We start from the raw sequence: 70,224 nt of genomic DNA, 5'->3' as shown, positions 1-70,224 counted from the left end.
GAGAGGTGTCTTATAGCAGCCGGACAGAGGCACAGGGAACTAAAAATACAGTTTACATGGCAAAGCTCCTCCTCTCCCTGGAGGCCTGGAGGGGCTTTATTGGAAGAGGACTGGCAGGGACACAAGGATCCCAATATCCCAATAACAGGTGCAGCCTGAGGACACCAGCCTTCCTCCCCGCCCCCCCCTTCTGCAGCCTCAGGGGCCTGGGGGGGTTCCTCTTGCCCCATTTCCCACCTGTCACCGGATGCAGCCCAGCCCCACCTCCGCAGCCCCCTCCCTCCCTCCCCTCCTGGTCCATCTCAAAAAAACAGCTCCAGCTCCAAGAGTCCTCCCCCAACTCCACCGCCTTCCTAGCAGGTGTGCCTTCCTCCCCCCATCCTCACCCCCAGGCTCGGTGCAGCCCTATCTGTCCCCGCTCTGGGCTGCAGCTCCCCATGCCTGCCCGCCAGCTCCCTCAGAAGCACGAGGCACTCACTCCACGTTAGTGCTCTCCAGGACACTGCCCCTCCCAGCAGCCCTTTTTGATAGATGCTTTTATAAACCTCACTTTCCGCAAGAGGAGAAGGAGGCCCAGAGAGTGAGTGAGCAGCGAAGTCACCCAGATAGGAGATGCCAAGTACAATTCGGGGGGGTGGGGGTGGGCAGGCTGGCTCCAGGGGTGTTCGCGCCTGGGGACTGGTCTGAACTTGGCTCCCTCCTCTTCTCCCGCTCACCTCACTGACAGCACACCTAGCAGAGAGCTGAGCCAGGAAATTCTTGGCACGTTTATTTTCCTGAACTGGGTGGGCCCAGGGTCCTTCCTGGAGGTAGAGGCAGAGGCTGAAAGGCCGAGGCGGACCCCTGGGGGCCCTGCTGCCATCTAGTGGCGGCGAGGAGGACGCCTCCGGCTCTGGGAGGTCCCGCGCTCACCCATCCACGGGCCCCAGCGACTGGGTCTCTTTCCATCTCTGTGGTCATGGCACCCACCAGGGACGGCTCTCCAAATTATTAAAAGATGAATAGCCGTGGTCTTTGCTCTTAAGGGACTCAAGGTCGAGTGGAGGAAACCTTGGGGGGGGATTGAGATTGGAACAAAGGGCTTTGGGAGGGTAGGAGGGGGGGTAGGGGGCTGGGAGGGATGGGGGGGTGGGAGGGCTACAAGAGGAAGACCTGCTGGCCCAAGTGAGGAGGGGGCTGGATCTTAAAGTATGAGGGCATGTTCTGCGGGGCCTAAGCAGGAGGCCCCTAAGCAGAGCTAAGGGACTGTGTGTGCCAAAGCCCAGTGCAGGGGACACATGGGGAAAAGCATGCTGGGGATGGGAGCCCACCTGGGAAGGCCCTCCTGTGCCAGAACCAGGACGGGGGACTTAGACTTGAAGTGCTAGTCCATGGACATGTGTGCTCACTGGGTGCCGGGCTCTGCACTGGGTCCCAGAGAAACCAAGGTGAGCATAGGGTTCTCGGACTTTAGGGGGTGATGAGAGGGACGGATGTGTAAACAGGCGATGAAGTGCTTTGTAATAAAGGTAGTAAGAGGATGGTGCAGCATAGGGGAAGGCACAGAGAACCACACAGCTGGATTCTACACTTGGCCCCACCACCTGTTATTTCTGTGACCCAGGGAGGGTATTATGACTTTTCAGGCTTTGGGGGTTTTTTATCTGTAAAATGGAAACTTTGAAAATAACTGCCTATCCCAAATGTCCTCGTAAGAATGAAAAGAGAAAGGGCAGATGCAGGACTCTACAGGGTGCCTGGTACACACACAGTAAGTGCTCAGTAATTGCTCACCATGACATAAGGAACAAAGGAATCATTAAGGAGGACATGATTACTTCCACCAAAGAACATGTAACAGAGAAGGTGATGCCCGAGTAGGAATTTGGAGGATTATTAGGGGTTTGCTAATAGGGTGAGGAAAGAATATTCTAAGCATAAGGATCAAAATTTGGGGGATGCTGCAGTTGGTGGGTCGGGTTGGTTGTGGGTGACAGAAAATCCAAAATAGGGGCACCTGGGTGGCTCACTAGTTGAGGGTGTGCCTTCAGCTCAGGTCGTGATCCCGGGGTCCTGGGATCGAGTCCTACATCAGGCTCCCCTCCCCGCAGGGAGCCTGCTTCTCCCTCTGCCTGTGTCTCTGCCTCTCTCTGTGTGTCTCTTGTGAAAAAATAAAATTTTTATAAAAAGGAAAGAAAAGAAAAAATCCAAAATAGCATGGCTTCAACAAAAGTAGTTTCCTTTCTCTACGGAGACCCAGAGGTAGGTCCAGCGCTGGTAAGGAACACACCCAGCCGCAGCCTCCTTTAGTGCTGTGCCGTATTACACACGTGGCCTCCACCTCCTGATACAAGGTGGTTGCCTAAACTCCAGCCATCGAGTCATCATTCCAACCAGCAGGAAGGCAAAAGGGGCAAAGACAGTCATGCCCCCTACATTTAGGGACAGTTTTTGGAAGCTGTGATCCATTCTCTCATTGCACACCATACAGCCACACCTTTCTGCAAGGGAGGTCTGGAAATGCAGTGTTTTTTCTATATGGCCACATCCCCAGACAAAAATTGAGAGTTCTATTACTCAGGAAGATGAGAGAAGGAAAATTGGATGAAAACTAGAAATATCTGTCACAGGATGTGGAAAGAGCATGATATATGCAGACAAATAGAAGTACTTTAGAGTTTCTGTGGTGGGAAAAGGGAGGTTGGAGGGAAGGAATGGAAAAAAAAAACCCAGAAAAATAAAGTGGCCAACCACGGATGGCCTTGGAAGCTACAGGGGCTAATGTGCTCCTCCGCAGCAGAGAGCCACAGGAGGGTTTTGAACAGGAGCGGGCCAGGGGCTTTGTGCTGTCCTGGGGGCACCACACTGGCCGCAATAGGAATCATGTCACCGAGGCGACAAGTCTGGACGCAGGAGACACTTAACCCCAACATTTTATTCCAAAAATGTTCATAACATGCTGCAAAGTTGACAAAATTCTAGAACAAGTGTGGTATGGCCACCACCTGTGCTCTGCCACCGGCATCTCACAGTCTCATCACCCATCCCCCACGTGCCCACCAGTCTTATTTTTGTGGCACTTCGAAGCCAACGCAGACACTTGTCTGTCCCCTCCGCCGCGAGTCCCTGGGCTCGCAGGCCACTGATGGGGGCTCAACAGCTGTTTGCATTTTGTTTCTTTTGATGTAAAGTGTTCACCCGATGAAATGCACATGTCTGGAGTGCACCCCAACGGAGTTTCCAAGGTTTGTGTCCCGGGTAACCCACTTCTATCAGAATTTGGAAGCTTATCATCACCCCAGACAGTTCCCGCGTGCCCCTTCCTGGCCAGTCCCCACCCCACCACCTCCCAGAGGCAACCACCGTCCTGATGTTTTTTCAGGCACAGATGGGTTTGGGGAAGGAGGCCTGTAAGAGGAACCCCCAACCCTGCCCAGCTGAGGAATAAAAAGGAGGGGACGGCCTCTGCAGGGGAGGCCAAGACAGGGGGTTGAGTGGGTGACCCTGGGCCACCAGCCGTGGGAATCTGCCCAGTCTGGGGTGTGACTGGGCAGATGGTGGCGCCCTTAACTAACGCGGGCGGGGTCTCCCCTGGGACATCTGCATGGCAGGTGTAGGGGTACACAGGCTTGGCTGTCCTCCGGCAAGGTGGCGCTGGGGAGGTGGAGGCCGCGTCGCTGCAGCCTCTGCATCCTCCCTGGTCCAGCCCCGGCGCCCACAGGGCTCCTGCCCTCAGGAAAGGCAGAGGGGCCCCTGCTCTGCCGGACCGGGTGGCGCTGTGTGGCCTTGGCTGTGGCCGTGGAGAGGGCAGGTCACAGGGAGGAGCCCCCCCTTCCCTCCCAGGGGAAGCCCTGGGCTGTTTCCCCTCCTGCCCCCTCCTCCATCCTCTCCCTCGCATCCTGCAGCCCCCTGTCCTTCCGGCCCGGCCAGGCACGCAGCCCAGTCTTTTCCTCAAACCTCCTCCCTTCCCTCTAAAAACAATCAAAGCCCAAGGCCTAGCAACCGAGAAAGCTCCTCCAGGGAGGAAGGCACCAGCTCCGCTGCCTGGGAGGGGACAGAGAAAGCGGAGACAAAGTAAAACACCCTCCCACATCCCGGCTGCAGTTGGGCTCTCTCTCTGATCCAAAATCAAACCCGAGTCACAGTGGCAAAGAGGGATTTCTTTCTCGAAAGCCCGCTTGGTCCACAGGACAGAGTCCCCTTCTTCCCACGAGCACTGACTTTGACCTTTCCCTTGAGAATTGGTTCCCTGAGCTTATTCTGCGGAGAGAGGACTCCCCCCGCCCCACCCCCATCCAGGGTTGTGACGCGGAACATCTGGAATTTATCTAGAGACTTGGGGGAGCCTCAGAATACGGGGCCAGAGCATGAGTGAGTGGTCAGCAGACAGGAAGCAGCAGAGGTCACCCAGAGACGGTGCCGAGGGAAGAAGAGAAGGACCTGGGGGGGCATCACAGTCTTTATGGATTGGGGAGAAGAAGAAGAGAGAAAAGGAAACTTCCAGGGGCAGTGAGGGGGGGCATGGGAAATTCTGAGGAGGGAGGACAGAGTCAGGTGTGATGTGGAGGATGGTGGAGAGGGGAGCCGGGCGGTGGCCGCGGGTGAATACGTACTAGGTGTGGCTGAGGGCACGTTAGTACCCGCTGCTGTAACAAACAGCCTGGTTCTAGCCAGGGCTTCGTGGTTCCAGCTGTCACTCACTTCCCATCCCAGGCAAGCTGCGGGGAGGGCTCTGCTCCACACAGTGACTCAGGGCCCCACACTCCGCCCCAAGACCTTGGAAGGCCTCTGCTCCTCTGTATCCAGCAGGCAGGCAGCACAGAGAGAAGGGAGTGTGTGAGGGGAGATGCTCATCGTTTCAGCCTGTGTCCCATCAGCCCATGGAGGCCACAGGGCAGTGGTGCCACCTTCCAGGGAGGCTGGGAGGGAGACCTCTCCGAGGGCCCAGAGGAAGTGAGACAGGCTGACACAGCACTGTGTCTGCCGCTGTCCCCACCGAGAGAGTAAAATGTTTTGTGGTCTAGTGGAAAGATGAGAAAGAGGGGCTGGGAACAAAGCCTTCCTATAACTGATGTCCTAATCTCCCCCAGAGCACGTAGTAGGGGCTCACTGTCTGTCCTCTGGGTGTGTGTGGTCCCCACGGATAAGGCTGCAGGTGAAGGGACCCGGGGAGGATGAGCCACTCAGTCCGGGGTGTCTGGTAGGGCATCCTCCAAAAGGGGGCATTTGGATGGGGACTTGGAAGATGGTCCCGAGAGTTAGGGAAGCAGGCATGCACCGGAATGTTCAGGAAACCCCGAGAAGGCTAGTTGACAGGGCCAGAAGCTTTGTGAAGTGGATTGGTCATGGATGAGGCTGGAATGCCAGCTTAGAGCCCATGAGGAATGACCTTGAACTTTAAAATTGTTGGCAGCTCCTGGGCGGGCCCTGAGGGGTGGCTGCGGTTGGCTGCGCCTGGCTGCCCTGCAGATGGGCCGGGGTGGGGGAGGGAGCCACCTCCCATGAATCAGCAGGTCAGTTAAAATTAGGTGCGGTGGCCCAGCCCAGAGAAGACGCGAGGCCAACAGTCGCACTGGCTTGTGTGGTCACCAGGGTTTGTGTCCCCACGGAATCCAAGGCCTTCCTGCTTGGACCGGGGGGGCATGTGGAGCCGGACAGGGCTCAGGCCTATCTTGTGACCTCCACTCTGGGCCATGGGGCCGGCACTTCCCCGGCTCTGATCTTGGCAGCTGGGGCAGTGTGACACCCCCCCCGCCCCCCACCGTCAGGCTCTCGGACCACCTTGGCCTGGAGTGGCCACCCTGTTCACCTGGCCAACCCCTCCTTCTGGGGGACCTTCCACAGCAGAGCAGGTGATACAGATGCTCTTACCCTACCTACGTGCCAATACTCATATTTGCAAACTGGGTGGTGGTGGTGAAATTTTCCAATCATGCACTATTTGGCAGGCTCTAGCCAAAGCCCACCTCCCCTCTCCTCCCTTACGCCCAGGCTCCATTCTTGAAGAGGAGCAAGTGTGGTGGTGGGTAGGAGCGGGGCGGGGAGGGGGGCCGGGAGGACGGGGAACCTGAGATCCTGAGCACTTACCAGGAAAGCTCGAGATCCCATTAATTGGCTCCAAGATGCCCCTGACACACACATGCACACACACATGTAATAATGAGGTGGGGGTGCTGAAAAGCACGAGATAAATGTACAGGGATCAAGGGTGCGGATTCTGGAGCCACACTACTGGGTTTGAACTCTGCTTTGCTATTTGCTAGCTGTGTGGCTTCAAGGGAGTCACTTAACCTCTCTGGGCCTCGTTTCTTGCTCTGCCAACCAAATGGCAATCAGAAGGGCACCTGCCTTACAGGAGGTTGTGAAATTCAAACTCAGTGAAATACCTATGACTAGGCCTGACACGGAGCAAGCACCCGATACGCTGGGGGCACCAGGCTAATAGGGAAACAGTGTTCTTGAAAAATACCCTGCCTTTTTCAAACATCTGAGTTGACACGGCTAGACTTTGGACCCAAATGTCTATACTTAGTGAATAACGCCCCTCTTCCTGATGGACGGTGGGCCCGTGAGAGCAGGTGCTGGGTCCCTCTCGTACCAGGTTCATGCTGACAATGTGGACTTCGCCCCACCCCCACCCCCACCCCCACCCAGCACGGAAACCCACACAGGGCAGGGCCTGGCAGGGGGCCCCTAAGTTCCGTCAGCAGAGGACCACTGGTCCTTGAGACCCTCTCAAGCAGGAAGTTCTCTATAAATACTTGCTGAAGGAGGAAATTCCTACCATTCAGGACCAGGTAGATAACGGATGGAAAAATGCTTTGTAAACTGGAAAGTGCCCAACTTGTGAGGATGTAAATACTTAGGACCTCCTCTCCGAAGGCTTAGGATCTCATTCTACTTATGGCCTAGCTGGGGTCCCTTCGGGGAGCATACCCTGGGTTCCAGAACTTTCCCTCCATCACCTGCCCCTCAGTCAAAATGTAGCCATCCTGAACCCCCACACACACCTTGTCTTAACAGTCGCGAGATAGGATCCCACTACTTGCCCCCAGGGACTTTATTTTAACAAAGGCCACACAAGCTTGATGTCTCACCCCAAAGAAAGACTCTCTACTCCCATCCCACCCTAGACTGGCCTCTGTGACATTCCCGCATCCTGTCTTGTAGACTCATCTCACCCCCACCCCCTGCTGTGCAGGGCCCACTCTTCTCAAATGGCACTTCCTCCAGGAAGGCCTCCCTGCAGAGCCCCACCACATGCCCTAGACACCTCCCTCCAGGCCCTCACCTCATTCTTCCTGGTGGAGCAATATAGGGGGCCCTTGCTCTGGCCCCTGGAAATGAAGTTTATCTATCGATTGATTGATTGATTGATTGAATTAAGTAACTCATCAATTCACTCAATATTTGTTGAGTATCAAAAAAAAAAAAAGAAAAAAAATTTGTTGAGTATCTTTTCCATATCAGGCACTACAGCTTTTTTTTTTTTTTCTTAAATCGTCTCCAAAGAACCTAGCACAGTGGCCAGCACATCAGATGGGAACAATGGCTGAATTTTAGGTAGTGAGGCCAAAACGTGGAGGAGATATTTGGGGGTTTCTTACTGACTCGGCTGATATACATGCTACCCAGGTGAAAGGTGGTGGTGCTGTTTTCTGGTTCATAAGGAGGGAGGGAGGAGAAATGGTGTGAGAGGAAGAGAGAGAAAGGCAGGGGGCCATGCATATGCAAGAATGCTCCTGGAGTCGTGCATGCGCCTGGGGTCCTGGGATCGTGCATGCCTGCGACTGTGTAAGGGAACGACACTTAAGAGCGACACTTAAGAGCCTGGAGCACTATGCTGGTTTCTGAAGAAGATATGCAAAGACATGGCAGTTTAGACTTGGAGACATTTAGGCAGCAGGGAGTGGCTGGATCATAGGGCACAGGGTAGTGAGGAACAGGAGGCAAAGGCTGGACAGGTGGGCAGGTCCAATTGTAGAAAGCTCTGACATCATGGCCAAGTCCTAATAATCCTCCAAGGCCTGACTCAAAGGCTACCTCCTCCAGGAAGTCCTCTGTGGTAGACTTCCATTGTTTTGTCTTCCTAGGGCCGTCCCCCTTTCTTCCTACTGGGAACTCATCTCATTTGACTGACCCTGCCTTTTGACTACACTGAGTGGTTCAGAGAGAGAGCCAAGCCAGACAAACCAGATTCTTCTCTGGGCCTCTCTCTCTGACCCTCTGGGGGACTTTGCTAAGTAAGGTGGATGTGGATCTAGAGCCACAGATGGCTCTTGGCCTGAAGAACAAAATCAATTAGAGCCCAGAGAGCCGAGAGATATAGTGAGTTGAAGCCCGGATGAGTCACCTGAGTCACTGGATCCAGCTATGCCTGAAGCCACTCATCCTCTGGACCTCTCAGTTGTGTGTGTTCAATCATCTCTTTATTCAACAAATAGTCAAGGAATGCCTACTGTGGCAGTCAGGGTTCTCCAGAGAGACGGGACCAACTGGAGATAAGTATATATATGTGTGTGGAGAGAGAGAGAGAGTTCTTTTTTTTTTTTTTTTTAAAGAGAGAGAGAGTTCTTGTAGGGAATTGGTTCACACGAATATGGGCTGCGAGGTCCCATGATCTGCAGTTGGCAGGCTGGAGACCCAGGGGGGCTGGTGCTGTGGTTGCACTTGGAGATCCAGAGGCCTGAAGACCGGGAGAACCGATAATGTAAGTCCCAGGGCAGGAGACCAGTGGCCTAGCAAAACAGTCAGGTGGAGAGCAAGTTCCCCCTTCCTCCAGCCGTTTGTGCTACTCAGGCCCTCGACATATTGGGTACGAACCACCCACGTTGGGGAGGGCAATCTGCTTTACTCCTCCTGTGAATTCAAACACTCACCTCACCTGGAAACACCCTCGAAGACATACCCCAAAGTAATATTTAATCAAATATGGGGGCACCTGGGTGGCTCAGGGGCTTAAGCATCTACTTTGGCTCAAGTCATGATCTCATGTGTCCTGGGATCAAGCCTCAAGTCTGGCTCCATGCTCAGCAGGGAGTCTGCTTCTCCCTCTCCCTCTGCCCCACCCTCCAAGCTCATGCAGTGTCTCTTTCTCTCTTTCAAGTAGAAAACCAAATATCTGGGTACCCTGTGGCCCTGTCAAGTTGATACATAAAGTTCACCATCACACCTACTACATGCAAGACCTAGTTCTAGGTGGTGGAATTACAGCAGTCAAAAAAAAAAAAAAAAGACAAAAATTCTACCTGGTGGAGCTTACATGGTAGTGGGAAAGGGGGCGTGAGTAGAAAGACAATAAACAAAATAAATGATAAAAATAGCACATTAAATGATGATGAATGCTAGGAGCAAAGTAAAGCAATAAAGCCAGGAAAAGGCATAAAGAGTGTTGGTTGTATTAAATTCTAAAATTTAAATATATTCCATAACGATCTGAAGAGGTGAAGGAGAGATCCATGAAAATATCTGGGAGAAAAGTATTCTAATAGAAGGAATGGCAAGTGCAAAGGCCCTGAGGTAGGCATGTGTTGTGCTTATTCAAAACAGGGTAATAACGGGATGCCCAGGTGGCTCGGCAGTTGAGCGTCTGTCTGCCTTTGGCTCAGGGGGTGATCCTGGAGTCCCGGGATCGAGTCCTGCAACGGGCACCCTGCATGGCGCCTGCCTGTGTCTTTGCCTCTCTCTGTGTGTCTCTCATGAATAAATAAATAAAATCTTTAATAAAAAAAAAAGGGTAATAGTTACATTAGCCAAACATTCTGATTTGTGCACAAGGCAGTCTGAGTTGCATTTCTGTCACTTGCCATACAAAGCTTCCTACAGATATCGCTTCCCTGATCACCTCCAAGTAGCAAATGCTTCTCCTTGGGAGCTCATCTGCCATTCAAGCAACGGCTCCTGACAGGACAGTGGTGCCTTGACCATCCTTATGTACCTCAGCCCATTTCAGCTCCTACACCCCTTGTAAGGCTAGGATCGCTGTGTCCAGCTCCAGGCGAGAAAGTGAGGCCCTGACCACCCTGCCCAACCTCTCCAGTCAGCCTGGGGGGCTTTGCCTTGGCTCCTGCTTCTCACAGTCTCCTAATTCTCTCCTTCGAGGCCTGCAAAGCCCTCTGCCCTGGGCCAGGCCTTGCCATCAGCACCCCTTGCTCTGACCTGAGCAGACTGGCACCCCCTGAGCTGAGCCCTTGGAAGTCCAGAAGCCCCTCCCCGGTCCACTGCAGCCCCTAGACAAGACAGGGGCCCTTGCACTTCATCCTGGCTCCCCACACATCTGGGAGCTTTGTGCTCCCTGGAGGCAGTCCTGCCAGGACCGACATCCCACGCGCCCTGCTGTGCCTCCTCTGGTTCCTGGGGGCTGATCCTCCTCTGGGCTGACTTTCCACCGTCCGCTCCCCCGGGTCCGGAGCCCCGCTGTGGGCCTGGCAGCCTAGATTCTACATATGGAAGGTACTTCAGTTTGGAGCTGGAAATGCAGTAATTCAGTGCAGATTTTGGCTTCTCAACTCAGCTGTGAGCTTCTTGGGGTGGGAGCCACGTTTGAGGCTTTAATTCGACCTCCCTTAACCCCTGGGGGCCTTCCTGACCCGATCAGTGCTCTGAGGTGGCGTGGTGGGTTCCGTGGCTGCCCTAACAAATGACCACAACTTAGTGGCTTAGAGCAGCAGGAACGTACCCTCTCCTGGTTCTGGAGACCTCGAGTCTGAAATCGAGGCGTCGGCAGGCTGCTTCCTCCTGGGGATTCTGAGGGAGTCTGTTCCCTGCCTCTGTCCCAGCTGCCAGCAGCTGCCAGCCACCCTCGGTGTGTGGCTGCATCACCCCCATCTTTGCCTGGCTCTTCATGCGGCCTTCTCCTCGTTGTGTCTCTGCGCCTTCCCCTGTTCTTTTAAGGACACTGTCATTGGGCTCAGGGCCCACCTTAAATCCAGTAGGATCTCGTCTGGAGATCCTTCACTTAATGACATTGGCAAAGATCCTATTTCCAAATAAAGTCACATTCACAGGTACCAACCAGGTTTTAGGACTCTTTTTGGGGTGACGAGTCCAGGCAGATGGAGAAACACAGGCGCAGAGGCAGAGGGGTTTGCTCGGGATCCCACAGTCCATCAGGGCAGCCAAGGGACTGCCTGTTCTGATGCTGGGCCAGAGTTCTGACCAAGCCCACATTCTGTACCGGGTTCTCAAGACTCTCTGGGAAAGTCTTCAGTGAAAAACCATCTGGAGACTGTCTGGGCTTCGGGGGAGCCTGCCCTTTCCTGTGCAGAATGGCCTAGAATATGATCGTGGGAGGGAATTTCCTTTCCTGGTTGGCTCTGTGCCTGGGCCTGGGCTGGCTGACAGGCCCTGTCCCAGAGAAGAGTCCACAGCAGGCCTGCGTGCTGGGGTCCTTGCTCCCATCCCCGTCTCTGCGGAGGCCAGAGATGACTCTGGTCACAGTGCGGGGGCGGTGAAGGGGGTGAGGCAAGCAGAATGAGCTCCCCCTTTCTTTCCAGGAGATGACTCCAGCTCTCATTGGGAAGAGCCAGGGAACCTTGTATAGGATTTTTTTTTTTTAAGATTTTATGTATTTATTCACGAGAGACACAGAGAGAGGCAGAGACACAGGCAGAGGGAGAAGCAGGGTCCCTGAGGGGAGCCTAATAGGGGACTCTATCCTAGGACCCTGGGATCACAACCTGAATTGAAGGCAGACACTCAACCACTGAGCCACCCAGGTGCCTCCTGTATAGAATTTAAACTGATGATTCCGATGCTAAATCCTCAGCCCTTCCAGGCTGCAGAGCCTGATGATCAGGATTCTGGCCTCACAGCCCAGGCGTCCTCCCTGGGGCCCCAGCTCTGCCGTTGGCTGAGCGTGTGACCTTGGGCACATCACAGACTTCTCTGAGTCTCTGTGTTCTCATTGGTAAGGCGGGGACAACAGTAGACTGACCCTATGCAGTTATGAAAAGGATTAACCTAAACACAGAAAACCATCATCACAGAGCCCGTAGTTAGGGGAGGAGAGGCGGGTACTGTCATCGTGCATGAACGGCGGGTGCCATCGACCCTGAGCTCAGGCGACAGGTAGAGTCAAATGTCAGCTGGGATCCCATTAATATGACTTCTAGCTCCCAGCTCTTCCTTGCTGGAAGATTCTCTCCTCTTCCCAGGCATCACACTAGTCCTAGGGGTTTGCTCTTCTGTGCAAATCACGATTTGGATCCACCTCTAGCGAATGGCTACGGGCTGTTTGAGCCAATCCTGGTTTTAAGAACTTCTAAGAGAAAAAAGGTGGACAGGGCCGTGAGGAGTCTGATGTCAGACACGTTCAGGGCCGGTCGGGACCTGTGAGACAAAAGAGGTCTTTTCTGGCCTTAATAAAAGAACCTAACATTGGTCCCTAATACCTGTGGCCGACACAGAATCCTGTGGTCCCACCTTTTCTCCTAATGCAGGACCCGCATCCCAGGGCGGCCTGAGCACAGGGCAGCAGGCCAGATCTGGGGGCCGAGCTGCCGGCGGCAGGGTGGGGGGATGGGGGGGGTGGGAGCTGGTCTCCTTAGGGGCGTCAGACCCTCGGTGCCGGTCATGCTCATGGGGCCTGCTCCTCTCTCCCGGAAGACCTCGGGGCCCCTCTGCAAATCTGCCCACCCCCTGGCCAGGGGCCCTTGTGCTCTGCGGAGCCCAGGATGAGATGTGAGCTTGTTCTGCATCAAGCCAAACACTTGCTTCCTTTCCCATGGAATTTCAGAATCTAGAACAAGGATCTAGAACCTGAAATGCAGAGCAGTGTGGGACATCCCGGCAGCCGTGGGCCTCACTCTGCCGGCGCTTCCCGAGAACTGCAGCGGAGCTCCAGACCCATAGACAGGAAGAGTGAGCAGCAGCATCCTTACTGGTGGGGTCATGGGGACCTGGGGGGTCACGGGGACCGGGGGATAGGGGTGGGGTGGTCTTGATGCACAACAGGGCACAGCGGCAGAAATTAAACCCCATCACCCATCCTTTCCTTCTGGCCCCTCCCAGCTCCACATCTCCGTCACCAGATCCCACGAGCCTCAAAATGTGCTTCTTCCAGGGACTGAGTCTAGTCCTGTGCCTGGGCCTACTCCAGCCTCTCCAGAGTTCTGTGAAGAACGTTTCTACATCTCACCAGATCGGAGCCACACGTACTGTGAGCTGTAGGGTTTCGGTTATGTTAGGCCAACAAAGGTTCACAGTACCAGGAGCTAATAGCTAAAGAGGAAACATGACAAAGGTGCAGGCCCTGTCCCGTGTCCCCTAGTGGTGGGTGTAAACATGGACCCACTCAACAGCCACGGCAGGAGGCTCCTGTCTGAATCTGGGCCCCAGGTGAGAGTGTGCCCTCCCCTTGACAAGGCCCGCCTCATGGGAGGACCAGGCAGAGACCAACCTACATTTTGTGTGGATGGCCTTCTTGGGTGCAAGTGGGGGTCTGGAAAGATCCAAGGTGTTGGGGATCCAAAGCCATAGTCAAGTACACAAAATAATCAAGATTTCTCAATTCCTAGGATCTCAGAAGCATGGAATGTTAGGTTCTAAGGATCGCAGCCCAAAAAAGAACCCTAGCTCATCCAGTGGGATGTCCTCATTTTACAGATGTGGGCAGGAATCTGGCAGTTTCAGGGGCAGCCCACCACATTTCATACTCATTCCTGAAGTACGGGCTCCTCCCTGTGGAAGACACTGCCTGTGAGGTCACAGGGGACCCCTGACCCCTCAAGGCCCAATCCCCCTGGCCAGGCTGCGAGGGCCAACTTGCCCACCCATGCAGGGGAAGAGGCATGCCCACAGCCACTGCAGGAAGCCAGCAGACCTAGGATGACTGGCCTCCAGCCAGGCCCTAGCAGCCTCCAGGTTTTTATCCTGGGCCATTGCAGAGCTTCCTGGAGCCACCCTCAACAGTTCCTTCCTTCCTTCTCCTACCCTGCATGGAAAATCCAGATTTCTGTGATTGTGGGGTTGGAGGGATATGGATATGTAAATAAAGTCTCTGGGTGAGATGTCACCACCTCTGACAGAGCAGGAAGTCAAGCTTTGATGCCAGAGGCACTGCCCCTCTGTAAGCAACTTGGAAAGACTGTCCACTGGCTGTCTTCTCCAGAAGCCCAAGTCTGGAGAGGTTAGCAGACGTCTGAGATGGTTGGTTCTGTTGGAGCACAAGTTGGGGCTCAGTCAGGGATCTGCAGACCCACACACAGGATACCCACATCCCACCCGCCACCATCTTGGGGGATGAACTGCTTGGCAAACTGACACTTTGCAAAATGCTGTCCAGGCGGTCCCTGGGTCAAATTAGTAGCAGCTCCTCCTTGGCACCTGACCCCTTCATAGAGAACAATCATCAGTTGACTCGGCCAGAAGAGCACCCCCATTGTTTGGGTCTTATTTCTTTCCCCCTCCAATCTCACTGTTCCAGTGAGGACTTCCAGAAACAGAACATTGCTTTTGCTATGGGATAAGGGATGTGACCCCGGCTGGGGAATCAGAGAACCTCCTTCTCCTGGCCACAAGGGACCAGGGGGATGTAGAACACAAGGAATCTTCTTATTGGATCTGAAGGGGAAACACTCTAACGTCTACAGTCCTGGAACCAGAAGGACATCAGTTGGCTTGAGGCTAGGTTCTCTCTGTATACTGGGGCTGAATGGGGCTGGTACCCCCCAAAAGAAACCCAGAACTGGAGAAAGAGAGAAAGAGAGAGAGACCTATGACCGTGATGAGGGCCCTAATCTCAGGACCTGAAGGTCCAGGAGTGGCCTGAAACCTGTAAATCTCCCTTTGGTTCCATGAGCTAGATCTGTAGCTCTCAAACACTCCACCTGTGACCCATTTCACATCGCAATCCAGAGCACACGCATACACACAACGCACATAAGCACATGATGAAACATAATTTTCATGAAATAATACTCATATCTTTATTACGTATGTTACATTCTTTTTTAAGATTTTATTTCTTTCTTTGAGAGAGAGACAGAGTGCGAGCACAAGCAGGGGCAGGGACAGAAGGAGAGGGAGAAGCAGACTCCCCCCTGAGCAGAGAGCCTGACATGGGGCTCGAGCCCAGGACCCTGAGATCGTGACCTGAACCACAGTCAGTGCTTAACTGACTGAGCCACCCGCGTGCCCCTGTATGATTCTTTCTGATACGTTCCATCTATTCCATGCCATTTGCTTTTCCTATCAACTGAGACCCACTAAACTGATTTCACGACACACCATAGGGTTGTGATCCATGCAGTAGAAAAACCATCAATAGTCTTGCAACAAATCCATGTTTTTGCCAATATTAGTTCAAGTTGGGTTTGCCACTTTGCAACCCAAGAAAACGTTGCTTAAATTTACCTTAAATGTCTTTGCCCCCCCCCCATTCCAGCCCAGTCCACCCCATGCCTGGCCAGGCCACCTCGAGGAATGCAATCTTTAACCTCACTCATATATTGATCCGTAGATGTGCCCTGGGAGCTTCTGGGATGCGCTTTAGTGGCAGGAGAACAGGGACCTAGGCAGACCTCGGGTCTAACACCAACCCTGGCACTTCATGGTGTTAGACGCTATACCCTTGGGTAAGGTGCCCAGATGCTCAAGCATCAGTCTTGGCAGCTGTAAATTGGGCTTGTATTCCCTGCCTCTCAGACAGACCATGTGGTTAGAATGAGTTTGTGTGTGAAGCTCTCTGTGACATCGTGATTTATAATAAGAAATTTTGGGGTGCCTGGATGGCTCAGTCAGTTAAGCATCAGACTCTTGGTTTCAGCTCAGGTCATGATCTCAGGGTTGTTAGATCGAGCCCTGCATCAGGCTCCACACTCAACATGGAGTCTCCTTGAGATTCTCTTTCTCTTTCCCTCTCCCCCTCCCTCGCTCTCTCAAATAAATAAATAAATAAATAAATAAATAAATAAATAAATCTCTCTTAAAAAAAGAAAGTTATTTTTGGTCTTCAACCCCATTCTGGGCACAGAGCTCCTAAAACACTTAGAATTTCCGAAGTGACGGGTGTGATGAAGGTGACTTTGGCTAAGTTAATAAGGTGATTTTTCGAATGCCTCAGCATCATCTGAAAATAGAGGCTGGTTGCCAGTGGAGCCAACTATGTGATTAGAGGGTTGGAACTTACAGTGACCTGCCCACCTAGGGGCGGAGGATGGAAAGGAGATTGGAGTTTGACCACCCATGGCCGATGATTTAATCCATCGCACCTATGAAATGAATCCTCCATAAAAGCCCAAAGAAGCCAGGGTTCAGAGAGCATCCAGGTGAGTGGCCACGTGGAGCAGTGGGCACAGTGATGCTCCTGGAGATGGCATGGCAGCTCCATGCCCTTGCCCCAGACCTGGCCCTGTGTCAGTCTTCCATTGGGCTGTTCCTGACTTACTTCCTTTTGCAATAAACCGGAGTTCTAGTTCTGTGAGCCACTGCAGCACATTAATTGAACCCAAGGAGGAGGTCGTGGGGATCTCTGATCTATAGCCCCTAGATCAGAAGCACAGGTGACAACCTGGACTTGAAGTCACATCTGAGGGGGGGTGCGTGGGGAGCAGGGATACACTTGCAGGACAGGGCCCCTGACCTATGGGATCTGATGCCATCTCTGGGGAGATGTGTTGGAACTGAATTAAGTTGTCATAGTCACCTATCTGGTGACAGAGACCTTTGCTTGCTGGTGTGGGGGAAACGTGCTCGTCGGAAGCTGGTGCAGAATTGTACGCTCCCCGCACAGGGCTCTGATGCAATGTTCTGCACTTGGCGGTTCCCATCCCTCCAACCCCACAATCACAGAAATCTGGATTTTCCATGCAGGGTAGGAGAAGGAAGGGGAGCGTGCCCTCCAGAGTCTCTCGAATATCCTATAAAAGGTAAGTTGAGTCCTGTGTGTGTATAAAGCTCTAACAGTGACACGCGTACCTGATGATGGTCTTGCCACGGCCAAGATGAACTCATCGGACCCTTGCAGGAGCCCAGGAAACGGTTCTGGCAGATTATGAGGACCAGCAGCCAGGACAGGGTTCAGCGCCCTCTCCCCTGTGACCGCTGCCTCTCTGCTCCCCTCCAGACTTGGCCCCAGGAATTCCGGGGCTGATTGCAGCCAAAGCTGTGGGGGCAGGGGTGGAAATTTCACTACATTTGGCAAATTGTGCTCCCCAGGCACAGGAGGTGGGGGGGAGGGAAGAGATTCCTGGAAGCCAAGAATTTCAGGGTCAGAGTGTTCCTTAAGGCTCCTTCTCCCCAACGCATGACTGTCACCCCCTGAGCACATGGCTGCCCAAGGATCACAAGATGCCTTTTGGGCTGTGAGCACTGGAGCAGTGGTGTGGGGTTTTTATAACAGTGGCCCTAAAGTGTCCCGCCCTGAGGGGCCCAGCTGCCTCGGGGTTGGAGGAGCCGGTCAGCAGCCTGGCTATTCTTCTATGTGCAATCCCGGGGGCCTCCCTGGCAGCTCTGGGACGGAAGCAAGAGAGCCTGTCTGCAGCTCAGGCCCGCGTCTGACAAGGGACCTGGGAGCAAAGAACAGCAAGTTCTAGGAGAGCTACACAAAATCTACCGTGGTTGTCACTGCCGAGTTCACTGTTTGGTGGCAATAATTGTTGGCATTGTCCTGGGGCCATCACCCCGCCCCCTACAACATCTACCCCACAAAGCTTTTCATCTTGCAAAGTTGCAAGATGCCAAGAAACTGTGTCCCCACTAAACACTAACTTCCAGGGCACCTGGGTGGCTCAGCTGGTTAAGCATCTGCCTTCAGCTCAGGCCATGATCCCAAGGTCCTGGGATCGAGCCCCGCATCAGGCTCGCCGCTCAGTGGGGAGCCTGCTTCTCCCTCTCCCTCTGCCTGCCGCTCCCCCTGCTTGTGCTCTCTCCCTCTCTCTCTCTCAAATACACAAATAAATAAATCTTGAAAATATACCACTCACTTCCTATTCCCTCCTTCCCCCAGCCTGACAACCACCGTCCCACTCTGTGCGAGTCTGACTCCTGTGAGTACCTCATAGAAGTGGAATCAGAGTGGTGGTCCTTTTGGGGCTGACTTAGTTCACTGAGCAGAGTGTTTCCAAGGTTATTCCATGTGGCAGCACACTTCAGAGTTTCCCACCTTTTTAAGGTCAAATAATTGTCCATCCTACATATTGAATATGTCATGCGTTGAATAACAATATTCCAGTGTGTGTATCTATCTCATTTTGTTTACCCATGGACGCTGGGTGGCTTCCACCTCCTGGATATTGTGAATAAGGCTGCTGTGAACACGGGTATGCAAATATCTCTGAGATCATGCTTCCAGTTCTTTTAGGTATATAACCAGATGTGGATTTGCTGGATTGCATGGTAATTTTATTTTTAGTTGTTCAGGAACCTCCACGTGGTGTTCCATACTGGCTCCACCATGTTGCATTCCCACCAGCAATGCGCAAAGGTTCCAATTTCTCCACATCCTTGCCAACACTTATTTTCTGAAAAAATTCTTAATGATGTTATTTATGTATTTGAGAGAGGAGAGAGAGAAAGAGAGAGCGAGAGAGAGAAACTCGAGCAAGGGGTAAGGGGCAGAGGGAGAAGGAGAAGCAGACTCCCCGCTGAGCAGGATGTCTGATGCGGGGCTTGATCCCAGGACCCCGAGATCATGACCTGAGCTGAAGGAAGTTGCTTAACCGACTGAGCCACCAGGTGCCCCCTGACATCTGAACAGGTGTGAAAGGGGGGAGGGCCTTGCGGTGAGGGGGAGCCCGGCTGTCCCCCTGCTCATCTGCGGGAACTGAGATGCCAGTGACTCCTGCAGGGATAGGGTGGATTGCTGTCCTGAGGATCCCGTATGAGCAGCAGCCCGTGTGACATTTCTCCCAATACCCACAATACAGAGCCCAGAAACTAGCAGGTGGAGAGGAAGCGGCACCTCTTGCAGCTCTACCGCATGGCCCAAAATGTCGCTTCCCATCACCTGACTGGAGGTGCTACTTATCCAGAATGTTGGTATTTTTCCAGAAGGGGAATACTTCTACCAGTTCACCTAATAATTATGAAATTCAAGCTGGAAGTGTGAGCTGGCCGTTTGAAACACACACAGCTTTAGTGAGCTATGAGTCGCATACCATACATTCCACCCATCCAACGGACAGATGGGTGGTTTTCAGTACATTCCTCAAGTTGGGCAATCCAGGCTGTCTCCAGGACATTTTCATCACCTCCAAAACAAACCCCGTAGCCATTAACAATCACTCCCCACTTCTCCCTTTCCCGGCTCCTGGTGGCACCATTCTACTTTCTGTGTCTATACATATACCTGCTCTGGAAATGTCACATGCATGGAGCCATACTACACATGGTCCTTGTGACTGGCGTCTCTCAGCGTAGTTTCAAGGCTCATCCATGTTGTAACACATTCCAGTACTTGATTCTTTTTTATTGCCAAATAATATTCCTTTGTATGGATGGACCACATTTTATTTTATTTTTTTAAGATTTTCTTTATTCATGAGAGACAGAGAGAGAGAAGCAGAGACACAGGCAGAGAAGCAGGCTCCCTGCGAAGAGACCAATGCGGGACTCGATCCCAGGACCCTGGGATCACACCCTGAGCCAAAGGCAGACGCTCAACCACTGAGCCACCCAAGGTCCCTGAACCACATTTTATGTAGCCATTCACCAGTTGATGGACATTGGGTTGTTTGCCCTATTTGGCTATTTATGAATAATGCCACTGTGAGCATTCATGCCCAAGTTTGGGATACACATTTTCACTTTTCTTGGGTATATACCTGGGATTGAAATTGTGGGATTATATGAGAATTCCATGTTTACCCTTTTTTTCCCCCCACCCAGCAAAAGGATGTATTTACTTAACAAAATCCTAACCTGCTTGGGCCCAAATTCATTTTTCTGACTTTTCAAAAATTGAAGTAAAACACACAGAGCATAGAATTAGCTTTTTAAAAGTGAATAATTCAGTGTTTAGTACAGTTGGATGCATGACCACCACTTATCCCTAGTTCCAGAATGGTTTCATCACCCCAAAAAGAAATCCCATACCCATCAAGTAGTTACTCTCTGAGCCCTCCCTCCAGTCCCTGGCAGCCACCACCCTGCTTTTCATCTCTATAAATTTACCTATTTTAGATACTTCATGTAAATGGAATCATCCAACATGTGGCCTTTTTTTTGGTTAAAGATTTTATTTATTTGAGAGAGAGAGCACGAGAAGGAGGAGGGAGAGGGAGAAGCAGACTCCCCACAGAGCAAGGAGCCAGATGTGGGGCTTGCTGCAGGGCTCAATCCCAGGACTCTGGAATCATGACCTGAGTGGAAGGCAGACACTTAACCTACTGAGCCACCTGGTGCCCCAAATATGTGATCTTTTGTGCTTAGCTTCTTTCATTTAGCAGAAGCATTTGGGGTTCATTTTCACTGTGGCATGTATTGGTATTTTATTTATTGTTATGGTGAATAAAATTCCATCAAATGTATATGCCATGATGTATGTATCTACTCATCCACTGATAGTATATTTATCTTTTGGGGGGACTTCTAGACTGTCAGGGGTTCTTGGTAAAGATGGCTGGTCATATTCATAAAAGGGAAGTCGTAATATTGCCAACATGCACTGGATGCAGTGGAGGGGATCCGTGTCTCCTTGACTTACCATGGCCAGGGGAAAAGGCCGCTGGAAGGTTACTCCCACCTGATTCTGGAAGATGTGAAGGTTAGGGTCTGCCCTTCGGAAAGGACTCCAACCTGATTAGGAGCTGGCCGAAGGCAAGGGGATAAAGAGGAAAGTCACAAATACCCGCCATGACCTTGAGCTAATTCTTGTGAAGCCCTTGGAACCGTAACTGGCACGCGGCAAGCACTCAGTAAATTCTAGTTATGATGATTACTGCCATGAGATTACTAATATTTTTGAAGCTGGCAATAATATCAGTAATTCCAGTTTCATAAAAAGATTATAACCAAAGGATTGTAACTGCCTGCTTGCTGTGTCGGCATGATTTTTCAGAATTTTCCTTCCCTCTCCTCCTTATTGCCTTTATTAACTACTGGGGGTGGTTAAATTTACCACTGAGGTCACAGATTTGAGAATGTCAGTAAGGGTTGTCGGGATGCCTGGGTGGCTCAGTGGTTGAGCATCTTCCCTTAGCTCAGGGCGTGATCCCAGGGTCCTGGGATCGAGTCCCACATCAGGCTCCCCACAGAGACCCTGCTTCTCCCTCTGCCTATGTCTCTGCATCTCTCTGTGTGTCTCTCATGAATAAATAAATAAAATCTTCTTAAAAAAATAAATAAGGGCTGTGACAGAATGAGAGAGGACCAGACCCCTGCCTTCAGAGCCTGGTGGCTCCATTGGGTAGATCCGCTGCCTTGCAGATACAACCTCTGGGTGTGATTTGGGGTGTGACCCTTGGGGAGGAGTAGAGACATCCAGTGCTTTATCTGGGTTGTTGCATCTCATAAGGAAGGTCTTCTTTAGTCCTATACCTGGAAGGAGGATGTGGGGGTGGGCAGCGCAAAGGATGAGGTACAGAGGACACCTGTTACTTTCCCCTGCCCAACATCCTTTCTTGGCCAATTCTAGGAAGAGCGCCCCCTTCCTTTGCGTAACTGCCTCTCCTCTACCCCATGTGGTTCTGGTGGAGGCACCAACCACCAAGCCCCACCTCATGCCTCTCAGCCTCTGAGAGCCCGGTGTCTGTGTGCCCCACCCCAGATTCATATGCTGGAATCCTACACCCCATATGATGGTATTTGGAGGTAGGGGCTTTGGAAGGTGATTGATTAGGTAGTGAGGGTGGAGCCTTCAGAAGCAAGATTGGTGCCCACTTCTAAAAGATCCCACAGCAACCTGGCTGCTTCCACGTGTGAGGATACAAGGAGAAGTCAGCAGTCTGCAACCCCGCAGTGGGTCTTCACCAGAAACCCCCACCCCCATGCTGGCACCATGATCTCGGACATCTGGCTTCAATAACTGTGACAAATGTCTGTTGTTTAGAAGCCATCCAGTCTGCAGCGTTTTTGTTATAGCAGTCCCCACAGGACTAAGATTAAGACACACCCCAAAACACACTCTGTGACCCCAGCTAGGTCAACCACATCCTCCTGAAGGATCACAACACCCGAACAGTCAGGAAGAGGCAGGTGGCTGAGTTATGTGATGAAACCAGCCTCCTGAGTTGCCCCCAGCTCTCGATGAGCTGCTGGCTGCTGGCTCCCTGTCCTTTCCCAGGCCTGGAGGTTTTGTTGCACCTTTGAAGCTGGAGCTGCCTCGGGGGTGTGCCAGAAAATTCCTAAGTTATGTAAGTGTGAATCAATCTCTGGGGCTTGTGTTCAAAAAACTGAATAAAGTCCAGCTCCAGGCAGCACAAAGGTGCCTGGCAGTCAGCTCCCTAATTCTCTAGCAACAGCGATTGTGGCCAAGCCCCAGCAAGGAGGGTCTGACCTCCAGCCTCAGGCTGGTGAACTAGTTGGCATTCCTACCATCCTCATTTAGGTTACAAAAGGGAGGCACTAATGGTTTGTTTGGTGACATAGAAATGCTCTAAGCCTTTGACAAGAGCAAAGGGGATTTTTTTTTGAAATAGCTCCCTGTGGATAGTATCCTTGATCTGTGAGACGTCCTGTCCCCAACCCTCTCCACCATCAATCTCTCAAAGAACGAGGGCAAAAAACAAGAAGTCCTCAGGATGGGGGCAATTTGCAGACCTGACCTTAGGGAAGTCCCTATAGAGGGGGGTGGAGGGAGAACCCTTCCAGGATGGGGAGGGAGGCAGGCAGATGGAAGATCAAGAGTCACAAGTCAAGGGTTAGTGTCCCAACAGCAATTGCTCCCCAGATGGTCAGACTCTGGCAGAGTGGCCTGAAAACTCTGTGTCGGGGGAGGAGGCAGCCAGGAGCAGAGAGGACCGGGGCAGGAGCAGGAGCCAGAGAAGACTCTGTGGTGTGTTTGGGTCAAGAAAGGGGCTTGGAGGCCCCTGGGTGGCTCAGTGGTGGAGTGTCTGCCTTCGGCTCAGGGCGTAATCCCAGGGTGCTGGGATCAAGTCCCGTGTCAGGCTCCCCACAGGGAGCCTGCTTCTCCCTCTGCCTGTGTCTCTGCCTCTTTCTCTGTGTCTCTCATGAATAAATAAATAAAATATTTTTAAAAAGAAAGAAAGAAAGAAAGAAAGAAAGAAAGAAAGAAAGAAGAAAGAAAGAAAGAAAGAAAGAAAGAAAGAAAGAAAGAAAGAAAGAAAAAGAAAAGAAAAAGAAAGAAAGGGGCTTGACCACCTCCTCCCCAACCCCCAGGCCTCCTGGGCTAGTCCTCCCCCTAGACTGCCCCCTGCAGCTTCCCAGGGCCTGAGTGAGGTCTGCAAGGCAGGACCCAGGCCCAGGGCATGGGGACGTCACAGAGAGGTAAGAGCCTGTTCCTTGGGGGCAGGATGCCAATGTGGCTGAAACCAGAGCATCTGTAGCTCCTCGGAGCCCGGGGACCACCAGCAAGTCAGCAGAGAGCCACCAGGTAGACAGTGGGACACAGGAGGCCTCAGTGCAGGCCAGTGAGACCCCAGAGGGACCACCCAGCTGCCTTCTCAGTGGGCTACAAACTTTCAACGGGAGAAGAAAAGCCTTGATGCCAAATTCAGGTCCGGATGTACCCGAACATGCCCCACCGGCCGACTTCACCCAAAACAGCGTGCCTGAAATCACAAGAGACCGAGGGAGCTTTAAGGCAAGCCGAGTCTCTTGGGGCTCTTGCTTCACAAGGGCCATCGGGGTGAGCACCACTCAGTCGTTCGGCCAGCCTGGCCCCTGAGGCTCCCAGGACCCTGGAGAGGCCTGGGCATCTGGGTCTATGTTGGGGGGGGGTTGGGGGGGGAGAGGAGAAGCAGCAGAGGGGCTGGATGGCAGCTGGGCTGACCAGCCCTCCAGCAAGGATGGCCTCCGAGGGCCCCTGAGCGCAGGAGGCCAGGACACCAGGGACCCAGAGGCCCCGCCGAGTCGCAGCTCAGCAACTCATCAGCCTCCCATCCCTCCTCCCTGCTAGAGGGCCCGGGGGACGCCCGCAGAGCCAAGGCTGGCTGGTTGGGCCACTCCGTGTGCCAGCGGCAGCCCCCAGTGTGGCCTCCAGGAGGGCAGAGGAGAGGACCTGGGGCTCCCGGCCTGATCCACAGGAACAGAGCACGCGGCCCTCGCACAGGGACACAGATCTCAGCCCACGACTGTGAGGCAGGCCATTCCCACAGACACGGAGCCCAGAACTGGGTCCCTCGCCCTGTCCTAGCTGTGCGACCACGGGCAAGCCCCTGCCCCCTCCCCCCGCCAGCCCGAGGTCTCAGTTTCCTCATCTGCAGATCGGGAGACCCGCAACCACAATCTTGTATCTCAAACCATCGGGGCCAGATATGTTCCAGAGTTTCCAATGGTTTGGATGTGGGGAGAGGAAAGGTCTTTCTTTTTCTTTTATTTATTTATTTTTTAAAGATTTTATTTATTTGTTCATGAGAGACACACAGAGAGGCAGAGACACAGGCAGAGGGAGAAGCAGGCTCCATGCAGGGAGCCCGATGGGGGCAGGACTCGATCTCAGGACCCCGGGGTCACGCCCTGAGCTGAAGGCAGCGGTTCAACCACTGAGTCACCCAGGCGTCCCAGGAAAGGTTTAGTCACACCCTAATACTTCTGCAGGGAAACAATGAATATGCAAATGAAGTGGGATACATAAAAACCAGGTCCCTGCAGAGGCGGGGTCAGGTTCCACCACCAAATGATTTACGGAAACACACCGGGTCTTCAGAGAATTCTGCACTCCCCAGTTACACACGGGAGGCGGCAGACCTTGCCCGGCACCCAGCTCAGAGGGGCGAGGAAGCCACATGAGGGCAGCCCACCCATGGTGACCACCGTCGAAGCGCTTGCGGGGTCCACCTGGGCCCCAGGGGCCTCACTCCTCACCATGGCTCTGTGCCACAGGAGCTATTTTTATACCCATTTCCCAGGTGGAGAGTGGAGGCCAGGGGCCGACCAACCCCGCGACCGCCCCCTCCCCGGGGTCCGCTGGCCTGAGTCCTTGCCTTCCTAGGCGCACAGCGAGGACAGGGTGAGGGGGCCCGGGCCCCTGCCTGCGGTGCTGCTAACCTGTCACCACACAGCTAGTAGAGAAAGGGAAAAGGAAAGGAAAAGCGAAACCCATTTTTCAAGCCCCGCCTTTCCCAGAAGCGTTGCTTCAGTAGTTGCTGTTCTGAGCTCGGCTCCAGCCTGTCGGCCCCTGGGAGTAGGCCACGGGGGTCTCAGGCTTTCCCCGGGACCGCAGCTCCGGCCGGAGACTCCACCCTTGCTGCCTGGCCTCCCACAGGCCCCCGCCACCGGGCGAGAGGACCCCCCGAGAGGTGAGGACTGGGGGGGGGGCCTCCTCTCCCCAGGCACCGAGGCCACAGTGAAAGCAGGCAGGGGAGGGAGGCTGCTTCCTGCCCTGACGACTGGGCTAAGGCACTTGGTTTGGGACAAAGAGCTGTCACCAGGGTCCCCGGAGTTCAAACCCCTCCTGCCAAGGATCTGACCTCAGGAAAGGTCTAAACCTCAACCTCTTTGATGGTATATCAGGGGAGGACTCTCTCCTGGGCTGTTTGAAGTTTAAATGGAAACAGGATTAAGAAGGTGCGAGGACAAACCAAGGTACGTCTCCCCTCCACTGGCTGGGGAACACCCCCCCCCCCAAGCCCTAGACGAGAGGGCCCAGCCCCTGGAACATAGGAGGCCTCACTGGTGACAGGCTTTTCCCTTGAGGGGATGTCATCCTCACAGAACAAAAATGCTCAGCAGCTTGTCTCTGAACTGCAAAACCATCTCATGTTCCCAGGATTGTAGGTTTACTGGGGGGAGGTTTTGGGAAGTGGGGGGAGACAGTGGTAAAGATTTCGGGGAGTATCTCAAAGCCGTGTTCTCTGAGCAAGCTGCCTTTATGAGGGAGCTGGTTTGCAGGACAGGGGCCTCTGGACAGCAGAATGAGGCTGAAGGCTCCCCAGGCAGGCAAAGAACAACTGCCATAAATACAAGCTCACAAGTGGAAAAAGAGAAGGTGGGGGGGGATGGGACCTGGGCTGGACCAAAGGGCTCCCTGGGTCACCTTCGCTTCTCATCCCATAGGATTCATGGGAAATGGCAAGGTATCACAGGGCGCCGGCAAAGAATGGGGGTTTTTCTTTTCTTTTCTTTTTGAAGATTTATTTATTTATTTTGAGAGAGAGAGAGCGAGCAGGGGTGGGGGCAGAATGAGAGGGAGAATCTCAAGCAGATTCCCTGCTAAGCCTGGAGCCTGACCTGGGGCTCAATCCCAGGACCTGAGCTGAAATCAAGAATCAGATGCCCAACGGAATAAACCACCCCCGCACCCCAAGACTGAGGTTTTTCAACCTTAACCCCACTGACATTTTGGGCTGTGTCGTCCCTTGTTGTGAGGCTGTCCTGTGCATTACAGGGCGTTTAGAAACAGCACTGGCCTCTACCAACTCAAGGCCAATAGCTGCACTTCCTGCTTCTCCCAGAGTTGTATGGCAATTGAAAATGACTCCAGATATTACCAACACCCTCGGGGGAGAAAACTCACCCGCGATTAAGGTCTGCTGCTCTAGGCTTGTATTGCAGACCTAGCTGGAATCACACTGTGCTCTCGTATCTACCAGTTGCATGGCACTGGTGCCCTGTGCCTCAGTTTCCTCATCTGGGAAATGGGGATAATATTAGCATCTATGTCAGAGAGCCATTGAGAGGATTAAAGGTGTATAAAATAGGTAGATGCACGTCTGACACAATTAAGCACAAAAATGTGCCTCCTATTATAGGTCACGTGCACTCTGGAGACAAATCCCTGAAACTTAGCTTGATAAGCCAGTTAGAACACATTTTTTATCTTTGATGCAGTAACTCTACCTCAAAGACAATCCCAAAGAAATAACCAAATGTGTAGACCAACTTTTATGTAACGATCCAAAAGTATTTATAAAGCAAAGACTGTAAAAACAAACAAAAACAAAGCTCAGGGCAGCCCCAGTGGCGCAGGGGTTTAGCCTCGCCTGCAGCCCAGGGTGTGATCCTGGAGACCCTGGATCGAGTCCCATGTCAGGCTCCCTCCACGGAGCCTGCTTCTCCTTCCTCCTGTGTCTCTGCCTCTCTGTCTCTATGAATAAATAAATAAGATCTTTAAAAAAAAAAAAAAAAAAAAAAAGCTCAAACTGAAGACAACCCAAAGATTCAATGGTAGGGGAGTTATTAAATACATAATAATACATCTATCTAATGGAATGTTGCACAGCCTTTAAATAGCTTGTTTGAAACTATTTAATAATACCGGGCACCATAACGTTGATGTAATGTTAAGTGACAAAAATTCGCACAAAACTGAATGAATGATGAGTCTAAACTTTGTTTTGCTTGTAAATAAAATGTCCCCAGTGGTTATTTTGTGTGATGAGAATACAGAATAATTGTATTCTTTATTTCCAAACTTTCTACAGTAAACCTGTATTTATTTAAATCATTAGAAGAAGAAAAAAACATTGCAAGGATTTTTGTGCCTTCAAAATATGTATGGGAGGACTTTTCTCCTAAGTTCTTTCAGAAATAGAGAGGGAGAGGAAGATGACCAGGAGAGAGAAGGCCTATCACGACCATAGCATTTCTGACCAAAACTCTGGGGCCAAGCACCAAATATAGAAAAAGAAATGAGAGAGAGTGTGTTCTTTCCTAGGGACCGAAACAAAAGCACCACCGACTGGGGGGATGGAAACAACAGAAATGTATTCTCTCACCCTGTGATTTCCTGTAAATACAATGTCTCTTACCACTTCCACCAACCTAGTACAAGCAGCCATCCTCTCTTGCTCTAACCACCACGATCACTTCTAACTGGTCTCTTTGCTTCATCTCTTGCAAATCCAGAATCTCTTTTCCAGCCAGAGTGATCATTCTAACATATAAGTTAAATCAGGGCCACCACTAGCCCATTGGGTGCCCTGGGGCTTATTAGAAAAAGCCCACCCAGCCCGTGAGTGGATCTAGCTCGGAGGAGGCGTACCCTACAACTGGATAGCAACCGTGTGCAAGGAGGCACACAACCAGTGCTCCTTTCTCCAGATAGACACAGCACCTCCCCATCCCTGGCCCCCAGGTCTCAACACTTGGCAAGTAGATTCTGGGTTGGATTTCACACCCCACCTGTATGCTCCCGTAGGCCCTTTTGCTGTTCTCATAATATTAATATGTCCATAGGAATATAATTTATGCCAAGGGGCCTTATAAATTGTTGCCTTGTCCTGTGACATGATCTTTTAATTACTATAATCAATTTATTTATAATAGCCCATGACTGGAAACAACCCAAACATACCAATCGATAGAAGAATAGATCAACAAGTTGCAGTGTATTGATTGATTGATCGATTGATTTTTAAGATTTTATTTATTTATTTGGGGGGTGGGGAATCGGGGAGGAGCAGAGGGAGAGGGACAAGCAGACTCCCTACTGAGTGCAGAGTCGAGGTGGGGCTCGAATGCAGGACCCTGAGATCACGACCTGAGCTGAAACTAGAGTCGGACGCTTAACCAACAGAGCCACCCAGGCACCCTGCAGTGTGTTTGTACAATGGAATACTCCACAGCAATCATTTTTAAAACCAGTGATACCACAACATGAGTGAATTTCACACACATTCTATTGAGTGGAAGAAGCCAAACAAATTAATCCATTTATATGAAGTCCAGAGTAGGCAAACTGATCAATGGTTGTAAAGAGTGGTTACCCCTGGGATGGAGCGAGTACTGACTTCGAGTGGTTCAAAGAAAGCTGCTTTTCTCTGTCGTGATGAGGGTGATTACTTGGGTGTGTATATATGAAAGTTTATTGAGCTGAGGACTTGCCTCGGTAGACATGCAGAGGATCTGCATAGAAGCTACACGGCAATATAAACCGCACAGGTTTGACAATATTTAGCATATTATCAGTATCGCATTATTATTTGGATTTTATGTAACCTAAAATTGCGCCGTAAACTTTGAATTTCACAAGGTTTCCTGGCACCTGCACTAACCGTGTTTTCCATGTGTCCAACCAGAACGTGGTGTGCCTCCCGAAGACACCTCTAATTCTCCCATGGGCACAGCGAGGTCAGTTTTGGGGCCACAGGAGCCGCTGGACAACCAGGCAGAGACAAGATGCTCGAGGTAACGGGGCGGGGGGGGGGGGAGGAAGCTTTGTCCCTGGGGAGGAGAGGGGTCCTGCTGAAACGCTCAAGGCATCCTCCTGATGGGTGACAGGGCAAAAAAGTATTCCACGGCCTACACTGAATATTTTGGAGAGAAGGTGAGGTCAGGTGCCCGACCTCGGGCAATAGGCATGGAAGGCCAGAAACTGCCCCGCTCATGGGGTGAGGCCCGTGAGGACTCACCCATCACCAAAAGAGCCCGTCAGTGGTGAAGAATCCAGGCCCAATGAGCCCCTAAGCAGCAGACGTCGCCCCGCTGGCTTCCACCAGAACGTGGACAGTCAACAGACGTTCTCTGAGTGAGCCAGGGGAGCCACATACACGTGGTGCCTCCTAGTGCAGGGCCGCCACCGGACACCTGCCAGGGTGCATCGTGGCCTCGTGAGGATGCGAGAGCATCAGAGACTTTTGGGTTCATTCAAAAGCTCAAGGAGCCAAACTTCAGTTCTTTCTCCACCACATTAAAGACAAAACTCAGTAGTGGATGCAAAGTGGGGTTGTCCACCTCTGCAGCTCCTTGTCCTGTCACCTCCTTGTCCCGCTCCCCTGTCCACAGCAGGGCAGGGAGGGCTGGATTGCGGCATCCACAAAGGTTAGGGGCTCTCAGCAATGCCCCCCCACTCCTCACCTTCATCCGTCTCCCTTTCACCTGGCAAGCCCCCTGCCGCCTTCTGCTCTGAGATCTGATTTACAGCTGCTGGTTAACTGATGGTTGGGCTTAAATTCGTTAACTGTCAATGCGCAGGGGTTTCCTTGGAAGCATATTTGGTTTTTCACCTTTTCAGTTGAGAAATTTTGTGTGTGTGTGTGAAGAGAGAGAGAGACAGGTATTAAAAGACATCTGCATAGATACGTCAGCAAGGAGTTCCTAACAGGGGCTGACAGATGACAGAGAAACAGCCCAGAGTAGCGGTGGGCTCTGAGCTCCTTCTCCACCTCACGCATTCCTTCGGGCGAGTCCCCTTTCCTCCCTGGGCTTCTGTTCCCTCCGCTGAAAAGTAAAGGTGGCAGCTTGGATCCTGGCCAGGCTTCCTTCCAGTTCTGATTCTCTTCCTTGGGCCAGGGCATCTGCCATCCCCTGGCCTCCTAAGTTCACCCTGAAGGAGATGCACCAATGGCCTTTGGCATGAAGAATGTGCCCGAAGGAGAGGGATTGCTCTTCCCCGGTACTGCTTTCCCATAAAGCCCAAACTCCTCCAGGGTGACGAGGATGCCTTAATACTTTGTACTGTGAGATACTGGAAAGGAGAGGCCGAGGCCCCTCTGTCCCTGACATCTTCTACGAAGCACCAATCCCATCTGCTTGAGTGGTCAAATAAACCTGGCCCCGGACCAAGGAGAACCTTCAGAATATTAGTGATAATTCACTTCAGCCCTCTCGGGGTGTAGCTCCTGATGGAGGCGAACGAAGGCCACCACGGCAGCCAAACTCAAGGTCATGGGAGTGTAGGCTGCGTTGTACGATGTGGAGCCTCCTCCTCTGACCCGCCTCTACAAATACAGGACCCTCCACCTGGTCTCCTCCTTCTCCTGCTTTTCCCACACCTGTTCCTCCATCAGTCCCAGGCTCTTTATCTGACTCAGAACTTAGCATTCCGTCACCGCTCGCAAGGCTGACCGTGTCCCTCAGGAACTAATCTACCTTCTCCATCTCTTTAGCCAAGGCTCTGTTTCTCCCACCTGTCCCTCCAGAAACTCCTCTTATGTGTTTCTTCTCTCCACGGAAGCAGCAGCTCCCGACAACGCTCTGGCACTTTCCGTGACCGGGTCAGAGTTCACAGGGGTGTCAGGGAGATGCAGAAGGATTCAGAGGCAGGAGTGGCAAGAACATGCAGAAACCGCAGTGGGCCTGACAAAGAATGTGACTTCCCCTTTTGGGGAGCTTAAGCGAAACCTTTATGTTGTTCACCCACAGGGACCAGGAGGGCATCCTTCTGAGGGAGGGCATGCAGCAACAAGATAGGGACCTGTCCGCTGAAGAAATAAGGTTTTTGGAAGAGTATCCCATCATCAAAGAAGAGATGGAAGCGAACATCAGAAAACTCCATGCCCTTGCAGACCACATTGACGCAACTCATAGAACGCAGATCAAGACCAACATGGTGACCAGCTCCGTCGCGGTGGTCTCAGGAGCCATGAACTTCCTGGGTCTGGCCCTCGCTCCGGTAACAGCGGGAGGAAGTCTGATGCTCTCTGCTGCTGGTAAAGTTTTGGGAACAGCAGCCACGACCACCGGCATCGTCACCAATGTTGTGGAACACTTGCAAAATCAAGACATCCAAGCTCAGGTCAGCAACCTAGTGCCTACCCACAGCCACAACGCCCGGGAGGCTGAGGTCGAGAACGCAGTCTGCGCCATGACTGTCCGGAAGGTGGCCTATGATTATAGGAGTAAAATCAAGGACGTCAAGAGGACCATCCATGCCCTTCAGATAGCCAGGGAGCGCCCGCGCCTGGTCACTGCTGCCAAGCGCCTCATGACCACTGGCCAAGTCTCGGCCCGGAGGAGCAGGCAGGTGCGGAGGGCCTTCAAGGGCACCACGCTGCTGATGACGAGAAGTGCTCGCTTGATGGGGAGTGTCATGGCTGGGCTCTCCCTCCACGGGGATCTGACCACCCTCCTGAGGAACTGGAAGCAACTGAAAGAGGGAGCAAGCAGCACGCTTGCAGAAGAGCTGAGGGCCGAGGCTTGGGAGCTGGAAACGAAGCTGACAGAACTCTCCCGGCTCTATGAGAGCCTGTGGCAGAAGGTGAGGCCGGCCTCTCCCTCTCGGGAGGCTGGAGCGGGCTGGGAGGCTTTAAGGGGGGCTCCCGGCACCAAGGTTGACGGGCAGGGCCTTGAGGGAGCCGCGTGTGGGTGAGATGTCCGCCTGGATGTTCCAGAGGACGTGGGGCTCCTGGTGGCCCGGGGGCCAAACCGCATGAGGCGCATCTGGAGGATAAGGGCGCTGTCGGGGGCAGACCTGGTCACGCCTTCCGTCTCTCGCAGGCCTCCCTGAGGTCCCTGTGCTGGGAAGAGGCTCTTCCCCGCTGCAGAGAAGAGGCCCTGGGCCACTGGGAGTGTCGTGGACGGGATGTGTCTCTGAGCCTTCATAGGTTGAAGCCCCAGTGTGACCCCGGGTGGGGGGGGCGCTTGGGGAGGCAACTGGGGCTGAATAAGGCCACTGGAAGGGGTGATCCTAGGAGAGAGCAGGAGGGAACATGAGACCCCGTCTCCACCTGCGCAGTCTGCGAGGATACGGCGAGAAGGTGGCCATCTGCGACCAGGAGGGAGGTCTCGCCAGAAACCCAATGGGCCAGAGCCTCCAGAACCAGGGGAGCACATAGTCCCATTATTTAAGGCCCCCTCGCCTGTGCTGTTCTGCTCGGACAGCCCCCCTGACTCAGACAGGGAGCGGAGGTAACTCAACCAAGTTCTCGAAGCTAGCGGGTGGCAGAGCCAGGAAGCCCGACCGCTGGGGGCCCCCCCAAAGCCCTCCTCTGACCGCTGTTTTTGTTTCTTTACAGAAACTGTTGCAAGAGCAAAGGCCCGGGAACTCATTTTTTTTATTTTATTTTATTTTTTATTCTCTTTCTTTTTCTTTTTTTTATTTTTTTTTCTTTCACCGAAGCTCATCTTAGGCGGAGCCACGGGGTCTCCGCCTTGCCCCCTCATCCCCCCTGCCCCCAGGCAGGTGGGCAGGCTTGGCAAGGCAGGATCCCAGGTGACAGGAGAGGATGAGGGCAGGTGGGGACCACAGGTCACTGGGCAGAAAGAAGGGCACAGGGTAGGGGCAGGCTGGGTTGTGGGCAGAGGCGATGCCCGGAGTGTTAGCAACCGGGAGGGCCCACTGGGTCCTGAGGGCGCTGCGAGCCAGTGAGCATGGTGAGGTCAATCTGTCCTGCCTCCCCTCCCCAGCCTGCTTCCTTTTGTTCCCTCTCCCTCTGCTGGGGGCAGGGGGCACCTCATTCCCACTGCCTCTCCCGTGTCCCGGTCACTCCCTCTCCCCCTAGGTCCGCAGGAAGCACATGTGGATCGGTGCGGGCGCTATAACACATTCAGAGGATGAGCCAGGAGGGTCCCCAAGGTGAGGGGCCCCCAGTGCTCTGCTCCCTTCCTCCCCCACCTCTAGGAATGCCCAGTAATTCTCTGGGGTTTGCATACAAAAAGATGTCACTGGAACCTGCTCGACCAGATTCCATCAGAAGGAGAGAGGCCCAGGGGCCCTTTCTCCCCCCAAGTTCAGAGCAACTTAGGATGTCCTCTCCAGGCTTCCCGGTTCACCTGTCTTCCTGTGAACTCCTTTCTTACATCTCAGCTGCTATTCTGAAAGCCATGCATGGACATTCAATGCAACTTTTTAAAATTCAGGCAAGTCAGACACAGGGGTTAGATATAAGGCAGCAATCAAGGGTGGCTCCTGTTGGCAGTTTGGCGTAGAATTCCTACCCCGTGCTTCTCTTGCTTTGGGGTGTCAGAGGGCCAGCCTTGCTGACTTGTCATGAGACTGCCCAATGGAGACCCTCCCTCGAGGCTGTGATACATGATAGATTTTTTTCCTGCGGCCTAGAGTTTTCTCTGTCCCTCTCATTCTCCATTCCTTCTAGAACTTCCCATTTTGCTGTTTTCACTTAGTGATATTTTCCAACCATTCTATATTTCACTTCATTTTTAGAGTTTTTTAATGTTGCAAAATAGTCTCTCTCTCTCTCTTTTTTTTTTTTTAAGATTTTACTTATTTATCCATGAGAGACAGAGAGAGAGAGAGAGAGAGGCAGAGGCACAGGCAGAGGGAGAGAAGCAGGCTCCATGCAGGAAGCCTGAGGTGGGACTTGATCCCGGGGCTCCAGGATCACGCCCTGGATCAAAGGCAGGCGCCAAACTGCTGAGCCACCCAGGGATCCCCACAAAATAGTCTCTTGATTATATATACGATCTATTATTTTTTAATTTTTTTCTAAAGATTTTATTCATTTATTCATGAGAGAGAGGCAGAGACACAGCAGAGGGAGAAGCAGGCTCCCTGCAGGGAGCCCGAGGTGGGACTTGATTCCCAGACTCCAGGATCAAGCCCTGGGCCAAACAAAGGAGGCGCCAAACCACCGAGCCACCCAGGGATCCCTATATATGATCTTTTAAAGTAGACATATGTTAGTCATCATTCTCTGTTTTAAGTGACCAAAAGTAAGGCAAACTGGCCTACACAAAAAAGGGAATTTATTGACTCATGGGCTTAAAAAGCTTAGGGATCCAGCGGTCTGCAGGTGCATCTGGACCCAGAGAGTAAAAATGATGTCACCAGGCATTTGTCTTTCCATTTCTCAGACAGGCCTGCACGAGCTTCAGACAAGAGGCACGCTCCCCAACTCCTCCACACCCCGCTGCACCCCCTTCAGCTGCGGAAAGGATCAGGGCAGGCCTCCAGGGCCCACTCTGAGTGGTCAGGACTGGGTCACGTGCCTTTGCCTGTGCTGGTTGCAGGTCTGAGCTGGGGATGCTACGGAGTGGAGTACGTGAGTGGAGAAAGGAGTCCAAAGAGGAAAAGCCACAAGTGGTACAGTAGCTGCCCTCCTCTTTCAGGGACATTTAGATGACTTCATTTTTTTTTTATTATGCACAGTGGTACAATGATATCTGCATGCCAAAATCTTGTTGCATCATTATTACAATTTTTTTTTCTTAAAATAGAATCCTTGAATTGAGGTGTCCTGAATAAAGAAGGATCATATGAAGGGAAAGGAGGAGTCTCCTCCTACCCCCCAATACAGTAGTGAACTGTATCATGGGAAGCCGGGGAAAGATTTAGAGTGGAGGGGAAAGAGAGGCACTATCCTCATTTCGGTCCACAGCCCAACAGTCCCGTTGTCCGCACCCCGCCGTCGAGGGGAGAAATGCTTGCCATGCCATGCCACTGTGCTTTCTGCTTTTGCTGTCTTGTTTCTTCGTCCGAAGTTCTTCACGAGCAGAATGATGGCAGAAAAACTCTCTGAAGGCCTGATATACTACAGAAGCCATTTAAGGATCAACAGGACCGCGTGTAAACTTTGTTCGAACCGAGAGCCTGACTCAGGGCCCGGCACTCTCATGGGTCATGCACCTGCTTCGTGAATGAGCAGCCCCAAGGGAACCGTCCTGTCCTTGAGATGTCAATCAATGCTCCTAGGCCCTGCATCCCTGTCTGCCGGCCTGCGAATCTATAATCATTAGAGCTTTTACAAGATGTAAGAAAGGCTGTAACCTTGTACAAATTGTTCATTTTCTTCCCCGGGAAGGGCGTGGGTTCCCGGGCAGCTGTTCTTCCTGACTTGAGCTCTTTCTTACTTTTAGAGATTTTAAAAGGTATGTTCGTTGTTGTGTCCACAATAAGTAAATAAACAATAAGTAAATAAACATTGTGGGTCCACGATAAGTTGATACTGTTGCCTCGGTGTATGAGCATCCTTAAGGTGCCAGAGAAACTCTATGGATAATAACACCCGGCACAGGGGCGCTTGCGTGGCTCAGTGGTTGAGCGTCTGCCTTCAGCTCAGGTCGCAATCCTGGGGTCCTGGGATCGAGTCCCACATCGGGCTCCCCACTGGGAGCCTGCTTCTCCCTCTGCCTGTGTCTCTGCCTCTCTGTGTCTCTCATGAATAAATAAAATCTTAAAAAAAAAAAAAAAAAAAAACACCCAGCACAGAGGAGATTGTCCCTACCTGCAGGGTGTTGTTTCTTCTGCGGAATGTCTGGAAGAAAAATGTAGAAGAATGAATGAGAGTGGAGTTCAGAGAGCCACCTCCGACACTCATTTGCCTACTTCCACTGGTGCTCGAGCCCCGAGGTAAGTGTAACCAGAGTGAAATCCGGGGCTCCCTTCCGTCATGGGTGTGTGGTGTCCACTCTCAATGGCAGAAATGCTGCTGCTTCCTGAGGCTGCTGCCGGAGAGGCCACCCTGCCCGCCTCACCCGTGGCTCTCAGCCTCGGCCTCTCCTCCCTGAAGGCAGGGCTCCCGATTGGGCTCTCGGCTGCTCCGCCTCTGCACCCCACTCCCTGACTCGGAGCCCCGGCGGCCTTCCCCACCCTGCACCCCACAGTGCCTCCAACCCCAGCATCATCGTCTGCTTCCCTGCAGCATGATCTCTCCACCCCCCGCCCCCAGGAATCCTGCAGAATGGGTGCCTTCACCTCCTTCATTGCACCTCCCCGCCAGTTAAGACTTTGCACTCCTCGCCAAGGGAAGCCCTTCCACCCTCGGTGCTACTCAGGACAACCCCACCCTAACCACCTGCCTGTCTCGTCCAGTCTGGGGGCGGTTGTTTGTTGGGACCCCATGACTGCCCACCACGGTGGGTCAGGAGTTCTGGGAAGCCTATGGGTTCGGAGGTGAGGAGACACACACATTCACGTGCTGCACTGAGAGAGGAGCAAGCTGTTAGGTGCCCCGTGATGCCACAACCTACATGAGTTGGAAGCTTTTCCGAAGCGTTGGGCTGATCAGTGGCCAGTGAATTTGTCCTGCCCGTGCTGAGGTCTGTGACAGCAGCAGACAGGAGGTCAATAGTCCTGCTCATGCCCTGCCCCTCATACTAGCAGGAAATTAGGAATCTCAGTCAGTAAGCTAAACCCCAGGGCAGCTGGGGGAAGCGTGACAGGCCCTGCTTAGGTTTCAGAAGCCTCATGTACCCAGACTCATCAGCACCTGACTAACGGTGGGTGGCCTCAAGGGCCCTTCCGTGTCTTTGGCTCATCCAAATCCATCCTCAACCATGAGCTTCAGGGGGCCCTTGAATCTGTGATTAAATGCAAAATATTGTCATCTACAAATCAGTCCCATGAGTCTAAAGTCTAACCTTCCATGGAAAGTCCGCAGTTAGCAGGTGACAATCAACCATCTAGTAGAACAGCCCCGCTCTGCCCTTCACTCGGCTGCTCCCTCTGTACCAAGCACTTCTGTCTGAATCGTCCTGGGTCTGCTGTTGGGCAGTAAAAAGTTTGCTTCCAAGAGGTTCTGAAGTGGATCAGATCAAAACACTAATTAATTAACTCCAAGGTCTTGCTATAACCAGAGTTTCTCCCATTTCCCTTCCCAAATGATATGAAACCGTGTTGAATAGAGCTCTTCAAAGATTTTGCAATGAGATCAAGATTTAGCAAAAGGATAGTCCAACAGTAAAAAAGCTGAAAGGAGAATGCTCACCCTTTCCATTGCAGATTTCCAGGAGAAAAAAAATATTAAAATTTGATCTCCTTGCAAATTAAAGTTTAAAAGAGTTAGTCTGAAATCAAATTGTGTTGCCCTCAGGAGATACAAGTTCGAAGAGATCAAAATCTTTTAAAGTCCAAAGGAATCAAAGCCCCAAATCAGTTTCTCTTCTAGAGCCTGATGCAGTTTTTTCAAGTAAAAAAAAATCATCCTCCCAGACGTCTTCTTTTGGTTCTCTTTGGCTAAAAGGGTTCTTTAAGTTTTTAAACCTCGGAATAATTCCAAACATACAGGAGAGTCCCAGAATAGTAAAAACTCTCATAAACCTCCGGCCAGATTCGCAGCTCTTCACGTCTCGTCCAGGGCCCGTTACCAATCCCGAGGCTCAGCTCCAAGCCCGCCGATGCCTCGGCGGGAGGCTGCGCGCAAGGCTTTGTCCGGCAGAGGGCGCTCTGCAGACTACTCCGCCTGGTCCTGGGGAGCTCCGCATCAGCCCCCGCGGGAGGCCGGTGGGGAGGTGGGGAGGGATCCCAGGGAGCCCAACATCACCCTAGAGGCAGCTTTCTGGAGAGCTCCAAGGGCCCCCCACCCCCAGCTTCCCAGCTGAGGTTTTCCCTGAAGGCGGCCCCTGCCCGGTTGGACTCCCAAGGAGGTCAGCAGCACCCCCACGACCACCACCTTGTGAGTTTTGGGCCTCACCCCAGAGGGCAGGTGCCTTCCTCTAGCCTTGGCCAGTAACACCTCAGCAAACTCCTCTGCCTCCATTCCTTTTTTTAAAAAAATATTATTTAGGGACGCCTGGGTGGCTCAGTGGTTTTGCATCTGCCTTTGACTCAGATCCTGATCCCAGGGTCCTGGAATCGAAACCCGCATCGGGCTCCCCACAGGGTGCCTGCTTCTCCCTCTGCCTGTGTCTCTGCCTCTCTGTGTGTGTCTCTTATGAATAAATAAATAAAATCTTTTAAAAAATTATTATTTATAAAACCTACACTCTTCTTTGGGAGAAGCTACAGTTTGGGTATCTGAATTCTAAAATCATGGGAACGTTCCTGTGAAGAAGACATTGATGGTGGTGAGGTGTGCCTTGGAACCCAGAGACAAGTCTGAGAAATTCAGGGCTGGCCCCTCCCTGTACCCTCTCTTAGTCCTGAAGGTGGATCAAAATAATATTTTTAAGGAAAGAGGAACAGAGTTTGGGGCGGCTGGACGAACACAGCATACCCCTGCGTGACACTACCAGATTTTTTTTTTCAGCTGGGTAAATGGTGATTCTCTTTCTCTTTTTTGAAAATTGCAGTGAAATGTACATGACATTAAATGTACCGTTTAAACCGTTTCTACATGTACAGTTCAGAGGCTTGAAGTGCGTTCACCTGGTTGTGCCCCCGTCACCAGTGTCCATCTCCAGAATTTTTCATCATCTGAAATCGAAACTAAAACGGACTCAGCAGCCCCTCCCGGAGGCCCCTGGTGACCAGTGCTCTGCTCCCTGCCTCTCTGCATATGACTATTCTAGGTGGCTTCTATAAGTGCAATCACACAATATTCGTCCTTTTGTGGCTGGCTCATTTCACTTAGTATGATGTCCTCAAGGTCCCTCCATGTCGTAGCAGGTGTCAGAGTTTCCCTCCTTCTTAAGGCAGAGGAACATTCCATCACCCACGTCTACCCATTCCCCCTCCTGTGGCCACCCAGGGGGTCGCCACCTTTTGGCTACTGTGAGCAAATGCAGTGGGAGTTTCCGGCTTTCAATTCTTTTGAGTATATCCCCAGACATGGAGCTGCCTGATTAAATGATAGATCTATCATTCTTTTTAGAGATGATCTACTTATTTATTTAGGGAGAAAGTGAGCAGGAGGAAGAGCAGAGGGCGAGAGAGACACTCAGGCCGACTCTGCGCTGAGCACGGAGCTCCGGCTCCATCCCGGGGCCCTGAGATCATGACCTGAGCGGAAGCCAAGACTTGGACCCTTAACTGACTGAGCCCCCCAGGCGCCCCTCTCATTTTTTCTGAGAAACCACAGCAGCTGCACCAGTTTGCAATCCCACCCACTGCGCCCGCGGGCTCTGATTTCCCCGCAGCCTCGCCACCAGGTGCTGCTTCCTGGTGTGGCCCAGTGGCCGTCCTAACGGGTGTGGGCTGGCGTCTCCTCGTGGTTCGGGTTCACATTTCTCGGATGAGGAGTGATTGAGCATCTTTTCCTGTGCTGATTGGCCATTTGTTTGTCTTCTGGGGATGAATGTCTACTCCAGATCACTGCCCAGTGAGTCTTTAACATCATGAATTTTTAACGGTCGACATCGATTTGAAGCTGCGGCGCGCAGCCTGGCTGACAAACTACCCTCGTCGTAGAGAAAAAATGGTCTCCCGCTCCCATCTATCAATACCAAAGAGCTGCAAGCAGAGTTTCTCTTTCCTGTAATTGATCTACTTCCTGAGCCGCCCGGCTCACTAAGGGTCAGGGGGCTAGTACGTCAACCAAGACCTGGTCCAGTGAAAGAGAGAGAGAGAGAGAGCCACCTTCCGTGAGGACAAGGCCACCTGCCTCTGTGAGCTGCCAAGGTCATAGCCACACATGACCTACACAACCAACCCCAAAGGCCTAAATGTAGGCTTTCGCCACACAGTCTCCGTGTGTCATTTTGCCCCTTCCCCTCTGGCCGTACTTGGATGCTCAGAGTATCCACTGCACCAACCCAGAGACGGACACAGAACCAGGCGGGTGGAGCTCAGAAGAAGACTTCATTACCGCTGAAGCTGTGGGAGAGCGAGACGAGCCTTGTGGGCAAGCATCTGGGCTTCAGAGGCCTTCACCCCCCAGGTGGGCAGCCCTCCGGCCCAGGCGCAGGCCGCTGCGGGCCTGCCTGTCCGACGCGGGGAGCTCGCAGGAGAACCCACACCTGCTCTCTTGCAAGCAGGCGGGTCCCGAGGAGGCTGGTGAGCAGAGGGCAGAGCTACGCGCGAACCCACTCCCACACAAATTAACAGGAAAATTCCTCCTCCTCCTCCTCCTCCTCCTCCTCCTCCTCCTCCTCCTCCTCCTCCTCCTCCTCCGGGAGAAGATGAAGAGAGGCCCCAGGTATTCCTCTCACGGAGTTGCCTCCACACAGGAAAAGGAAAAAGAAGCTTTTCCTCCCACATAATGCAATTTTAAAACTTGATATGAAAAAAAAATTAAAAAAATAAAAATAAAAACTTGGTATGCACCCACAATTTTTCTCCTAACAAGCAGAGCATAGAGCTTCTCAAATGGCTTTGGACACGTTTGTAAAAATATTGCAAGTGCTCGCCTACAGAGAAAGTCACAATAAAGTAGAAGAAAAAGAGAAATTACTTCGGCTGAACTCTATGACCGTAGCGCCATAAAGCTGTAACCGAACGTTGTCTATTTTTTAAATTTTTATTTTTATTTTTTATTTTTTTATTTTTTAAAATTTTAATTCCAGTGAGTCGGCATAGGGTGTTACACCAGCGTCAGGGGTAGAACGAGGTGACGCGCACGTCCAGGCCTCACCTGGTGCTCATCACACCCGGTGCATGCCTTCCTTCCCATCACCTGCTTCAGCCATCCCCCACTCAACTCCCCATTTTCTTTTTTTTTCCCCTGAAATGAGATAAGGGTGTGGGCCCATTTTCTATTTTCAATTGGATTTGAAAATAGCATGTGTACAGCCTAATGAATTTTACCTACGTCTCTCCCATGTAACTACCAACCGATCGAGATACGGAATATTTGTGGCCCCCAGAAGGCTCCCTAATTCTCCGTCCCCGTCACTACTGGGTGCATCAGTTTCCTGTGGCTGCTATCTGAAATTCATAATAAATGACCACAAACTCAGCAGCTTAAAACAACACGCAGTGTTGCCTAGGACGGCTGTGAGGGTGAGCAGTCTGGGGAGCTTGACTGGCCTCTGCTTAGGGTCTCACAAGGCCAAGCTGAGGCTCCTGGGGAGTCCACTTCTAGGCTCATTCATGGTTTTGGCAGAATTCATTTCCTTCTCGTACTTTCCACGGAGATCCAAATGCTTCTCACACTCTGAATCTGTCCGACCTCCTGGTACTCCCAGCCAGAGAAACTCCGCTGTCTCTAAGGGCTTATGTGATCAGAGCCGCCCTGTCTCTCTCTCTCTCAGGGCCAACTGATCAGTAGCTTCCATTACATCTGCCAAGGCCCTCTTGCCATGTAACATAGCCTCGTCATCGCTTCCAGAGATCAAGGTAGGACGCCTGAGGGAGGACCGTTGTTCTGCCTGCCACATCCCTATTCTGGTGTCCATCCCCATAGATGAGTCTTGCCTGCCCTTAAAATTCATCCAGATGGGGCCCCTGGGTGGCTCACGGTTGAGCGTCTGCCTCAGGCTCAGGGCGTGATCCTGGAGTCCCGGAATCGAGTCCCACATCGGGGTCCCCGCAGGGAGCCTGCTTCTCCCTCTGCCTGTGTCTCTGCCTCTCTCTGTGTCTCTCATGAATAAATAAATAAAATCTTAAAAAAAAAAAAAAAGAAAAAGAAAAAGAAAGTCCAGGAAGAAACTGTGTAATTTCCACTGATCTATTTGCTTAGCCTTGGGCTGGTGCCATCACTCCTTGGCAGTAGAGGTGCACTGAATGCAGTGGGGGAGGAGGATCTTTTCAACCAATGGTGATGATCCATTGGCTATCCATATGGGGAAAAAAATGAATCTCAATTCTTTCTTCACATCATACCTAAAGGATTACAGACTTCAGTGGTAAAGTAAAACAATAAAACTTACAGGAAAAAAAATCCTCATAGGCTACGTTCATGATCTCGGGAACACAAATATTATATACCATATAAACACCACAGATAATAACAGAAAAATATTATAACTTGGACTTAACTAACATTAAGAACTCCTGCACATTAAAATATACTGGCAAGAGTACACCCAATTTCATAGCAGCAGCGTTCACAGTAGCCAAAAAGTGGAAGAAATCTACTTATCTATCAATGGATGGATAAACACAATATGGTACCTACATACAATATTGTCCAGCCTTCGGGCAGAATGAAATCCACTGCTGCAGCATGGATGAATCTTGAAGACATTATGCTCAGTAAAATTAGCCATTTACAAAGGACAAATACCACAGGATTCCACTCATAGGAGGTACCAGATACACAGAGGTAGAGAGAGTAGGATGGGGTGCCAGGGGCTGAGGGGTGGGGGGATGGGGTGTTGGTGTTCAATCAACACAGAGTTTCAGTTTTGCAAGGTGGAAAAGTTCTGGAGATGGATGATGGCGATGGTTGAGAGACATTATGAATGCACCTAACGTATTTAATGTACCCTTAAAAATGGCCAAGATGGTAAGTTTCATGTTATGTATATCTCACAACTGAAAAACTAAATTTAAAAAATATACACACCCATATACACAGCCCAGTAATCGAGGAAAAGTCAAGACACAACATGAGAGAAGATATTTGTGGATAAATATACCTAACAAAAGATTTTTCTGTATTGAATATAAGGAGCTCCTATAAATCAACAAGAAAGGTAAAACATAAAGGGAGAGCCAGCTGGTCAATAAAGCACGTGCCTATGTCCTCAACACCACTGCTAGTCAAAGAAATGGATATTAAAGTCAACGATCACAGAGATACCACTACATGCTCAGCAAAATATTACAAATGTAAAAAGGGATCATCTCGAGAGATGACAAGGGTGTGAAGCACCTGGAATACTAACTCATTACCGACGGGAAAGACCATTGGCACCATCACTTTGGAAAATTGTTCAGTCATATTAATAAAAGTAAACATGCACGTAGCCTGAACCAGCAAGGTTTCTACTGAATAGATATCTAAGTAAATAGGTCTACCAAGGCACATGTCAGCAAAGATGTGCATGACAGCCTTATCTACAACAGCCCCAAACGTGTCCATTAGAATGGATAAAGGCATGGTGATGTATTCATATAATGGAATAATAATCACCGAGGTGAAAAATAATGAACTTTGGCTACATGCCACCTCGCAGATGTACCTCTGAGTAGGAAAGACTGGATGCTGTATGATTCATGTGGATGACTTTTTAAAGATTTTATTTATTTATTCATGAGAGACACAGAGAGAGAGAGAGAGAGAGAGGCAGAGACACAGGCAGAGGGAGAAGCAGGCTCCTCGCGGAGAGCCCGATGCAGGACTCAAACCCGGGATCCTGGGATCACGCCCTGAGCTGAAAGCAGACCCTCAACTGCTGAGCCACCCAGGCACCCCTCTTCCTGGATTTTCTGTTTTGTTCCTTTGGTCTATTTGTCTAGCCTTGTGCATTACCCCACTGTTGCTTCACAACAAACTGTGATGTCGGGATTGCAAGTCTTCCAGCTCGTCCTTTTTTTTCAAGATGATCTTTATTGTTCTAGGGCCTTTGCATTTCCATGTAAATTTTAGAGTTAGCTTGTCCAGTTCAACAAAACACCTGCTGGGATTTTTTTAGGATTGCATTAGATCTATAGATCAGTTTGGGTTTTTGTTTTTTTTTTTTTTAAGATGTATTTGTCTATCTGGAAGAGAGAGAGAACATGTGTGTGGGAGTGGGGAGAGGGCAGAGGGAAAGAGTCTTCACGCAGACTCCTCGATGAGCATGGAGTCCAACGTGGGGCTCAGTCTCACGGTCCATGAGATCACGATCTGAGCTGAAACCAAGACTTGGACACAACGGGCTGAGCCACACAGGTGCCCCTGAATCTACAGATCAACCTAGAAAGAATGAACTTCTTAACAATATTGACTATTTAAATCCTGGTATCTCCCCATTTATTTAGGTGTTTCATTTAATTCAGCAGTGCTTTGTGATTTCAGTGTTGAGGTCGCAACATTTTCGCTGCCTATCTCCTTAGGTATCTGGTGCGTTCAGACGTTATTGTAAATTGTCTACTTCATCCATTATTGTTTATTTCTTAGTATAAAGAGTTGCAACTGTTTTCTGCATACTGACCTTATATCCAGTAACTTTACTCGATTCATTATTAATTTTCCTGGTTTACCCGTTCGTTCTTTTGGAGTTTCTACATATATATCTATATCATGTTGTGATATGCTGATGGGCTATCATATCATATCATATCATATCATATCATATCATATCATGTCATATCATCTGCAAAGAGTGAAAATTGTTGCCACAGCTGGAAACTCACTCCTGGGCTATCCACTGCTCTTATCTAGAGGTGATCTGTGTATTTTCAGCTCACATTTCCTTGGCCCGGACCAATCATATGGTCCATTCAGCTGTGGGGGGCCAAGCCATATAGAGCAGATGAAGTATTTATTGAACATTGCTATTATTAGGATGAGGACTTCAGGGTGCTGAGAGAGAAGAACTGTCAACCTAGGATTTGATATTCTGTGAAAACATCTTTTCAAAATGAGGACTTAAGGAAAACAAAAACGGACTCTTCCCAAGAGCCTGGGTGGCTCTGTCGGTTGAGCATCTGACTCTTGATTACAGCTCAGGTCATGATCTCCAGGTCATGGAATCAAGCCCTTGCATCAGGCTCCACACTCACTGGGGAGTCGGCTAGAGATTCTCTCTCTCCCTCTGCCCCTCTCATGACTTGCATGCTCTCTCTCTCTCTCTCTCTCTCAAATAAATACATAAACAAATCTTTAAAAAAAATGGACTCTTCCCACAGCCCCTCACAGTGATTCATCACTGGTGACGGGATCCGCCAAAAAGCAAGCAGGAAACTAGAGAGAGGCTGTTGGCCATCCCTCCCACCCCCAGAAGCCAGACCAAATCTCCAACCGAAGTGTGTTCATGCAGGGAACTCCCCCAAATAGAGGCAGACCCAATGGTGGGACAAAGCACAGCAGATTTGGAGATTTCCTTTTTTCTTAATTCCTAAGGATGAGAAAGGCAAGTGAATGAGACCAGAGCAGAGCAGGGCTTTTTTGTTTGTTTGTGGAGATATTTTGTGTTGAGATATTTTGTGTTTTGTTTTCTTGTCTTGAGCAGGACAGAGTTCTCTGATATCTCTAAGAGAAAGTGGCAACCACCCTGTGGAGAAAGGAAGGGGGAGAGAGAGAAGGAAATGGGGGGGGGGGGAGGAACAGGGTGGAGGAAAGGAAACTGAAACTGACCCTGGTAGATATTTGTATAACTTTTGGCCACCGAGCACTGGAACCACACCCTCACTTCTCAGCCCCAGAAGCCAGAGTGGAGACGGGTGCTCTACGCTGGGTTGGAATTGGAAGCTGGTTTGGAGCTGGATGCAGTAACCCATGAGTCTTGATCACCTTGTGAAAAGAGGGAATTTATAGGGCTCAGTTGGATGAGCACTTGCCTTGGGCTCAGGTCATGGTCCCGGGACCCCGGGATTAAGCCCCGAATTGGGCTCCCTGCTCAGCGGTGAGTCACTTCTCCCTCTCCCTCTGCTGCTCTCCCCGTCTGTGTTCTCTCTTTCTCTGTCAAATAAATAAAATCTTTAAAAGAAAAGAGAGAATCTTTGTATAAAGGATAAGAGCAGCATATAAAAGAAAAGCATCTAACATTTTTTATGTGAATTTGTTTACTTAAAGGGGTGTGTGTGTGTGTGTGTGTGTGTGTGTTTTGTGTTGACACTGGGCAGCCAAAGGATTTGGCCATAGTGGACATTTGTTATTCTTTTTGCCTCTTAGACACTTTGCCTCTATTTGGGGGAGTTCCCTGCATGAACACACTTCGGTTGGAGAGATTGCCTCACACCGCAGACATCAGACACTCTTTCCCAGCCTCTCTTCATGCAGAGTCCACCAAACTGATGCACCGGCACTAGACTTCTGATTGTAAGATCCATCCAGAAGGTGTTCTGAGGATAACAGCACCAGCTCCACTGGGCATCCAGAGCCACCAGCAGGTAAGATCCCAGCACAGTGTGAGGGCCTTCTGGCCAGCCCACTCCTCAGGTGATCCTGGGACTGTTGTCCCAGGTACTGGGGGTCTCCTGACTGATGTCCTTCTCTTTAGTCCTGAGATGGTTCGCATTCTTCTCTATGTTGCTTTCCTGATTAAACTGGGTGGCGTCCACTGAAGTTGTTAGCAGCCAGGAATGAAATGTGCTACAAACGTATTCTTCAGAAACTCATTTGTCGTTGAACTTGACTAGTGCTTAAAATCTGACATAGTCAAGTATTTTCCTTCCAGGTACCTAGAGCTCATGCCATGCTAGGAATGGCCTTTATGAATCCAACATTATGAAAAATATTCTTCAGATGTTTTACGCTTTTATGTCTTATGTGAAAAGTGTGATTTTGCTGTTGGTTTCGGATATATTTAGTGATAGTTATTCCTTGTATTTCTAGCTTAATACAAGATTTTTTTTTAAGATTTTAATTTATTTATTTGACAGAGAGAGAGTGTAAGCAGAGGAGTGGCAGGTGGAGGCAGAGGGAGAAGCAGGCTCCCCATGGAGCAGGGAGTCCAATGTGGGGCTCGATCCCAGGACCCTGAGATCATGACCTGAGCCTAACCACTGAGCCACCCAAGCACCCTGAATATGAGTTTTTATTTAGATTTTATTAAATGACTTTAAATATTTGTTCTATGGAGGCTCATGGCAAGGGGGTAGGCCCCACGTGGGAGGAAAGGAGGGCAAGGGGACCCCTAGGGGGTGGGTTGGGGGGGCATCTGCAGCTGCTTGGGGGTCTTATAACAGCAAGGTCCCGTGTTGCCAATAGATCACAGCTGTTTGGCAAGGCTTCACAGGGCATACGAGGTAGGCAGGCCCTAAATGGTGAAAAATCTGCTTGTCTGGGCTATTTTAAAAATCACTGGATGTGTAAAAATTCGAGTTTGCTGCCAGTGGGCTTTGGAGCTAACAGATCTCAGCCTGTGGTGGAGAAATAAACAAGCCGGGCCAACAGAGGCCAAGTCCAGCCCGTTTATGCAGTGGGAGCTTAGGGACAGCCCAGGCCTGAGAGTCAGTAGATGAAGGAGTAAAGCTGCTCCTTACTTTGCCAGGCGCAGTGTTGCAGAGAGAGAGGCCCTCTGCCCGAGGAGGAGGAGAGACCAGGGAAACTGGCCGGTCCCAGGGTAGTGACGGAGAGCTGACAGTGATGATGGAGGAGGATGTGCCACGTGGATTCCACATCTGGGGACACGTGGCAGCCCAGTGCCCCACGCAGGGCACACTCCTTCCGTGGAAGCCCCCAGACGCCCCCCTGTGTCACTTTCTTTTTAATTTATCGGCATTCTCTGTATTTTCTGCATATGGGCCTTTTGTTGATCGGGAGACTGTGCAGTGATAAACACAGAGGTGGAGGCAGGAAATAGGGTGAGGCCGACTGGGCCTGGAGCCACAGGAAAGAGCTGGAACTTGGACTTGAGAACCACAGGACCAGAGTGTGGTCTTGCGCCGGCAGCCTCAGCGCTCCCTGGGACTTTGGTTAGAAAGGCAGAGCTCCATGCCCTGTCTGAGATGAGGGAAACTGAGTCATGGGGATGTGGGTACACGCTCAAGGCTGGGAAGTGCCACATCCTGGTTCTGCTCCAGGGTAAATACACTCATTCCTTTGAGGTGTTCACATAACAGGGGTTTGTGTGTGTGTGTGTGTGTGTTTTCCTGTGTGTGTGTGTGTGTTTTCCTGAGGAGAGAGCCAAAATAGTTATGCACCTCCCAGCCTGGTGTGATACATGGCTACGTAGTCACTGAGCTCTTTGTCAGCTACGCAGGTGGCACAGCAGACAGGAGTCAGACGTTCCCTGGGACCCTTGGAAACCCGGTTCAAAGGTGCCTCATCTCATCTGCCTACAATTGCAAAGTTAGAGAGAAGGTCCTAGAAGTTATGGGGACCCCTCATCGAGGCTCAGAGCAGACTAACCTTGGAGATGATGAACCTGGACTCTTCTGCTCTGCACACAGTGAGACAAGCCTGAGTAAGTACTTCACCAGACTGAACTATATACCTCCCTGGGCTGTAAAATGTGAGAAACAAAAACACACCTGCCTTACAAATATTGCTTGAGGCCACATGGGAGAAAATGCATGGGAAGGCCTGTGTGAAACACTCCATTAGTCAAGATACTGGTTTGCATGGTGATTATCATGGGTGGCAGCATCAAGAGGGATTGTGTTCTCTCTCTTTTTATTCCCCAAAGATTTTATTTATTTATTCATGAGAGACACATAGAGAGAGGCAGAGACACAGGCAGAGGGAGAAGCAGGCTCCTCGAGGGGAGCCCAATGTGGGACTCGATCCCAGGACCCCAGGATCACGCCTGGAGCCGAAGGCAGACACTCAACCACTGAGCCCCCCTGATGCCGCATGTTCTCTTTCTGATGTTTATTCTAAGCATCTGAAGCGTCTGCATTTCTTACAAGTAAAACGTGTATGTATGTAGGTTTTGAATAAAAGGCTAAAAAGATAGACAGTTTATCAGTTTCTGGGTAGACTCTAAGAAGTAAACCTAAGATATTATGAATCAAAATGTTTCTCTCTGGGCTCCTAAGAAGGGATAACATGCCAAAACATATGTATATGTAACCAGAACATAGACATTGCAAAACTGTCCCACACAGACACACTCACGATCGTCACCAACAGCTTGCAGGCGCCGCTCCGTGGCTCTATGCCTAAGGGCTGTTATGGAAAGGCTGAAGCCCACATGCTTGGCCCAGGGGTCCCTTTGTTCTATTTGAGTCTGACAACTTTGCGTACTCCTTTATGTCCAGAATGATTTCTTGAATTGTAACTATTATTTTTTAAAGGTTTTATTTTTAAGTCGTCTCCAGACCCAGTGTGGTGCTCTAACTCGCGACCCCGACCGAGATCAAGAGTTGCACGCTCTGCTGACTGAACCAGCTGGGTGCCCCTTGCAATTTAACTTCAAATATTTGTTCTTTTCATGGTTTTTAGTCTTCTCTGGGAATTCCAATTAGCAGAAGTTGGAGTTTTGCCTTTATTGCATTTTTTAAAAAGATTTTATCCTTTATTTTAGAGAGAGCACGAGCAGGGGAGGGACAGAGGGAGAGGGAGAAGCAAGCTCCCCAGTGAGCAGGAAGGATGTGGGGCTCAGTCCCAGGACCCTGAGATCACGACCTGAGCTAAAACAAAGAGTTGGACACTCAACTGACTGAACCACCCAGGCGCCTTCTTTTTTTTTTCCCCTTTTTAATTGTTCACAATCCTCATCATCTTTTGGGCAACACCTTTCTGGAGAGTGTTCTTTATCTGCCATTTGTTTCTGCTTTTGTTTTTACAGTTTCCAATTTGCCCTTGAACATATTTTTCTTATTGTGGTAAAATATGTCACATAAAATAGACCATTTTCATCATTTCTTAGATGTACAGCTCAGCAGTATTGAGTACATTCACAGTGTTCGGCCGCCATCTCCAGAACTTTCTCATCTTCCCAAAGGGAAGCTCTGTGCCCATTAGGCACCGACGTCCCTTTCGCCCCTCAGGTCCCAGCAACCACTCTTCTACCTCCCATCTTTATGAATTTGACTTCTCTCGCAACCACATACCAACGGAATCATATAATATTTGTCTTTTGTGTCTGGCTTCTTTCACTGAGCCTGATGTCTTCAAGGTTCATCCATGTTGCAGCACATGTCAGAACTTCACGGTCTTTCTGAAGGCTGGGTAATATTTCATTGTATACATTCTGCATGTCTATTCCATATCCCATATGTTTTGTTTATCCAGTCATCCATCGGTGGACATTTGGGCTGTTTCTACCCTTTTGGCCATTGTGACTGGTGCCACTATGAACATGCCAGTACAAATGTCTGCTGGAGTCCCTGCTTTCAGTTCTTTTGCATATATACCTAAAAGTGGAATTGCTAGTAATTCCATATGGTAATTCTGTTTTTAATCTTTTGGGTATCTGACGAGCCGTTGGCTGCACCATTTTACATTCCCACTAGCAGTGCACGAGTGTTTTGATTTCTCTACAATCTTGCTAACACTTGTTTTCTGTTTTTCTGGTTTTGTTTTTAATAATCTGTATCTTAACAGGCATGAGATGGTATCTCATTGTGATTTTGATTTGCATTTCCCTGATGATAAGTGACTTGAGCATCTTTTCATGGGCTTCTTGACTATTTGTATGTCTCCTCTGGAGTGACAGCTACTCAAGTCCTTTGCCCATGGGAGGCTGATTGTTTTTTGTTGTTGAGTTAATAATTTTTTTGTGTGTAGACCTTGTTTTGGTTGCCTGTTTTCATGGAACAGCTGTTTATGGGAGACTCAGATAAGGAAGAGGATAGGACTGTTCCATGCCAGGGAAACAGTTCTTTCTGATGTGGGCATTCTACATAAGTTCCTGTTTCTGTCTCCCGCAGACAGTGGAATCAGGTAGTTTTCAAACTTCACGATGCAGACTCTCTTCTCCTCTCCATTTAGAGGACAAACTGCTTCCTACAGATACGGCTGGTCTCACTGTGTTACTTCATTTAGTCCATTGATTCTTGGATCCATTCGAATTTGGTGCCAACTTGTACACTTTATTCTCATTATTTTATTTTATTTTTTAACATTTTATTTATTTATTCATGAGAGACACAGAGAGAGGCAGAGACACAGGCAGAGGGAGCAGCAGGCTCCACACAGGGAGCCCGATGTGGGACTTGATCCCCGGACCCCGGGATCACGCCCTGAGCCCAAGGCGGTGCTAAACCACCAAGCCACTTGGGCTGCCCATATTCTCACTATTTTAAAGAAGGATTTTATTTCTGCACTTTGGGAATGCCCTTCACCTTGAAAAGGGACTCCTTTCTTTCTTTCTTTCTTTCTTTCTTTCTTTCTTTCTTTCTTTCTTTCTTTCTTCTTTCTTTTCTTTCTTTCTTTCTTTCTTTCTTTCTTTCTTTCTTCTTTCTTTCTTTCTTCTTTCTTTTTTCTTTCTCTTTCTTTCTTCTTTCTTTCTTTCTTCCTTTCTTTCTTTCTTCTTCTTTCACAATTATTGGCATCATCTCTCCTTTTCCTGCCAAAGTCCTACTTATTTTTCTGGCTTTGGCATCCTTTAGAAAAATAGGAAAAATATTACCTATTTTTCATAGTTTCTTTTTTTAAAGATTTTTAAAAATTTATTTGAGAGAGAGAGAGAGCACGAGCAGGGGGACAGGCAGAAGGAGAAGTAGACTCCCCGCTGAGTAGGGAGTATTTTCCATAGTTTCTAATAGATGATGTCTGTATCCTTTCCTTGTTGCTTTTGAATAATTGCCAAGAGAAGCTGACAACTTGATCCATTCATCATCCATTTATCCAGAAGTCCAGCACCACTGCAGGATAATGGAGACAGAAAAGAAACTTCTGGGTCCCTCCCTCTACTTCCACCTTTTGGGCAACTTCCCCTGAGTTTTAGAGGCTCCCATGGTTCCATCCTTGTCTCTCTCCCTGCTTCTTGGCTCACCATCTTCCATGGATGCCATATGTTTACAAATTCCTAGGTCTGACTCCCTAGGTGCCATCTCTGGCTATTGCCCCTCTGAATGACTGTGGGGTCTGTTTTTTTTCTTTATGAGGTAAAGCTGCATCACTTCTAGCTCAGGACCCTTTGTCATCTGTAGAGAAAGAAGTGCCAAGGAGCCATCAGAGCATCCTGACTACAGCATCCCCTGGAATCTGCCCAGGCAACATTGCCCTTCCCTCAGTAGATTCTTCTGCTCACAGCACAGTCTCAACTTACAATGAGACATGCTTGAGATTGGCAAGTGACTTGGGGCCCTCAATATGAGTGATCCCAGTTCCTAAAGAGAAGGTGAGGGTCTAAGGCCTCATTTCCACTCTCTTTCCCACAAGATCCAGCTCATACCCCTCTCATGATTTGAGACATCCCATCCAGGGCCCCTTAGCTACAGGGACCATATTTTATGAACCTCAAATCAGAGTATAGATTCAGATTGAGATGCAATGTCTGCATGGGCCCCACTGATCCCTGCAACTCTCAACTGGTAGGCTTTTGTGGTGAGTTTGGAGGTCACCTTGTGTGTTCAGGAACCCAGACATGCCTGCACTGGGCCTCAGTCCAGCCACACCCATCAATCAGTGATCCTTGAAAGAGATATTAGCACAAGAGACCATGGCAATGGGAAAGCAGAACAGCACCTGTCATTCTCTGGCTTGGGCTTGAATCTCCAGAGCAGAATTCTCTGGCAATGTAGATTTCATTATGTGGTTTAACCCAAGAGAGCCTCTCTCCCTGTAAACTCAAACCCAGATCTCAGGAGCACCCTGGCCTCTGGCTGGTGAATTGGAAGTGCCCAACCAATGAGAGAAGAAGGGGGCAACACGGATAGGCCAGTACATCACTCTTGGGGGGTAGAGACAGGAAGCTGAGAGAGAGAGGGCTCGTGCATTTGTGTGGGATCCTTGAATGGAGGTGGCCACAGCCGTGGCCCCTCAGTGTTGGGGAATCTAAGTCAATCAGAGGAGGCCCTCTTTGGGAGAAGAGTTGCTACTTCCTCCCAGGTAGTATGACATTCTGAGCTCTCCCGCAAGAAGGTACATTTCTAACTACAGAAATGATATGGAGGGAATCCCTGGGTGGCTCAATGGTTTAGCACCTGCCTTCGGCCCAGAGCGTGATCCTGGAGTCCTGGGATCAAGTTCCATGTCAGGATCCCTGCATTGAGCCTGCTTCTCCCTCTGCCTGTGTCTCTGCCTCTCTCTCTATGTCTTTCATGAATAAATGAATAAAATCTTTAAAAAAAAAAAGAAATGATATGGAATATAGAATATGATGATTAATGAGACTTACCTCTAATCCTAAAGGCATAAATCACAAAGTCTCAGAGATGCTTACTAAAACTGGAAAGACATGGGCCCATCTCAAGGAGACCCAGCACTACCGGGCCTTGGTCCTGTTCACTCCCTCTCACTTTCTCCCACAAAACGAGGTAACTCATTTCCCCAAGAGCTATTTTAGGCCAGAACTGGGAAGATAGTCAGCAACAGTTCTGTTTTATTTCAATTTTTTAAAAAGGTTTTATTTAGGGGCTCCTGGGTGGTACAGCCTCTGAAGCGTCTGCCTTCAGCTCAGGTTGTGATCTCAGTGTCCTGGGATCGAGCCCCACACTGGGTTCCTTGCTCAGCCTGCTTCTCCCTGACCTTTTGCTTGCTGCTTTCCCTGCTTGTGCTCTCCCTTTTTCTGTCAGATAAATAAATAAAATAAAAAATAAATAAAAATAAAAACAGAAAAATAAAAAGATTTTGTTTGAGAGACAGAGCACAAGCAGGAGGGAGGGGCGCTAGAGGGCTTACTATTTAGCTGGAGAGTTTGTCGTGACCAGGGGGTGAGGACTAAAGATGTCTCGTTATGAAGGTGTTTTTATTTTACTGGTTTTCATTGTGAATGGAGCTCATGGTTTCTGTAACAAATCAGTAAAACGGATGATTGAAAAGTACAGGTGTAGGTCTTCCCTCCCCCCAACCTCAGCCTCTCTCCCCGAGGCTAAGCCGGCTCACCCCGGGGTATACCTCCTCCCAGAATTTTCCCCTAGTCCTAGACCACGTATAATTTTTTTGAAAATGGAGATCATGTTCTATGACTTTGTATTTATTTATTTTTTTACATAACAAATCCTGTGTCTCTTTCCAGGTCAGTTCGCATAGATTGCTTTGCTCTTTTTCCTGTCTGTAAGTCTTTCTTTTATACCAGTGTGTTTTAATGTAAACACCAATACCCTACATGGTATTTCAGACTGTTTCCATTTCTCTTGATCACCTCAAGGAACTGGTGAAGGCCTTACACACGCTTCTCTGTGTACAGAAGCCATTGTGTTTGTGTGGGATGTGAGCTTCAGCATATGCACTTCATGTTTTGAGATACTCCAAATCAGCCTTCCAAGCATTGCTCCCTGCTCCAAATAAGTGCCTCAGAATACATATTCCCCTCTCTCTCAGCAACATGGGATGCTTTTATTCTTTTCTTTTTTTTTAAGATTAATTTATTTGAGAATGAGAGAGAGGGGAGAGAGAGTGGGGGAGGGGCAGAGAGCAAGAGAAACTCAAGTGGACTCTGTGCTGAATGTGGAGTCCTACACGGGGCTTGATCCCACAACCCTAAGATCATGAGCCAAAGCCAAGTCAGATGCTTAACCGACTGTACCACCCAGGTGCCCCAGGGATGCTTTCATTCTTTTAACTTTCGCCTAAGTGGTCAACGAGATTGTTATCTTGCTGTGGTCTAGATGTGAATTTTTGGAGGCTGCTAATGATGTTAAGCATCTCTTCATATATTTATTGACCATTTGTAGTTCTTCCTCTGTGAAACATCTTTTCAAAGAACATAAGAAAAATTTGCTTTTGGAAAATGAGAACCAAAGTTGAAATATCAAGGATTTTGTTATTACCCCTAAATCTTCAAAAAAGAAGTGGTGTGGGTGGAGGATGGGGCCAGGTTTCAGGCACAGGGAGGAGACATTTACTAATCACATTAAAAACCTTTAAAAATCAAAAGCAGGGGATCCCTGGGTGGCGCAGCGGTTTGGTGCCTGCCTTTGGCCCAGGGCACGATCCTGGGGACCCGGGATCAAGTCCCGCGTCGGGCTCCCTGCATGGAGCCTGCTTCTCCCTCTGCCTGTGTCTCTTCCTCTCTCTCTCTTTCTCTGTGACTATCATGAATAAATAAATAAAATCTTAAAAATAAAATAAAATAAAAAATCAAAAGCATCCCATGAAGATGTGGCAAACATAAGAAAATCTACAAGTTCTTTTAAGCTTCCAGAAAACAAGCAATTCTCACATCATATGAATTGCCTCAGAAACAGAAAGTGCAGTATGTATTGAGTGTATCCTATGAAATGAATGAATATAACACTAATAATAAGCCTTGATTACATGAAAAGAAAACTATAACTCAATATTTATGACCCTAAGATGAACATATTGAATGCAGTAGGGAATATACATCTGTAGCATAGTTACAGAGATCTGCAACGAGCAAGTTGGGGTTTTCACGGAATATAAGGACAATTCGATATATGGAAATTTGTGCATGCAATACACTATATTCATGGGATAAATAGTAAAGAAATTATGATCATCTCCTTAGAGTCTGAAAATAACCCTACTAAAAATATTTAAATATAGAAATAAAACATAAACTTTAACATGATGAAGAGCAGTTTTTGTAAAACAGCTGGCAACGGTGAAATACTAGAGCCAGTTTCATAACATTAAATACATTAAATTACATAAAAACATTTATTTTAATTTTTACTTATTTATGATAGTCACACAGAGAGAGAGAGAGGCAGAGAGAGAAGCAGGCCCCATGCACTGGGAGCCCAATGTGGGATTCGATCCCGGGTCTCCAGGATTGCGCCCTGGGCCAAAGGCAGGCACCAAACCGCTGCACCACCCAGGGATTCATTAAATAATTGAAGAATTCAAGCTAACCCAACAAGGCATGGAACCAAAATAAGAAAAATCAGTATTGAAAAAATAAGAAAGCAACCTCGCATTATGTATTCATGAAACATTCATTCAATAACTATTATAATCAGTAAAACTTCTGAAGCACAGAGGAGTGTTAAACATGAATAATATTTCTATATAGAGTAACAAAGCGAGTTAGGAAACACGACATTGAAAGATACTATTCCTAATAGCACCAAAACAATTTGAGGTACATAGGAAATAAGGGAATACAAAACGCAAAGAGGCAACAATTCTTTCATTTTTCAAAGAAAAATGAAAACAGAGCTGCTGGGAAGCCATCCGGTGCTGCTGGGCAGGAAAGTAGCAGGTCCTTGTATTTAATCAGGAATCTATCCTGAGCCTCCTCAATGACCCATATCTATATACACATACTACACTTACTATGACAGCAGGAAACATCCTTTATAAAGTTGAACTAGAAACACAAATAGCTCCTGGCCCCTGCAGGGGAGCTCCTGCACCCAGAAAGCAGAGGGGGACACAGGAGCCCATCACCGGCCCTGTTACTGCCAGAGCCGCCACAGTGGACCGGATGGGGTTGGTGGCATTATACATGGAAGGACTCATATGAATGACAAAAATATGAAGCCCCCGAAGTGCCACAATAAGGGATCGTTTCTATAAACATGAAGGTACACATGAAATAGCATGGAGCAGCCGTGTGGACAATAGTATAGTTTAACTATAACACATATAGACACGGCATGTTATTAAAAACCTGTAGAAAAGAATATGCATTTGAAAATAACGGGAAGTAAATGAACAAAATCGATAGTTATGTTATGGTACTAGTGGGGGCAATCTTCGTTAAATTACACGGAAATATATTTGGGGACAACTGGGTGGCTCGGTGGTTGAGCGTCCACCTTCGGGGCTCGGTGGTTGAGCGTCCACCTTCGGCTCAGGTTGTGATCCCAGCACCCTGGGATCCCGCATCGGGCTCCCTGAAGGGAGCCTGCTTCTCCCTCTGCCTGTGTCTCTGCCTCTCTGTGTCTCTCATGAATAAATAAAAAATCTTAAAAAAAAAAAAAAAGGAAATATATATTTAAAGTGATTTTTGAGCCAGAAGAAAAGCTTCAACATAAGAGTCTTTAAATAAGCATAAGGGTGCCACACTGCCTGTGGAGGGAGGAAAATCATCTTCCCTCTACCCTTCTGAGTTCTTAGCCCAAGGCCCTGTAATAAAAGATTAACAAGACGAAAACGAACAGAAGTTTATCAACATGTATAGCTCATGTACATGTGGGAGTGATCCAGGGGACAAATGAGTAATTCCCGGGTGTGGCTTAGAATTCAATCTTAAATACCAATTTAATAGAAAAGGGGGTAGGAGAGCAGGAGGTAGGTCTCTTAGGGGGGAGTAAATGCTTTCTGGGAAAGACCAATGGGCCCTAATAAGAACAGGCAGGAGGTATGATGGTTTGTGACAGAGTGTGTCTGGGTGCTGACTTCCAGCCTTCTCTCCTGGGAGAAGAGGCTGCTGACACTCCCAGGGGTGGCGATCTGTGACAATTGAGCTCTTTTTGGAGGATCTGTTTTTAGGCAGATGAGGGGAGTTCATAGAAAGCCTCTCCCTGCATTTACTGTATTTCGAGTGCCTTCAGCTCAAAATAAGCAATATCCCAAAGCAGCATGTCTCACAGTGACATTTTCTGTCACCTTTCACCTACCTGGTTAAAACAACTAACCAGCCAATGAACTCATGGCTACGGAGGTTTAAGCAGAGACTGGACAACCCTGCCAGGATTGTAGATTGTGATAAAAATAACATGACTTTGATCATCTTTGTGATTGTCATTGGGTTATTGGATGATTATCGGAAGACTTGGTGACTTAACATGTAATATCACAATTTGAAAAGCCCTTCACTAATCTGCTTTGCCACTAGAAACCTAAGAGGTCACCAGTTTCACCAATTGTTTGGTTAAAATCATTAGGCCAAAAGGATGTGAAATTTTCCGGACATTAAGATTTTTTATGTATCCTAACCTTGATTTTTTTTTATCCCCAATGTTATAACTAGATAGTCCACTTTTGTGGCCCATCATCAAACATTTTCGGGACAATATGACTAGAGAAGAAATGCACTACATACTCTTTGATGCAAAGGCTTGGGAGATGCTGGTGCAGAGAAGTGGTCTGGACAGGTAATCCTAGAACGGTGATGTGGCGGGGAAATCCCCAGAACGTGCGAACGTGAGGGCAGGAGTTTGGGCAGATGTGCTCGGGGCCCAAATCCCAGCCTCTAGAATAGCGTCTGGCACAGACCTGACTCCCAGGATATTTGAATGGGGGAAGGAAATCTGATTGTTAATATCCCAGATTCTGTTACTAGGCTGTTGCCAGTTGGTAGGGCAAATGTGCTCCATCCAAGTTGGCTGAAGAGCTGGTCATGCTGTCTCGTGTACCGCCCTTTGCCATTGGAAATGGGGTGGGGGGGAGGATTTACACATCCTCATAAAACATTTTCTTAGGAAAGCAAATTTAAAACCTTTGATTAAAACCTTTGGTAAGCACATTAATAGGTGCCGAGGTCCCCGGCCTCTTGGCCGATGGATTCCTAGAAGCAGAATTGGTTTCCTTTTCTCCCTCCTTGCTCATGTCACCAGAACGTTGAGGCCTTGAGACCCAAACTCCTGGGACTCCTCTTCACAGCCTCTGCCTGGGCATCTGGGGTCTCTGGTAGCGCCGGGCTGCAGCCTTCTACGGGCTGGGATGGAGCCTGCAGCCGGCCTAGCAGAGGCCCAAGTGTCCGTAAGTCCTACAAAATGAGCTGCAGGGCCTTCCCCAAGCTCTTGGTGGTAAAATCTTCCTGAGACATGCAAACTGCAGTTGCCCACTCTTTTAGGACGGGAGCAGTCCATTCCACGCACCTCTGACCTAGGCCCAGCCCCCCCCCCCTTATCCGCCCCTCTTCACTCGTCAGAGCCCCACTCAGTAATCCCCAGGATCGCTCAGAACAAAGCCCCTCACCTTGGCTGCTGGTGGCTGAGCCCAACTTGGACCACCGTTGATTAGGCCGCTTCCACTGTGCCTGCACCCCGGCCGGTCTCCCCACTCTGGGGGAGGCAGAAAGGTGGTTTTCCCTTTCTCGAGGCAATAGTGACCTCAACCAGCAGGTGAGGCCAACTAGAGGCTTCTGGGAAGCTGGCGTCCTGTGCTCTTACCCTGCTTCCATCACACACTGGATCGTCTCGTAGGAGAGTCCCCTCACCCAGGGAGGCCAGCGGCCTGCCCAGTGACGGAGGCTTGGGCCCACTGACGGAGCACAGGTGGCAGCTGGCCACTGGCCTTCTCGGTGGACCTGCAGGGAGCATCACGGGTCAATGCAGCATTCGTTCTCAGAGCCCAGATATGTGTCGAGATGCTCCTGTGAAAGCAGTCTGGCCACTCTCCCAGCTATGGCAGGGGCCTGGACGCCTCTTCGCCACCTCTGCCCAGATGAGCTGGGGAGCCTTCTGCTTCTAACTCTAAGATTTGGGTTGGAGGTGGGCTGAACTTTTGGGTTATGGAGATGTCCCAAAGAAAACTCTAAGTAAGTCTTTGTTAAAGAGCAACGTGGTGACAGGGAAGGATATCCGAGGCCTCCTGCCACTTCCCTGGACGGGGGTCAGTTGGCTGGTCCACCTGAGGCTGCTGATGGCCTTGCTCAGGGAGCAGAGGACTCAAGCCATTGTCAACAATTCCTTTTTGGATGCCTTGGGGCTGCTTGGCCTTGGTGTGGTTTTCCCATGAGCCCTGCCGTCTTTGCCAAAGCCCAGTATCCCTGGAGCCTGTGCCTGGTCTGCGGTAGGTACTCAAGTTGGACAGACCGGAACACACCTAAGGGTCATACAAATCATACAAAACAGGGATTCTGTTTTGTGCTGTCGGCCTCTGGTTACAGCGTCCCGCATGGCCCACTTGTGTCCACTTGGGAAGCCCCCAATCCAGCAGTGATTCTGAAACATAGTGCTTGTGGAACTCTGCTGTTCCAGGAGCTAGACCAAACTGATTCCGCAGGAAAATGGAATGATGGTGGTCTTTTCTCCAAAATGTAAGAGACATTTGAGTTAATGGGGGGAATTTTCTGAGTTGTACATTTTTCCATTCTTCATCAGTTCTTCTGAAGACTACCTGCTTCTCCCACTTGTCTGTGAAAAGAGTAGAAGCTGCTGTGTCTAAGCATGACCACTCTTGTTAGAAATCCACTTTCAGTTTCCAAAATGACACAAAACTGTCAAACCAACTGGCAAACAATGAGCCCTCCTCTATGGAAGACTTCATATTTCGGGTCCCCTTGGAGGGTCTCCCTCCTTTTTCTTTGGAAGTGTAGGTTACTTTTGTTAATTTTCTGAATTAATTCTAATACACACCCATGATACAAAACCTCAAAGGAACAGAGAGGCAAACAGTAAAAAGGAAATCTCCCTCAAAGCTTTTCCCCGCTCCCCAGCTCTTTTCCACAGAAGCAACCACAATTTCCAGGTGGATCCACCCCTGCCTTTTTAAAAAGTTTTTTAAAGATTTATTTATTTATTTATTTATTTATTTATTCATTTATTTATTAGACACATAGAGAGAGGCAGAGACACAGGCAGAGGGAGAAGCGGGCTCCTCGAGGGGAGCCTGATGAGGGACTCGATCCCAGGACCTTGGGATCATGCCCTGAGCCGAAGGCAGATGCTCAACCACTGAGCCACCCAGGCGCCCCCAAACAGATCCCCTTTTAACATAGAAAAGGAAAATCAAGCCATCTTCTCTATAGGTTGTTAGGACTCTTATCTCACAAGCTGTTATATATTCATAAGTTATATATGTATGTGCATATATATATAGATTCATTAAGAAAATATTATAAAAGTCAGGAATGCTCTTAGGGCTTATTGTATTCATCACATTACTCTCCATATCAGCCAGAGGAGAGCTGCCCATGGGTGAAAAGACTAGGAAGCCAGTCTGGACGTGCAGAGGGACTGCTTCAACTGTGTGACACACGGTCACCTAGGGGTTCCGGCCACAGAGAGGGACCCTCTCTCACGATGCTCCCACATTGTACCTTAATTCTCAGGGCCCTGCTCCCTGTATGTGTCAGAGAACTCAGATGACCTAGAAGTTTTTAGCTTACTGGTGAGAGTTGGAAAAATAATTCCAGAGGAGGAGAAATAATCACATGATGTGGACTGTCCACAGGGATGAGGCCAACATACTGTACCATATGCTGATGGAAGAGCTGATGCAAAATAAGGAAGCATCCATGCTGGAAAACCTATCGGAGGAGGAAAAAATATTTCTCTTCTGGTTTCCCTTGCAGAAGAATAATCTGAAAAAGAATATCAGAGAACTCCACGCTCTCGCAGACCAAGTTGATGCAAAGCATAAGATGCTCACCAAGACCAGCCTGGTGGCCAGCTCCTCAGGCACTGTCTCTGGAGTCATGAGCATCTTGGGTTTTGCCCTGGCACCCGTGACAGTAGGGGGGAGTCTGATGCTCTCAGCAGCTGGGCTGGGCCTGGGGGTAGCAGCCGTTGCCACCAACACGTTGACGAGTATCTTAGAAAGGAACAGCAATTCGGCAGCCAGAGACAGAGCCAGCAGACTGGTGCCTGTTCCAGCCATGACGGTACATGATAGCTCTGAAGAAAGGGGGTGCTCTGAAATCAGTGCTGCTTTGTTGTGTATTGATAAGTGTGTCAGAGCCTTCAAGAACCTCAAGGAACTTCGGGCCTACCAGATGGCCAAAGCCAACTCTGGCTTCATGGCCAAGGTCAATAAATTCATGGCCATGGGCCATATCCCCTTCTGGAGGACGGGAGGACTGCAGAGAGCTGTTGGAGCCTCGGTTATGCCCATGACCAAAGTTGCCCGACTGCTGGGTGCTGCTGGGGCTGGCCTCTCCCTTATGCAGGACTTGAGAAGCCTCCAGCAGAGCTGGACGCACCTGGAGGAGGGAGCAAAGGCCGAGACTGCTGAGGAGCTGAGGGCCGTTGCCGGGGCGCTGGAGCAGGAACTGGACCAGCTCACCCAGCGCTACGAGCTGATCATCTGGCGGCAGGGCCAGCTGAAGAGCCCGCTCCTGAGTCAGGAGGTAGGAAAGGGTGCTCAGGGCCCATGTGGTCACGGTCCCCCGGAGCATCTGGGGCGCTGAATAGGTAGATGCATCAGCAGATGTATGATCAGAGCTTTATGCAGAGAGGACAGTCCCCACACCCCTCAGCTAAACCAGGCCCCTCCTGTTCTCTCCAGAATCCCTTCTTTCTCTCTCAAAGTGCTGATCAGCACTCTTCTGAAATCACCCATTTCGTGTAGGTATCACTGTCTGTCTGTCCTCCCGTCCGGTGTACCTACTGGGAGGGCAGGGATGTGGCCCCAGCACCCAGCAGGGCTGGGCACACTGCAGGGGGGGCCACAGACGGGGCTCGAATGGCACGAGGGCGGCATCCCAGGATACAGGTGACGTTTCAGATGAGTTGGGAAAGGATGTGTATTTGAAAAACAGTTTCTATTTCTAGACTCTCTTATTTAGGGACATTAAATATGCAGCTGTAGAAACTGAAAACCACTCCCAGGAAAAATAAGGAGAATTTCAAAACTCCTGTTTAATTTTACAGGAAGTATGGATTAGGACTGGGTAGCAGGGCCACTGCCTGGGATCCTGGAAAGGGACACACCAGCCTTTGCTGACGGTGTGAAGGTTCATAATCATAAATTCTTTTTTTTTTTAAGATTTTATTTATTTACTCATGAGAGACACAGAGAGAAAGGCAGAGACACAGGCAGAGGGAGAAGCAGGCTCCCTGCAGGGAGCCCGATGCAGGACTCGATCCCAGAACTCCAGGCTCACACCCTGAGCCAAAGGCAGACACTCAACCACTGAGCCACCAAGGCGTCCCTCATAATCATAAATTCATTCATTCATTCATTCATTCATTTGTTCGTTTGACAGATTTTAATTAACTGAGGATCATGCCAGGGACCCAGGACTTAAACAAGTATTTCCAAACTTGTCTGCAAGTTGGAATTGCCTGGGAAAATTCAACAACTACTGATGAGTGGACAGGTCCTATGTGTCTCCAGGGACTGGGATTTCATTGATCTGGGGTATGGCCTGGTTTTGGGGAGTTTTAAAGGATCTCCTGTTAATTCTATTGTGCAGTTGAGGTTGGGAATCACTGCTTAAGGCGTGAGGGGTTCTTACTCTAGCAAGAGTATTGCTATTAAATTGGTATTTATTAAACCTTTAGTCTGGGTACCTATTCTCCCTTCTTAATGACTGAGGGCAGATTTGGGGGTAAACTATGAAACACTAGGATTCATATCCTTTTTTTTTTTTTTTAAGAATTTTATTTATTTATTCACGAGAGACACAGAGAGGGAGAGAGAGAGGCAGAGACACAGGCAGAGGGAGAAGCAGGCTCCATGCCCGATGCAGAGCTCCATCTTGGGACTCCAGGATCACGCCCTGGGCCAAAGGAGGGCGCTAAACCGTTGAGCCACCCAGGGATCCCCTAGGATTCATATCCTAAAGGGCCTGGCCTGCCTTCCCCCTTGCCTGTCACAGAGTACAAGCTCAGGTCAGCTTGAGGGAAGACACAGTCTCTGTTCTAACGGCCATGGGGACCCAGCAAGAGAGACCCAGACAAGCCATTAACGAGAAAGAGAGGTAAACGGTAGGACACGAAGATAATGGGGTATGGCAGGGGCCGCTCCAGGCTCTCACACCTGCGGGGTGGGCAGACTGCGGGGAGGGAAGCTGATGCCTCCAAGCGTTCCTGGGCTTGTGTCTTTGCCACTCACCTCCCTGAGCCCTGTGCGCACCCCGGCTGGTGCATTTGCAGCCCGGGGGGGGGGGGGGGGTCGTTCGCGAAGCTGGTAGATGCACAGACTCTCACTGAGCACCTCTGTGCCCTGCAGCACGCTAGGCCCGGCCGCGCACGGGACACACAAGGATGGGGCACGGGAAGCAAAAATGCCACCAATGCCAGCTCCTGCATGTCTAGACGCCCAGGGGCCAACCTTCGGGAAGGTCCCAATGGTTGGTGCCACGGAAGTGAGTAAACTTACTCCTTTTCCCTTTCCGCTGGACCTTGTCTAGCTGCCTCCAGGGAACCCCGGTTTAGCAGAGGCAAAATACAAGTCTCCCACTACGAAAACTCCGGGTCGGGAGATTTCTGCTTGCAACGATTGAATGATGATAGAAGGAAGACCTGCAGGGGCCCAGGACAATCCCTGGGGACTCCAGAAACGCTTGGGTTGGGAAGGAAGTTTCTGAGAGACAGGATTTTCTGTGTGAACAGATGGGCTTGGAGGCCAAGAAGGCCTAAATATTCATGCTAATTTAGGCTGAGCTTGGGCCACATTTAGAATACCTCTTTTCCGATTTTTTTAAATTAATTATTTATTTATTTTTAAAGATTTTATTTCTTTATTCATGAGAGACACACACACACACACACACACACACACACACACACACAGAGACAGGCAGAGGGAGAAGCAGGCTCCATGCAGGGAGCCCGACCTGGGACTCCATCCTGGGTCTCCAGGATCACGCCCTGGGCTGAAGGTGGCGCTAAACCGCTGAGCCACCTGGGCTGCACCTAAACCTCTTTATTTTAAAATAAACTGTGCTTGGAGCACCCAGCTGGCTCAGTTGGTATAGCATGTGACTTGATCTCGGGATTGTAAATTCCAGCCCCTCTTTGGGTGTAGACATTACCGAAAATGAAATCTTAAAATAAACTCTGATTTGTAACTCCTTCTCCCCTTCACCTCTGCCCTTACCCCTTCTCTCATCAGCCCAGACTCAGGGGTCTTTGGCCTGCAGTCCATTTCTCACGCCCAGATTCGACCTCCATCCCCAGAGCCCTGCAAAGAAGAGTCAGAGATTTGTGAAAGGATGTTACTGAAAGTTATCCCTTCATGCTGCAGAATTTATAGTTGTGACAAACTGGACACGGTTAACATGGTCCAGCGCTAGGAGACTGGTCAAAGACACCTGTTCCTCCACTTGAGAGAACTTTAGGTTACGTACCTAACCTATTAAAAAGGTGTTCCCAAGAGCCAGTCATTGGATTAGTATGGAAAACATCTATGCCAACTTTGGTGAGAAAAGCAGGATAAAAGTGCCATATACACTTGTTCACCTCGTATCTAAGCGGGGGAGACAGAGTAAGGCCCCCGGCAGCCCCCTCTATCTGGAGGGGATGTGGTTATGTTTTCCTTCTTTCCGCCTGTCTATACTTGTCAAGTTTTCTATTAGGCGCACTACTGTTTTATGAAATGGAAAGAATAGATGATAAGTATTGACATCAAAATAACAGATTTGTTTTACAAAGGAAGACCAACCGCTAGTCTTTGGGTCTTAATTTAGTTTCTTAAATCACTTGAATGAACACAGCCTCCTCCTCACCACTGAATGAAACCATAGTGGGAAGAGAAGGAAACTGTTTTCTGGGAAGACTGGTTCCCATGATGTTAGCAATGGCTGGAGACCCAGAAAGTCTAAGTCTTTTGGGTTCTTGGACCCAATTCCAATGGATGTGTATGTGTGTGTGACCAACACAGTAAGGTGGCAAATGCTTGACTGTTCTACTGTAAGAAGAGCCTAGGCTAACATAACTGACTTATGACCCTGTTTTGCAGAAGTTGACCAACTACCAGAGTGGCTAAGATGGGAGTAATCCAGGAAGGATTCTCGAAACTGTGCAGAAGGGACCGGGAGTGAACAAAAGTTATCCCTGTGAGTGAGGACACACTCCGAGGTCTCCCTGAATTCGTCATGCTTACATTCTTGAACATGTATCCCATGAAGAGATATGCTTGCTCAGAAAGGAAGCCACCTGCATTTCCCTATATCCAGTTAGCATAGTTCACTCAACATACATGCTGACCACTTGTCCTTACACATGCCCAACCTCCAACCCTCTGGGTAGCAGTTCTGAGGCTTGTTTAGTTGTCTCGTGAATAAACTCTTTCCTTGATGCATAATCCATGTCTCAGTGACTGGCTGTGCTGTGCACCGGATAGAACTCGGGTTCGGTTCCACATGTGTATGCACTGGGGGAGGCCTCCACACACCCACAGGCAATTCTGTGTAACCAGCAGTGGTCCAAGAATTCAGTCCAATTCTGACATTATCTACTAGGGAGATGGCATCTCATTCCAAGGTGAGGGTTCAGTCCCATGAGAACACCTTCCACTTCAGAGGCCAGTCACAACCCCAAGTTGTTCTCTGTGCTTCTGACTAACTGGCTTTCAATCAGAGGCTCTCACAAATCCCTTCTTGGATTTGATTAATTTGCTACAGTAGCTCACAGAACTCAAGAAAACCCATTCACTCACAAGATTGCTGACTTATTAAAAAGGAAATTAAAGAATATGAATCGGCAGCCAGATGAACACATACATAGGGCAAGAACCTGAACAAAGAGGCTTCTGTTCTTGCTGAAGTTTGGGGCCCAGCATGGTGGCACATGGAAGTGTTCTGGTTCCCTGACCTGGAAGGTCTCTGAACCCTCTCCTTTTTGGGATTTTATGGAGGTTTCATTATAGAGGCTTTGGCCATTGGTTGATTCAAACTTTAGCCTCTCTTCCTTCCCAGGAAATCAGGGGGTAAGGCTGAAAGTTCCAACCCTCTGTTCATGGTTGGTTCCCCTAATAACCAGCCCCCATCCTTGGGTATTTCCCAAAGTCACCTTGTGAATGTCAACTCAGCTGTGGTGGACTCACCACGTGCTGTGAACAAGTCACTCATGCCGCCTTGAAGTCTCTGAAGTGTTTTCAGGAACTGAGGACAAGAAACCAAATATTATAACACAAGGTGTACCCATTGCTCTTATTAGTCAGGAAATTTCAAGGGTTTTTGAGAGCTGTGAGCCAGGAATTGTAGATGAAGACCAAATATATGAAAAGTATATTTTGGTCATCTGAATGAATGACCGAATATATATATATCTTATAAATCACAGTATTGCTCTTACATAGACCCCAATCTGTTCATCCATCCATATCATCTATCCATCTGTCCATCTATGCACCACTCATCTACTCATCCTTCCATCCATCCATCCATCTTATCTAATCATCTGTCCATCTATCCATTCAATCATCCATCTACCCACCCACCCATCCAGATACTCACTGAATACCTACCATGTGAGAGGCACTTTTCTAAGTAGTTGGGGTAAAACAATGAACAAAACACAACCCTACCTTCATGGGGTTTATATTCTCATGGTGGGAGAGGCAGATAAGAAACACAATAAAGTAAATCATACAGTGTAATATAAAGTAATGGATGTTAGGGAGAAAAATAAATCTGGGAAGGAGGATACAGAGTGTAGGGTGGGGCTAGATCTTCCCTGATCTAGAGAAGATCTAGAAGATCTTCTGAGATCTCTGAGAAGATCTCTGAGGGAAGATCTCTGAGAAGCTTTTATCTAAGCAAAGATATGAGGATGGGAAGGAAGTTAGCCAAGAAGATATCTGGGAGAAGAACATTCCAGACAGAGGGACAGCAAAGGTGACATAGGTGGCAGGTTTAGGGAGCTGCAAGGAGGCTGTGTGCCAGGAGCAGAGTAATGGCTTGGGGAGCACGAAGGGATGGTAGGAGATGAGGTCAGAAAGGCGATGGAGGCCCCAAGGTACAGTGTATTATAGGATATGGTAGGGTAGGATTTTGCTGTTTATTGAGTGAGATAGGAAAACATTGAAAGGTTTCAAGCAGAAGGGTGACATAGTCTATCTTAGATTTTAACAACATCACCCTGGCTATTGTGTGGGAAAGAGATCATAGGGGCAAGGCTCTCACAGGGATACCAGTTAGCAAGTTACTGAAACACACCTTGGGAGAGAGGATAGTGGCTTGAAGCAGTATGGTAGCTTTAGACGTGGTGAGAAGTGTCAGATCCTGGACCTATTCTGAAGGTAGAGCCCACAGGATTTGCTCATGGACTGGATGTGTGGTCTGAGAGGAAAAGAGCTAAGATGATGCCAAGGTTTTAGCCTGAACAACTGACCATTACCTGAAATAGGTTTTGTGGGGGGTGGGAATGTAGGGTAAGATCAAGTAGCTCAGTTTGGACATGGTAAGTTTGAGACACCCAACAGACAAGCAAGTGGAGATGGTGAGCAGATGGTGAGACATGTAAATCTAGATTCAGGATGTTGGATTTCCAACAAAATATTGGTCAGAATACAAATTTATAAATAGATGATACTTAAAATCGTAAGAGTGAGATTATCAAAGACTTGAATGTATGTAAAAAGGGTAAATGTACAAGGTCAGTGCCCTGGGGTCCCCTGGCTTGTGGAGGATGGGGGAAGGGGAGGAACCATCAAGGAGATAGAGAAGGAGCAGTTGCCAAGATTGAAGAGGGAACCAGGGGTGGGGTGTCCAGGGAGCCAAGTGAAGAAAGCCTCAAGGACGATGAGCCCGAATCTGATTTAGCAACATGGATGCCATTGGTGACCTTGACAAAAGCAGTCATGGTGGAATGACAGAAGACAAAAGCTTGACTGGAGAGGGTTTAAGAGAAGGAGGAAGGAAACTGGAGACAAAGTATAGACAAAGCTTTTGAATTTTGCTGGAGAATCTTCCAGAAAAATGGGGCAATTGGGGAGGGGGTTTGGAGGGGAAGCAGAGAGTGAGGTCAAGAAAGGAAATGACATTTCTCAAGATAGAAGAAATACTGGGGCACCTGAGTGGTGCAGTTGGTTCAGGGTGTGATTCTTGGTTTCGGCTCAAGTAGTGATCTCAGGGTCGTGAGGTCCATGCTCAGCATGGAGTCTGCTTAAGATTCTCTCTCCCCCTGTCCCTACCTCCATCTAAAAATAAATAAATCTTTATAGAAAAAAAGAAATCCTAACATGGTTCTGTGATGGTGGGGATGCCCCAATAATGAAGAGATGGTGATGCCAATGTCCAGTGTGTGCCTCTTGCTCTTTGAGCTCCGGGTGCCCATGTTGGACTACAAGCTGGACTGGAACCCTGTTTCTAGACTTTGCATACCTGCCTAGACCTCTGGGTCAACTCCACCCTATTTCCCCCGCATGTCTTGCAAAATGGTTGTTGGAAATACAGGGCAACTCAGCGATACGATCGGGTGTATGACACTCTATAGGTAAGTTCTCATATTTTAGGAGAGTACAGTCCTGGAGAATCTCTGATACTATTTCCTATCGGCAGTAAGGTTCATTCCAATCTTTCCAACCTGAGGAATCCTTGTGCACATCCAGAAATTCCTCGATTCTGTTCTTTCTCCTTTCAAAACAGAAAAGAGGAAAGAATACTCATGGTTTACTCTGAACTAGGAATTCTGCTAAATGCTTTACCAAATTTACTGAATCATAGCCCATAGTTATTGAATACTTGGCACCCTTTAGACACTGTGCTAAGTACTCTGTAAATAAGGTCCTATTTCATCCTTGTGATCGACTACTACCGTGGTGCATCTATCATCTTCCAATCTAGAGTTAGTGCACAGAGGCATTGAATTGTCCAAGGTCGACCAGTGAGTAGGTTGGCAGCTCAGGGCTGGAATGCAGAGTCCTTTTGACTCTTGTCTCCTTGCCCATAATCACTACCCTACACTGCCCTGGTTAGGTGTCCCAGTTAGGAAATGGGTGACTCCCTCAAGGTCACCCCATTAAGGAGCAGTAGGGCTGGAATTTGTACATGTCTGTGTTTGTAGGCCCGAGGCAGACATTTTAAATTTGTTGATGTGAGCCAATTCTGACATCACCCACTTATAAACATTATGGGGAGATTTAGTATTTTTTACCCTTGCATGCATGCCTGCGGGCACACACACACGCACACCCCAAAATTAACATTTACATTCAGTCTGTACTTGGTGGGAGATTTTTCACAAGCACTGATCTAAACTCTTCCAGAGATTTCTGGAGTCTTGTGATCTGTCAAAGGCAAGAGTCAGCCAGTTATAGCCCACGGGCCAAATTGGGCCCACCGCCTGTTTTTGTGAATAAAGTTTTCTTGGAGCAGAGCCATGGCCCTTTGTTTGTGCACAGCCTCTGGCTGCCTTCCTGCTGTAATGGCAGACTTGAGAAGTTGTGACAGACCAGGTGGTCTGCCAAACGTAAAATACTGATTATCTGGCACTTTACAAAAAGCTTGCTGACGCCAGGGTCTAAATGTTTCAAGAGAAGCAGCTTTTGAGCATCTGGAATTCTGGCTTTTGAAATGAGAAACTGCCACCCATGAACTGGGAAGTCAGTTCCAAAACCCAGAAGAAACCAAGCAGTGATGGTGTAGCCGCAGTGGTCCTGAGAGCGCTCTTCACTACTGTCCCCTTGGGCTGCAGGCTCGGGGGACAGCCTGGAGGGCGGCTTTCCCGTTAGCCTGCAGGGAGGCCTGCAGACAGCTGGGCCTGGAGCTGGGCCACGTCCCCTCCTGCCTGCCCCAGATCTCCCCGGCCTCCTTCTCCCCCTCCTTCTCCCGTAGACCAGTTGCAGCACAGAGCCC

The 70,224-nt window shown here is 49.7% G+C and overlaps 2 protein-coding genes across 8 annotated transcripts; both read left to right on the top strand.

The window, feature by feature from the left end:
- The first annotated feature begins 25,144 nt into the window (after positions 1-25,144).
- On the top strand, positions 25,145-38,213 carry APOL6 (apolipoprotein L6). The gene is made up of 6 exons (XM_038550725.1): positions 25,145-25,337; positions 29,058-29,166; positions 31,123-31,957; positions 32,715-33,274; positions 35,889-36,007; positions 36,327-38,213. Exons 2-4 carry the CDS (start codon positions 29,096-29,098, stop codon positions 32,826-32,828), a joined length of 1,020 nt encoding a protein of 339 aa, XP_038406653.1. The 5' UTR covers positions 25,145-25,337; positions 29,058-29,095; the 3' UTR covers positions 32,829-33,274; positions 35,889-36,007; positions 36,327-38,213.
- Positions 38,214-45,498: 7,285 nt separating this feature from the next.
- Positions 45,499-65,729, top strand: APOL5 (apolipoprotein L5). Of its 7 annotated transcripts, XM_038550720.1 has the most exons (8): positions 45,500-45,747; positions 46,017-46,234; positions 48,041-48,252; positions 53,917-53,954; positions 57,784-57,907; positions 60,933-61,827; positions 63,654-63,789; positions 65,385-65,729. In XM_038550720.1, exons 5-8 carry the CDS (start codon positions 57,828-57,830, stop codon positions 65,420-65,422), a joined length of 1,149 nt encoding a protein of 382 aa, XP_038406648.1. In that variant the 5' UTR covers positions 45,500-45,747; positions 46,017-46,234; positions 48,041-48,252; positions 53,917-53,954; positions 57,784-57,827; the 3' UTR covers positions 65,423-65,729. The 7 variants fall into 7 exon arrangements, with proteins under 7 accessions (XP_038406649.1, XP_038406648.1, XP_038406650.1 ...); XM_038550719.1 differs by lacking the exon at positions 53,917-53,954 and having other exon boundaries at positions 45,501-45,747; positions 48,049-48,252; XM_038550718.1 differs by lacking the exon at positions 53,917-53,954 and having other exon boundaries at positions 45,501-45,747.
- Positions 65,730-70,224: the final 4,495 nt, after the last annotated feature.

This window comes from Canis lupus, chromosome 10 (genome assembly GCF_011100685.1).
Source record: "Canis lupus familiaris isolate Mischka breed German Shepherd chromosome 10, alternate assembly UU_Cfam_GSD_1.0, whole genome shotgun sequence".
NCBI classification, from domain to species: Eukaryota; Metazoa; Chordata; class Mammalia; order Carnivora; family Canidae; genus Canis; species Canis lupus.
Note: the sequence above shows the minus strand (reverse complement) of the source record. Positions and strands in the feature narration are given on the sequence as shown.

Excerpts from the sequence above, each read along its gene's own strand:
- APOL6 (XM_038550725.1), top strand. The coding sequence starts at position 29,096 with ATGGGCACAGCGAGGTCAGTTTTGGGGCCACAGGAGCCGCTGGACAAC. Across the intron at positions 29,167-31,122 it reads GCAGAGACAAGATGCTCGAG|GGACCAGGAGGGCATCCTTC; the intron begins GTAACGGGGCGG and ends GTTCACCCACAG. Across the intron at positions 31,958-32,714 it reads ATGAGAGCCTGTGGCAGAAG|AAACTGTTGCAAGAGCAAAG; the intron begins GTGAGGCCGGCC and ends GTTTCTTTACAG.
- APOL5 (XM_038550719.1), top strand. The coding sequence starts at position 48,162 with ATGGGGACCCCTCATCGAGGCTCAGAGCAGACTAACCTTGGAGATGAT. Across the intron at positions 61,828-63,653 it reads GCCCGCTCCTGAGTCAGGAG|CACGCTAGGCCCGGCCGCGC; the intron begins GTAGGAAAGGGT and ends TGTGCCCTGCAG. Across the intron at positions 63,790-65,384 it reads CAATGGTTGGTGCCACGGAA|AAGTTGACCAACTACCAGAG; the intron begins GTGAGTAAACTT and ends CCTGTTTTGCAG.